The 59,732-nt window shown below is 43.9% G+C and overlaps 2 protein-coding genes across 8 annotated transcripts in view; both read left to right on the forward strand.

Annotated features, from left to right (window-relative positions):
• The window catches only part of LOC137524723 (coiled-coil domain-containing protein 63-like), a 143,508-nt gene extending 138,423 nt beyond the window's left edge, over positions 1–5,085 (forward strand). For all 4 annotated transcript variants that reach the window (XM_068244940.1, XM_068244932.1, XM_068244914.1 and 1 more), the window contains exon 11: positions 2,867–5,085. In XM_068244940.1, coding sequence (XP_068101041.1) covers positions 2,867–2,994 — 128 coding nt within the window. In that variant the 3' untranslated portion in view covers positions 2,995–5,085. The remainder of the gene's footprint in view (positions 1–2,866) is intronic.
• A 4,670-nt stretch (positions 5,086–9,755) lies between these two features.
• MORN3 (MORN repeat containing 3) lies at positions 9,756–46,571 on the forward strand. Of its 4 annotated transcripts, none has more exons than XM_068245034.1 (7): positions 9,756–10,009; positions 12,077–12,160; positions 17,941–18,096; positions 20,213–20,370; positions 21,339–21,498; positions 36,173–36,357; positions 45,509–46,571. In XM_068245034.1, the coding sequence occupies exons 3-7, from the start codon at positions 17,952–17,954 to the stop codon at positions 45,572–45,574; spliced, it is 714 nt and encodes a 237-aa protein (XP_068101135.1). In that variant the 5' UTR covers positions 9,756–10,009; positions 12,077–12,160; positions 17,941–17,951; the 3' UTR covers positions 45,575–46,571. The 4 variants fall into 4 exon arrangements, with proteins under 4 accessions (XP_068101135.1, XP_068101126.1, XP_068101117.1 ...); XM_068245025.1 differs by having other exon boundaries at positions 9,756–9,997; XM_068245016.1 differs by lacking the exon at positions 12,077–12,160 and having other exon boundaries at positions 9,757–10,009.
• The last annotated feature ends 13,161 nt before the right edge of the window (positions 46,572–59,732 follow it).

Here is a 59,732-nt window from a genome sequence, read left to right on the forward strand (position 1 = left end):
AGCGCTGCTCAGCTCTTTACTATGTTTTAATTTATTTCCGGCCAGCTGCTCCCACTTAACAGTTTTGCTTTTGGTGTATATGCAGAGCTTCTGTTTGGTTCAAGGTGCGTTTGCAGTCTCTGGGGGGGCTCAGCGCATCTCTGAGTTGAGGCCAATCGGTGGCGGCCTGGTGATGCGCTGATCCCACTTTTTTTACGCAATTTCTGTCTTTCCTTTTGTCCATGCCTGTGCCTGTTTCTTATTACTGGCCAATGAACTGGCCAATCATAGCGATGGGCCTATTGAGAGGCATGGTACATGGATCTGCTTGGTAATACCACATTAGAGTGAATGCTACATGCACTATCCCTGGAAACAAAGGTTGCTTGCTGGCAGGTCCATATCCTCCACAGTTGACATACCTTTTATTATAGTAGGCTTTTATAATCTGACATAAAAAGTAGGGAATCTGAATAATATTAGCACTCTTGCCTTTAAAGAGAATGTCCAAGCAAAATAAAAAAATGAGTTTCACTTACTTGGGGCTTCTACCAGCCCCATGTAGCCATCCTGTGCCCTCGAAGTCACTCACTGCTGCTCCAGTCCCCCGCTGGCAGCTTGCCGACCTCGGAGGTCTGCGGGACGCATTGCGTACATTTTTACGCATTCCCGCTAGTGCAGGAACATTAACACATACATTTTTACGCATTACTGGTTCAATGCGTAAAAATTTACGTATTGAACCAGAAACGTGTAAAAATGTATGTGTTAATGTTCCTGCACTAGCGGGAATGCGTAAAAATGTACGCAATGCGTCCCGCAGACCTCCGAGGTCGGCAAGCTGCCAGCGGGGGACTGGAGCAGCAGTGAGTGACTACGAGGGCACAGGATGGCTGCATGGGGCTGGTAGAAGCCCCAGGTAAGTGAAACTCGTTTTTTTATTTTGCTTGAACCTTCCCTTTAAAGAGAACCAGAGACGAAGCACCCTTATGTATTTTATTACATTTATCAGTGAGAACATGACAGTAAACACCTACCCTGCTTTTAGTTTCATCCTTATCTGCTTAATTGGTCTATTAGCAGCTGTGATAAGAATCCCCGACTGGCTCAGTCTAGGTTTGACCTGGAATCATTATAGCAGAGTCACTCTTCTGTGGAGTCTTTTCAAGCCCAAGCCTGCCACCTCCTGGCTCAGATTTCCTGCTTTGCATACTGAGAGCTGTGGAGGGGCTGCTGCTGCTGAGAGAGAATCTCTGAAACAGACAAGTCTGGCTGCAATATGATCTGTGTGCTTTCAGCATAGATAATGCTGATGACTGCAGTTTCATTCCTATTAGAGACACTTCCTACAGGCAGCTGCACATCATACCAAAATGAAAGCACACAGATGAAAGGCTACAGCAGCCTAGTCTCATATAGCCTACACAGCACATCCAGAACAACTCATAACCTGGAAGCAGAAGGGATATGAGCCAGCGGCCATATTTGATTTTTCCTGGAGCAATAATGGATAAAAAAAACACTAAAAAAGGCACACCAGAGCTGCGAAATTATCAGGTAGAGCATTTATTCTTTACAAGCTATCGACTGATATGTTTATTTTGTGTAAAACGTTCATCTCTGGTTCCCTTTAAGTACCATTACAGACTCTGCATGGAGTTAGTATGTTGTGTTTAGAAGCATTTTTCAGGGTGCTCTTATTACATCTCTATACTCAATAGTTTAACTGACATAATGATCCTACAACATATTTGTGTATGTGTGTCCTGAATATATTAGGTTGTAAACTTTGGGGGACGTGCAGATTTTAATGGTTCTGTGTAATGTTTTAAACTCTGTACAATGTCTGAGTGATATAGAAATACATCATCTAATTAAATAAAAATAAAGAAAATACACTTCAAGCTACCGTATAAGGCTGAATCCACAGTCTATCAATTTTTCTGCATGAGTTGTCTGACAGTTTTGCATTGCTGTCAATTGTTTTTCTGCATGGGAAAAAAGCATCCAAGTGTGAACTAGCCCATTGATTATATTGGTTTTCAGTTTTCCTGTGCAGAAAATGCACAGAAAAATGATAAGCGTGGACAGGACCTAAGCTCTCCCTCTGATATTTAAAATATACTGTTAGTTTCCCAGTTTTTTTCTTCCTCTTCCTTCCCACCCCTACAAAATGCGAGAAGGGCATTTCTGACATAAAACAAACATGAAAAATGACCCGTTTCCAAATTGGCTGGCTACAGCATTTCATGCTTGATGTACTAAACGTTTTAGTGCAATGTACGGTAACTCAATTTTCAACTTTCACTTTTAAGAATTTTCCTGGCTTCTACGTGCCTTGTGATTCAGTAACAATAATGAGTGAGACAATTTTGGAAGTGGTTACCTATACACTCAGAATTACACATATGCTAAAATGATGTGCTCATAAATTAGGTCACATCGTATTTACCACATAATTCACAAATGTTTTCAGCCTGTCTCTCATGTCACATGACTGACTGATAACACGCATCGTGGGGGGCCACAACTACCAACCTTCCCTTCCTCTGATTCAGGGGACTATACTTCAGATCAGACATTTTTGTGGCTTCACATGATATGGTTGTAAAGATCATGATGGCCACACTTGTTTTATCTCCCTTGTGAGATGGGCCCGAAGGGCGTGAAGGACACCAAGGGGAGGCAAGGGAAGAGGTGTGAGCATTGGGGGCCTCCCATTGAAGTTTCACTGGGGGGGGCCCATGAATTATAGTTATCCCACTGGCAAAGCTATATCCATGTATTAGTAAGTAATATGCTATATATGACTACACACATCTTATCTGGTATTCATATTGATTTGCCCCTGCCAATTAATTCATGAAATCTCTGTGTTTCCATAAAGATGTGAAGGTCTCCAGTTATGCGGAGCTAAGGAGCAGGGCCTTGCAGGATATTGCCCAGCGGGAGCACAAAGCTGCAATCAGAGCACAGAAGATGCACGAGAGAAGCATGAAGAAAGAGCCTGTGTAGCTGGAGGTGGCGGCTAAAGCCAATATTCTTAGTAGTTTCTTAGAATGTCTTAGAATTTGCATTAAATGTAGATGAAGTGGTCTTGTAGATCCAAGACTTCAGTTTTATTAGCTTGCTGTATGTTTCATACTATAGGTAGATGGTGGCTTGAGTGTTATAACATCTGCAGGCAACGTGCTAAATACCTCATCTGATAATATATTAAGCAGAATGCTAAAATGTTAGTTTTCTGTGTGTGAGATAAGCCTAAATTTCATTCATCAATACAGAGCTTATAGTCTTCACCACAGCAACCCGCAAGGGATAATAGGCAGGTATTCCTGTTGGGCACTAGACTAGTTTTCTGCTTAGGGCTCCCAGGTCATAGTCCTCTTACTCGCCCCACTGGGACCAAGAGATGGGCGAATCACAGAATGGAGATGTACAAGCTCAGTTATATGCAGTCTTAAAGCCTTGTACATACATTATGTCACTGTTTCTCAAACCTGACCTCGTGACTCCCTAACGGTGCATGTTAGGCAACCTCACCTACACACAGTTGGGCTAATTAGTGTCTCATCTACATGGAATCCACCTAGCTGAGACACTAATTACCCACCTGTGCATAGGTGAGGCTGCCTGCAAAACATGCACCGTTGGGAAGTCACGAGGACAGGTTTGAGAAACACTGGTGTAGGCAATCTTAGGCTGAGATGATTCTTTTGAACTGTCTTGGCTGAGAACCTATGGTGTGTACAGCTGCCCCATGGCAATGCGTCACTGCATGGTGAACAAGCGCATTGTGCCCTTTTAATCCCCACACCCGCCATGTCTCTGAAAACGACAGTGCGGCATTTTTCCACACATCACACGCATTATTTCAATCAAATGTATTACATGTTTTGTCTAGCCACACACATTGTAATGGAGAGGAACGCGCATGGTGTATGGGAAAATGACATGTATGTTGGCTGCACGCCATAAGTGTGAACCTAGCCTAACACAACTGGCTGCAGCAAGGAGTAGCCAATGAAATGTAAATAACACCACCCTCATCCATATACAGAATCCCCCCCCCCCCCCATAAATCTACATTATGTACACAACTAAGGCTAGACAGCACCACCTAATAATAGACATAGGTGGCCTTTGAAGGAGGGGACAGAGTCACAATATACATCAGGGCTCCAGGCGTGGGGGTGGCTGCATGCTATCCCTATGCTTTTGATAATAGTCCAGTAGGGTACGGGTTTATTGCTTCCTTGTAACTGGCTTAGATTGGCTGAGTTTCTTTCAGGCAGCACACTAAAGGCGCGTACACATCTGTGATGGATGTCGCCCATCTGGGATCAGGACCTGATCCCCGTGGGCAACATCGCTGGGCCGGGCTACACACACATCCAACCATGAAAAAGCAACTGTGCTCGCAAGCCATTGATAAAGGGCCTGGAGCCCAAAACGTGGTGCTGGTCTTTCTGCTATGTAACCGCTGTGAATATGCAACAATACATTTGGAAATCATCCATAAAGTTTGAGTTGGAATTGCTTTTTCATGACTGCATAATGTGTTATTAGTGGCAGTGACGTATACTTTCAGTGTACTGTATGCTTCACACTGCACATATAATGTGTGATCCGACTTCAACCCTCTGTTGCGGTCCTGTTTTTCTAGGGACCACAGCACAATTGCCCATTAGCCTTAACTGAAGTCAGAAGAATATGAAGGCTGCCATATTTATTTCCTTTTAAACAATACCAGTTGCTGGGCAGTACTGCTGGTCTATTTGGCTGCAGAAGTGTCTGAATAACACCAGAAACAAGCATGCCACTAATCTTGTCAGATCTGACAATAATGTCAGAAACACCTGATCTGCATATGCTTGTTCAGGGTCTATGGCTAAAAGTATTTGAGGCAGAGGATCAGCAAGGCTGCCAAGCAACTGGTATTGTTTAAAAAGAAATAAATATAGCAACTTCCATATCCCTCTTCTTACAGTTGTCCTTTAAACATTTTATGACACAAACCAGTAGATTCTCTATCAGTGCGAGTTAGTTTTAGGGAGCCCACGCTACGTGCGGTCCTGTCAGCATAGTTTGCACTCATAAGTAACGCATGAGCCTTTGAAGTGCAGCGCATTGTATTTGTAGTACCATCACGCTACTTCAGTAGCGCAGCCGCTACTAATGAAGTAGCGCAGTCATGCTACACATTGCGCTGCATTTCGAAGGATATTCCGTAACTTATGAGTGCTCGCTAAGCTGACAATCACACGTAGCGTGCGCTCCTTAAAATTAACTCATGCTAATGAGCGCAATACATTTAGGGATTTAACCTGAAAGCAAGTAAATTTCCCCTTTCCTTATATCTTGGTGGATTACATTGATTGCCTATTACGCACATGAGCACGTTTTGATTACAGCATTATGCTGTTCTGACATAGTCGTTGATTAATGTGACTTTTTCACATTAGATATGTGTTTATTGTTTTAGCGTTTATGCCTGTTATTTAATGTATTCTTATTTTAACATTTATTATCAGCCACATACTGTAATTTAGATATTGCAGGACAGCATGACTTTATTGTGCCCACACTGATTGTTCTTAGTGTTAATTTTATTCTTGTCTGATTCAGTGTTCTCATTAATAAAGTATGACTTTAGTACCTTTTCACATGGTATGGCGTTTTGGCTTCTTTTTTTCTGTGGGTGCCATAAATGTACATTAAAAACCATGGCCCACTGTAATGAAATCCATGCAGCTTAGGCACTGTGATTCAGCAAATTGCACTGAGAACACTTAAATGAGATTGAGATCACCTCCATAGCATGCAGTCACCAGTACTCTGTGACCCCACCCCCCTGCATCTTTCTAGTTTAATAAAAGCAAACTCAACAATGGTGCAAAACCAGTAAAAATAATGTAGCATGGTAGAATAAAATACAGTTATATGCAGAAAAGTTAGCCCCTTAAGTAATTGAGGTTACAGTATTACTTTGATTAAGTGTAGACAAAATCATAGACCTACGTAAGAGACCACTTATAAAAGTACTTCCATTTTTATTAATAAGATAAGACATAGGAAAAAAACATATAAAAAATATTTTTTATCAAAAAATGTAAAACATGTCTTGTGCACATAGCATGAGACATCCACACCTGTGTTTGTTTCTTCATAGTGACAGTCCAAGACCAAAACATAAATTAAGCAAATGTTAGTGCAAAATTGTGCAAACAGTGGCATTAATCCGAGAACTGATAGGATAAGACAGACTCCAACCCGATGCAAAACAGGATAGCAACAATCTGGTGTGGCAATGAACATATGCTTGATAGTTAAAGCAGTAGGATCAGCCATACTACGCCAGGGAAAAAAACACATATATAAGTAGATAAATACTTGAGCTACTTGCATAACACATGTATTATACTGTCCATGTTTTTATTTCAGTGAATGTTATATAACAAATGACGAGAATTCTGTTCCTGGTGGGGGACATGTCTTTTGCCCACAGTTAAGGCTAACTCGTGATGTCATTTCTGCCCTTTATTTTTTTTCTTGTCTCCTCCAATCGCTGAGTCGCCTCAGCCTTGCTTGTAAACACAAATGAGTAGGGGATTAGGTTTCAGATAAGCAGCTAGCAGGGAAATCAAGGGAAGGGGAGGAATAGATTATAGATAAAAAGAACCCCCAGCATGCAAATCTTTGGCAACGACTACTAAAGGGCCAGTGCTCCTTAAGTATGTGATAACTCCAAACCATAACAGCAGAAAAAGTTTTGAAAGTTTTGAATGCAGGAATAGCATCTTTATCACTTAATACACTCAGACCAGTTGCTGGTGAAATTAGATTTTTATGGTGACGATACCGCTTTAATAGCAGGAAGGGAAGCAAGTAGTTGCAGACAAGGTTATCCACCATTAGACCTCTATGAGCAATCACATACGATGCATAAGAACAGTCCACTGGGTAGTATATCTCAATAGGCAGATAGCTCCTGAAGAATGGACTAGGCTGTAGCATATAATGAAGCTTTACTAAGAAAGCACAGTATAGCGAAGCACAATGGTCCAGCAATGAAGTGTGCATACAGCATGGCAAGAGGCAAAGCAAGAGTGGGCAGGGGCGTTGCTAACCTCAAAGATCAGTGGCACTTTCCCCGAATCTATTCTGGGGTGCCCTGGATGTCCCCCAGGCAGAGTCAGCTGTGGTGCCTCAATTACGGGCATGCTGGGAGCTGTGGTCGAATCAATCAGGGGTATGCTAAGTACTGTGGTGCCACTATGTGGACATACTGGGTGCTGTGGTGCCATGCGTGGTGGTGTGATGCCTTAATGGGGGCATTCTGGGAATTGTGGTGACTCAATGGGAGGCCCATCGGAGGGGATCCACTAGAAGGTCAGGGAATTCTATGGGGGAACTGCCAGATAACCTGGCGGCAGGCCAGCCTGCCCAGCAGAAAGCCAGACTAGCCAGCACAGAAGCCAGGTAACTCTGTCTAGTTATGTTTAATTGACACTGCCTATTTATATGTTTTGGGGTTTTTGTATTAATGTTGAGGAGGCTTTAGCCAGCATTTTTTCTAGACAGGCCTATTTAGACTGTTGTTAAGTTCATGTAAATTTGGCTCCACCCATGACTATGCCCACATTCTGGTGCATGGCCACACCCATTTTCCAGCTTGAATGCCCAACAGTGCCCCGGATCTCTTAGAATCCTAGAAATGCCCCTGAGAGTGGGTGAAAATAATAAACACAGAGTGATGTCCCGAAAAGTCAGACTGGCTAGTGGAGGTTGGGAGAAATCATGCCCATGTTCCCAGGCAATGTAGCAAGGCTATTGTCCCAGATGCATTTCTCTAGATGTACTGGAACATCAGTCTGTTGGAAGATAAGTAGGGTGTGTAGAGCTGGCAAACAACCAGATGACCTACTGATAACCGGTTGTTTGTCAGATCCAACCGGAGGATCAATCTGCCCAACTATCATGCAGGTTGGAACGTGTGTACAAGTCTTTTGAACAACGTTGTTGTTTTTGAATGCGGACATATTGTGCAGTTTGTCATTTAGCTTGCGCGCATAGTATTTGAGTGAATTGGTTGTTTAGTTGGTAGGTGTGTGTGGACATACTTGTTAGGTAAACTACTTGTGTGGTTGGTCATGTTGTGCTGCTGGTTATGAAATTTGGACGTGTGTATGAGCCTTTTATTAATAGTTTCACTCACCATTTGCTATATACTCTGCAGCCCCATCTCCTTAAGCATGACACCTGTGACCCCACCCAACAAAACACCCCTCCTACACAACCTTCTTCAGTCCTACAATACATGCCGGAAGACTCCACAAACCTGCAATGTTCAGACTGTCCTAGCCACGACTGTTGGGCTTCTGAATTCAACTTAACTTCTTTCTGTGTCGCCTTGCCCCATTCACAAACAATACCACTGCCACACGTGCAAACACCTTAGTTGTCAACACACTCATACCATACTGTGCCTGCACTTTCTCCTTGTCCCTATTATATCTCAGGCAAGAAGACACAGGGAGGCTGAATAAGCTGAGGAGACAATGAGGTTATGGGGGCACTGGGGAAAGCCCAAGTATGGCCAGCTCTTATATTTATTTTTAGTTCAGCTGATTTAAGGAGTGTATGTCACTCAGTAGGGATGGTCAATGAGATGCAAATAATTATGAATTGCTTCAAAATTATGCAAACTTTGTATAAAAATATATGCGGCTTGAAACTGGACCAATCACATCTCACCAAAGTGGAATATGATTGGTCCATTTTCAAGCTATGTAAATCTGCATACACAATTTACATAATGCTGCATCAAATATTTGCATCTCATTGACGATCCCTGTATGTCTCTCAGGGGAGGGGAACTGCCTATCATTAGGGACATATCAATTGGCAACCTATTGGTCAATCGATAATTCCATTTTTGGTAGCTAGGTACAGTTGTCCCCAGCATAGGTTGGCCAGGCACTCTCTTCACTACCTGTTTCTGCCTGGTGCCTTCCCGAAGACTTCTGCCGCCTGCCTCACCGGACCGGGCCTGCCTATACTGAAGGGTTGGGGGGGGGAGAGGTCATCTGGCTACCTATACTGAAGGTGTCAGGGATGTGTCTAAAGGTGTCCCTCTTTCATATCTCAGAAAGTTGGGAGGTATACCTAAAATATCCAAAGTACAGTATATTTACTCAGTTTACCTGTATACTACATAGATCTGATAAGATTGTACAATGTAGATTGTATCATTGATGGGCACCTATATTCGTGACAAGGAGGAGCAATCAGTCAATCCCCACCAGCCAGAAATCATTCTGTCCCATGACATGCTTGTGTATACATCTTAGGGTGAAGAAAGATGACAAGTTTTTTTCTTAGGTTTTTATTATAACTAATCGTAAAGTAGACATTTCCCCTGACTTCCTGTCTAGGTGATTAGGATAAGGTTGGCAGGAATGGATACGTCTTTCTCCTGGAAGTGCAGATTGCAATAAAAATCTGACAGACGTTATAACCATTATTAGGTCTTAAAAACAAAACAAGCTAACAAAGCAGGTAATGTAAAAAGGACTGTATACTCAAACACTACTCAGACATTTATTTTCTGTATAGCATACAACCTTCCTGCCAGCATAACAAAGTAATGGCAGCATACTCTGTACAAGTAGTGTGTTACAATAGCGCCACCTAGCGCAACGCTCTGGAAAACAACATGAATACACCATGTTGCCAGGCTTATCCACAGGCAGCTAATTCATGCAATGGTAAACGAACATGTTACCCAGAGTCTGCCAGTATAAATGCCGTAGCAACTGAGATCAGAATGAACAGAGATCACTGTAGGCTGGTGAAAACCAGAGAAGGAGGAACTCCTCCTCGGCTGTGACCGAGGCTTCCGGCACAGCGTCTCGTTGCTATAGCTACCGAGTTTATTGTTGCCACTGCTGTTCCAGGCTTCTTCATGTTTGATTTCTTGACGAGGAGGAACTTCTGGGGCCTGAAGAAGACAGAGGTCTGTATACAGGTAGCGTCTCATCTGTATGAAAATGCTTCCATATTATTATTATGAGAGGGATATGCATAATAATCGTTTCATTTTTAATTAAGGCATGAATTCTAAGTAGAAAGTTTTCCTTCACCCAGCCAGCTCATGTCACAGACCTCACAGTACTGTGTCTATGGACAGTGCATTGGACAGTTGTTATGATATTTATGGCTTCATATACACAACGGGTAATCGTCATTTGATTTAACTAATTCCCAATTCACACTGGCGTTAAAAATGTTCCGTTCGCGGATCAGAAAAGATTCTAACGAATGCGAATGGAACCAATCTTAACCTATAGATCCATACACACCCATCCGTTTGAAGGGAACCATTCCGCACGATCCACTCTGAACAGACTGCAACTTTGGTTCTGCAGCAATTTTTCCTACCGCTGAGCCCAGCGGAAAGGAAACGGACCCTGAAGCCCTGCATTGGGGGCAATGAGAAAACGGAACGTTTCTTCACACTAGTGAAGAGTGAAGTGGATTTTTTTTATCTGGAACTTCCAGGGTTTTGACCCTATGTAATCCAGAAGATCAACAAGACTTCCATTGTTTACAAGGAAATAAATATGGCTGCCTCCATATCACTCTCACCTCAGGTGTCCTTTAAATAAAGTACCTAAGAGGCTATTGGAGGGGCCACTTCATCTATTTTTCTCTTTAACACTGAAAGCTAAAAAAACGGATGTTTTAACTGATCCATTGTTCCATAGCAGTGCATTGTAAAAAGCTTTCAATTAAAATGCATATATTGTGAACTGACCCATAGGGAAACATGGACATTAGGTTGTCCATTCAGCTATAACTGTCAGAAACTGATTCAGGCCCAGTGCACACCAAAAACCTCTAGCAGATCTGCAAAACTCTAGAGGTTTTTGAAGCAGATTTCAGAGCCATTCTAGGCATGTTTAGAGAGGTTTTCTAAACCTGCCTAGCGTTTTTTGGAGCGTTTTTATGTAGCAGATTTCAAATATTGTTACAGTAAGGGCCCATTCACACTTAGAACCGCAGAACGCCGGCGATTACCGCCGGCGTTTTGCGGGAGTGATTTTCCCGCAATTAGCGCGAAAAAAATCACTGGACACTGCGGCGGTTGTGGAGCGATCGCGATTAGCGTGCTGTGCACGCTAATCACGATCGCTAATCGCGGAACGCTCGTCGCCGGCAAACCGCTGCATGCAGCGCGGTTGCGGTTATCGTTAACCGCAACCGCGGCAGTGAGAACACTGCCACTCGCTACATTGTGTAGCGGTTCTTGCAGAACCGCTAGCGGTTTGCCGTGAGCGGGAATCGCTCGATTCCCGCACAAGTGTGAATGGGCCCTAAAGCTGTTACTGAACAGCTTCTGTAACAAAAACACCTGGAAACTCACTCTGATCTAGCGTTTTTTAGAGCAGTTTTCCACTTTCCTATACTTTAACATTGAGGCAGAAACGCCTCAGAAATCTAAAAAATGCTGCAGCCCCTGAGTTTGCGTTTGTGGAAAAAACGACTCGCTCTAGTGTGCACCGTCCCATTCACTTTCATTAGCCAAGTGGCTTTCCCCTTGCAAGCGTTTTAAAAAACGCTTCAGAACCGCTCTGGTGTGCACCAGCCCTCAGTGTGAAAGGGCCCCAAGACATCCATATTGAGCAGATCCTCATTGATTCAGCTAATCCACAGTAACTAGCAAATTACATTAGTAAGGTTTACAGCCGTTATTTTACAAGTAAGCATATAGACATCCGGATGGCAAATTTCTTCCTCTGTTGTGGAAATTGTCTCCACTCGTGATGTTACATGAAAACAAGCTCTTCCTGCCTTTCTGGCCCTGGGGATAAAACAGCGCTCCTGTTGTTAGAGTGAACATCATCAGTGTACAGTATGTGCAACCTGTTATCCTACAGCCACTGAGGCCACAACAAATTACAGATTAAAAGGTTCCTTTCACAACATGCAAGTACCTAATATGATTTACTATTCAGGGCTTTTAGGATAGGAAGGTACTTGGTGAGCATTTAAATTCTTTTTTTTTTGTCATTTGTAACTGAACGGCCTACAGTCCTGAGAACCCATCCCTCTGCATCCAGTGCTTCCTGTTGGCGGAGTGTAAATGATTAACAACAAGCTGGAGTACTTCCTGTTTGTAAGTGTGCCTAGTCAGATTTCAGTAAAACATTGAAGAATAGAGCTAATAAATGGTTTGACTGTAGATTTGTAGGCTTGGGACTAATTATTGTCAGAAACCCAGATAAGTAAGAGATTGGGGGATTCATTCCCATTGGAGAGATATTCCCTTCCTTCTTGTACTTGGTGCCTCCATAAAGCCTTATCAGGAAACAGGTTGTTCTGCAAACAGGAAACGAAGGAGAGCAATGAAAACTACTTGAGGATTGTAATTCTATCCCATATATCAGACCACAGGTGTCGAACTCCAGTCCTCGAGGGCGAGGGCCTCACACGTTTTTGGCACAGCTCAAACTGACTGATGAGACTTAAAGGATGCCAGATGCAAAAAAGTTTGGAGAAACAGGGAGGAGCAGGCATTTAGGGGGAGTTGTGCTGATGCCCACCACTCCCCCCGTTCTCTTCTGACCCCCCTCTTTCTTACCCTAGTTTGGAGAAACAGGGAGGAGCAGGCATTTAGGGGGAGTTGTGCTGATGCCCACCACTCCCCCCGTTCTCTTCTGACCCCCCTCTTTCTTACCCTAGTTTGGAGAAACAGGGAGGAGCAGGCATTTAGGGGGAGTTGTGCTGATGCCCACCACTCCCCCCGTTCTCTTCTGACCCCCCTCTTTCTTACCCTAGAACCCCCCCCCCCCCCCCCCCCCACACACACACACACACACAGCTCATTTCCAGGTCACCGGTAATCGCTATCAGTGCACAGATGTTGGCCAGCTGCTTGCGTCCCACAGTGTCCTGGAGCGCTCTGCATATGCCCATGACTTCACGATTGAGTGGGGTGCGGGGGGTCCTTAGGTAAGAAAAATGGGGCGCTAAGTGCCTGCTCCCCCCGTTTCTCCAAACTTTTTCACACCTAGTATCCTTGTATCAGGAAAAATGTGGTTCATCAGATAGAACACATTTCTCCATTTCTCACTCCATCATAAACACTGGCATGGATTTGGCCCTCGAGGACTGGAATTTGACACCTGTGTATTAGACTATGCATATCAAGCTCCATCTGAAACTAAATATATAATACAAAACATGAAAAGTCAGATAACATGTAATTAAAGAAATATCGGATTAACCGCTTCTGGACCTTGATCCTCTTTCCCTGCCAGGGCACAGATTTCAATCATCCCTCCGCACGCTCCTGATAGCATTGCTCTCTCCCATGCCGCAGGTCCCTCTCTCTGCCATTGCTATGACAGCAGAGCTGTGTGAGCAGGTACGGAGCCGCTTTTTTTTTTGGCTCCTGACCCTGTCATCACTGTGAGCGAATCCCATTGGCTTGCATTGATGGACAGCGTCAGGAGCCAATAAAAGCGGCTCCTGACCTGCACACACAGCTCTGCTGTCATAGCAATGGCAGAGAGAGGGACCTGCGGCATGGGAGAGCGGCATTACCAGCGGGAGCAGCGTGTATGTGTGGCAATTTGTTGGGAGGTGCCGTTCTTTGGTACTAGCAGACTCTGGTCCTTAAAGCGAACCTTAAGTCTACTAAAAAAAATGAGATTTACTCACCTGGGGCTTCCCTCAGCCCCCAGAAGCCGATCGGTGCCCTCGCAGCTCCGCTCCGATGTCCCAGGACCCGCCGGCGAGCACTTCCGGTGTGGCCGTCACCGGCCGACAGGCATGGGAACGCGAGTGATCGTCCAGCATAGGGGGCGATATACAGGCTGGGAACGCGAACAATCACTCGCGTTCCCATGCCTGCCGGCCGGTGACGGCCACACCGGAAGTGCTCGCCGGCGGGTCCTGGGACATCGGAGCGGAGCTGCGAGGGCACCGATTGGCTGCTGGGGGCTGAGGGAAGCCCCAGGTGAGTAAATCTCATTTTTTTTAGTAGACTTAAGGTTCACTTTAAAGGGGCACTATGGCAAAAAAATATGTGCAAACATATACAAATATGAAGTACGTTTTTTCCAGAGTAAAATGAGCCATACATTACTTTTCTCCTATGTTGCTGTCACTTACAGTAGGGAATAGAAATCTGACAGAAGCGACAGGTTTTGGACTAGTCCATCTTTTCATGGGGGGATTCTCAGGGATTTATGTATTTTCAAAAGCACTTAGTGAATGGCAGTTGCTCTGTCCAAATGCCAAAAAACTGTGTAGCGAGCAGGGAAGCTAGCCAGCATCATTGTTTAAATCCTTTTTAGGGAATATTTTTATAAAGAGTAAAAGCCTTGCTGAGAATCCCCTATGAAGAGATGGACTAGTCCAAAACCTGTCACTTCTATCAGATTTCTACTACCTACAGTAAGTGACAGCAACATAGGAGAAAAGTTATTTATGGCTCTTTTTACTCTGGAAAAAAAACATACTTCTTATTTGTCTATGTTTGCACATATTTTAAATTTTACATTTTTTCTGCCATAGTGCCCCTTTAAGGGGTCAGAGACTGCTGGTACACAAGGGGTTAAACAAACAAAAAAACATCCTTGGTCTGCTGAAACCAATCTGGTATTCTAACTTCACAGCTTAATTATACTTTACATGAACTGCTGGAAGATTTTCATTTTGATATGCTCCATTGGATTGTTAAACTGCTCATAATCGATTGAGGCTGGGTTCACAGTGGTCATTTGCATAACGCATGCGTTATAATGTGTTATAATGACTGTGAACTGCAATGGAGACTAGACATAGACTTTTATGCAAAACCTGCATTCAGCAAGTTAGAATAATGTGATCAGTTACAACACAGTACTGTGAACAGGCCCATGGGATTGTATGTAGTTCATCTACGGGGCATGTTGGGAGTGATAAGTCTCTGGCAGACTTGATTACTTTAGTATGGGCAGCCCAAAGGCCTGTTTATTATATGTGCATTTCTCTGCACTGTTATGCACATAATTCCCACGTAGCAATGCACCACATATAGCTTTGTATGTGGCTGTTCATAGTAGGTCAGTTGCAAAACTCAGCTTAATTTTTATGCACAGCATGCATTTTTGCATAGATTCCATGTGTAATAATGCAAGTGAGTGTGAGAGGGCCCTAAACTTGGCAGTGTTGCAATTCTTGGAGCGCTCACATTTTACCAATTGCAAGTGCACTGAAATTAATGTGGGAATTATGGTGCCCCTTTTCCACTGGTTTATTTTTGTCCAATAGCAGACATTTTTTGTGCATTTGCTATTGACATACAACAACCCATTGTGCCGCAATGCACCCGCTGCACTGTGATCGTCACATGGGTGGTACATTGCTGTGCGGTAAGCTGAGTTACAACGCGGTCGTTATACGGACAACACCATAGACAAGTTTAGGGGGAGGTTTACTGTGCCCAGAATCCCCTCTCAGACTGGAACCAGGTAGGAAATCAGCCCCGTGGCCCTGCTGTGCGTAGCAGTGCTTTTCAGCGCTGCTAGATTTGGGCGCAGCCCTCGCCTCCATAGACTGCAATAGGAATCACTCCTATTGCAGCGCTCAGTGAGTAACGTCGGCTCCTTCAGAAGACGGAGCCGATGTTGCTTAAAAAACACAATAATTCGGCCTCCAGCAATCGCTGGAAGCCGAATTATTTCATTCCCCCACTATCCATGGCGGCCTGGAGGGGGAATAGTAATTAAAACGGGCCGGACTTGTGCAGAAGCAGGATCAGCCATATACCGGCTGTTTCCTGTGCTCAAGTCTACCGGCGCCGATTTCAAATGTACTCCCTGCTGTGTGCTTGTAAAAAAGAAAGTTGGGACCTTGCAGAATGCTTCACTTTCCCCTTCTTTACTGATGTCAGCTGGATCCAAACTGATCCTGTTGTTGATCAGGATCAGAACGGACATGGCGGAAATAATTGTCAGATCCTGTCCCGTCAATCGGATGGGAAATTGCATTGTGTGTACCCAGCATGATGTCCTACCGTATTATTATATTATGCTGTGTTTGCCCCTGAATGCACCACTGTGAACGTGGCCACAATGATTGTTTTCCCTATAATTGGGCTTTAAAGAGAGTCTGAAGCGAGAATAAATCTCGCTTCAGAGCTCATAAATAGCAGGGGCATGTGTGCCCCTGCTAAACCGCCGCTATCCCGCGGCTAAACCGGGGTCCCTTCACTCCCAAACCCCCCACTGCAACACTTGGTCGCAGACCTTGTCGCTCCTGGAGGCAGGGCTAACGGCTGCAGCCCTGCCTCCAGTCGCGTCTATCAGCGGTGCATCACCGCCTCTCCTCCGCCCCTCTCAATGAAGGAAGACTGAGAGGGGCGGGGGAGAGGCGGAGATACGCGCTGACAGACGCGCGTGGGGCAGGGCTGCGGCGGTTAGCCCTGCCCCAACCAGGAAGTGCTCCCAGGCTGTACGGAGGAGATTTGGGGGATCAGGGACCCCCATTAAGCCGCGGGATAGCGGCGGTTTAGCAGGGGCACACATGCCCCTGCTATCTATGAGGTCTGAAGCGAGATTTATTCTCGCTTCAGACTCTCTTTAAAGAGTACCTGAAGCATGCTTAACAATAAATGAGAAGTGTTTCATGTTTATATCAACCAAGAATAAAAAATGAAATGTTCAAGAAACTCACCCGCTCTCCCGTAAGGTGGTTAAGTGTCTGAAGCACTGCCCTTTTAATGAAACTTATTTTATTAAACTGCTTATTTACTCCCTTTTCATACTGCCTCCTGCTGCAGACTGATTATCTGCCTCCAACACCTGCCGAGTCACTAAACCAGAATAAGTATGTAGATTTATCAGGCCAGGTGCACACATAACATAATGTAAAAGGCTGCGTTTTATGTCTTGTTTAATGCTAATGTTGTGTGCGTTTTTGGTGCATTTGCGTTTTTTAATGCACATGCGTTTTTCAATGCACATGCGGTTCGCGGAAATAAAACGCATATGCGTTTTTATATTTACATTTATGCAAATCACTAGGAAGACAACAGGAAGCGGAAATGCATCAGAAATCTTTATTTAAAAATAAAAAAGCATACAAAACACAATACATTGAGTGTATTGTGATTTTAAAAACGCCAAAGTGCAAACGCATACCCATCCATTTTTTTATGCAGCCCATTGAGTAGCATTGGTGCATAAAACGCAGCGTTTTACGCAACGCTAGCGTTTCTGCTATGTGTGCACCTAGCCTTACAGAGTTTGGTTCTGACTGCAGTCTGTCTCCACCGACTGCATGCTTACTGCAGTTTTGAAAAGCATGACAACCAAGTTACTAGCAATATAAGGATAAATATGGCAACCTCTATTTTGCTCTCATGCCAGGACTCCTGTAAAGGGACACTACTTTTAATGTAAAATTGTCATAAACACAGTTCAGTGCTTTTAAAAGACAACTGTAATGAGAGTGATATGGAGGCTGCCATATTTATCTGTTTTTAAAGAATACCACTTGCCCAGCAGCCCTGCTGGTCTACTTGGCTGCAGTACTGTCTGAATCACACCAGAAACAAGCATGCAGCTAATCTTGTCAGACTTGACAATGATGTCAGAAACACCAGATCTGCTGCATGCTTGTTCAGGGTCTATGGCTACAATTAGAGACAAGCGATCAGCAGGACTGCCAAGCAACTGGTATTGCTTAAAAGAAAATAAATAATGCAGCCTCCACATACCTTTTGCTACAATGGTCCTTTCAATCTGCAGCCAGCTAAACAGTTCTAGAACTAACAGTAATAACAGAGTAGTGTTGCAATCCCAAATTTCAACACTACCCTGGGTAATGTTGCCATGAGAATGGCACAAATGAAATATAATACAGTACAGTAGTAACATGCAGTGTAATGGGCACATTTCATTTCAGGTGCCAATGACATGCCTATTGTAAAGCATCCCAGAAACACAGAACCCCCATGGAGAGAATGGGACAGGAAAGCCCAGAAGTCTGGCCTGAGGCATACTGTGTACAGCGTGAATGGGGACCAGTACACAGGAGAATGGCTGAACAACATGAGACATGGTGAGAGAGTATAAGGGAGCTTTGCTACAGAATCGTCAGATTCTCCATTTATTTGGAAACATACTAATGTAAAAGTCGGTTATATACATTACATAACAGTGTGTCCATTTAGCACACAGGAAATATTAGAAAAATTTAAAGTAATACCTGCGTCACCAGTAAGCCTAACATTCCAGAGAGTACAGACTTGTCCAGATTCTTTTGCTGAACTGAGATTACCTCATGGTGGAACATTAGAGTGACACTGAAGTGAAAATAAACTTATGACATAATGAATTGCATGTGTAGTACAGCTAAGAAATAGAACATTAGTAGCACAGATATGAGTCTCCTATTGTTTCCAGTACAGAAGGAGTTAAGAAACTTCAGTTGTAATTTGTGCAAAAGAGCTTCTCTGAGCTCTCCGACCCAATTTGTGTCGGCTACAGTGCTGTTTTCTGGAGCACTTATACATCAAAGAAACAGTCAGAGACAGATTTAGATAAGATTTTTACTGCAGGGAAGTTGAAAGGGTTGTTCCTGTTCTGTAAGCTGCCACCTACTCAGTAAGGAGTCCTTGGGCTATACTCTCTAACACTGCCTACTGAGATGTGATTCATTCAAATTTGAACCCATTGCATGCATTTTGGCAAACGTGGTCACAGAAACACAAGTCACAGTACACTAATTAGATGTGATTGCTTGTATTAGATAACTGAGTTGTTTTCCGGTATGGTATGCTTTCAAGTCATATTCCATGCGTCTAAAGCAATTCCCTCAGTTCAAATCTACACATCACAAGAGTTTTCCAAAGGTTCTTTAAAAATGTTTTACTATGAAGTTACCCACAGACACAGCCACATGCATAGCTCAGCCTTCCTGCAAGCATAGTGAGTACCATGTATTTTCTGAGTAGTAAACAAAAGACTCCTCCAGAGTTGCAATAGTCTGCTCTGTGCAGGTAACACAGGCAGGGAGAGGGGAAATGTCATTGGCCTCAATTCACTAAGATTATGCTGGAGATAATAAGGCAAGAGAAAACTTACCTCCACACGTGAGAGAGTTATCTTATCTCTTCATTCCTTACATTACCTCTTCTGTAGTTAAGTTACCTCCTCTGTAGTTATTTTTACATGCAGTTAATGAACAGCCTGTCTTTAACTCTGGAGTTATTTTAAGGATTAAAGAGTTAACTTAAAGACAGAAGAGTTAACTTTAGGTTTGCCTGAGGTAAAATGTTTCCTGAATACTACATGCCTTATCACCATGGTAACAACTCTAGAAGAGTTATTAAAGACAGGAGATAAGCTTAGTGAATTGAGGCCATTGTTCAAGCTGTTTTAGAGATGCACTGTCAAATGAAATGGAAACTAAACTATTGATATTGAATTGTGTACCACTTACACCTTAACCAAACAAAAGTTAAAATTTAATTGGTTGCTAAGAGAAAAGCATGAGCCCATTTGGCGCCAGATTTACCATAAGGCACTGTAGGCACGTGCCTACAGGTGCCTGATGATGAGGGTGGCTCACTCCACTCCCAAAGCTCCTCCCTCTTTCCTTCCCTATGCAGAGTCCTGAGTAGAGGGTAAATGACAGGTTACTCACCAAGCTCTTTACATTCCACTGACAAGATCTCCCTTCAGTAGGGGGCACCATTAGCTATTTAATACTGAGGGTACCTCTAGCTACCTAATGCTAAGGAGCATCTGTAGTTACCTGACAGGTAAGGGAGAAGTGACAGCTGGGCCAGCCAGAACACTTGTGGTGCGGTTAGTTGGGGGTTTGTAGGTGCATGGAGTGGAAAGTCTAGGGTACCAGGACAGCTGTGTCTATAGGCACCTGTGATGTAAATCCGGGCCTGAGCCCAATGTCAGATATCTATCTTATAAGCTGAATGTAGGAGGTTCCTTGTCACTAAAAGGTTAGCTTTGAAGACCATGTTATTTTCCTGTGTCTGAACAAAAACAAAACTTTTTTTAATTGGAATTTGATTATTTCCCCCCAAACCTTGGTGCTTCAGCAATGGGGGCCTTTAGTACTGCTGGAAGATAGTACTGTACACTGGTTTTATTAATACAATAAAATAATTAGGACAAGTTCTCCAAGTGTGTCTGATCCTTTCATCATATTTCAGGAAAAGGCACTTATGTCTGCAAAACTACAAATACCATCTATGAAGGGGACTGGAAATATGGGAAAAGAAGTGGTTTTGGAACCCTTAGTGTGCGAGACCCAATCACTGGTGAATACGTCAAGGTTTATTCTGGAGGCTGGAAGAACGACAAAAAACAAGTAAGTTGTAGGTTCCATGCTTTGTGCCCAAATAATGAAATTCCAATAGGCAGACGGTTATTATTATAATGCTATGATGATAATGATAACGATTGACCATGTGAGTGAACATCGTCTCGTGTGAGGCAGATGTTATCTTTAGCTGGTTGGGCTGGAGAAGTAACAAATAACTAGATTTTATTTTTAGCTGATTTGGCTGAATAAATAACCAATAATTAGATTTTAATTTTTACTGGAAAGACTGAAGGAGTAACCAATAAACAGATTTTAATTTTAGCTGGGTTGCAGGGCCGCTTTTAACCAAAGTCATTCCATGCCATTGCCTCAGGTGCCATGGGTCGGGGGGGGGGGGGGCCCCACCCCCTAATAAAGCCCTGCACCCTGCAGGAGTCCGATCACCTGCTTCTGCTGTGTGTAAGTAGCAGCAGGAAATTTGGTGTTCTGAGAAGCAGTTGCGTCGCCAGTTCCTGGAGAGCAGACATCACAAGGTCTGGATAGTGTAAGTTGCAGGCAGCCTCCGTTCTGTCCCTCTGTGCCACCTCTCCCTCCCTGTGTGTTCCTCCTTCTGTCCCCCTTTGTGCCTCCTTCTGTCTCCTTGAACCTCCTTTAGTCCCCCCTGTGCCACCTCCTCAGCCTGTGCATCCGTACTGGAGGTTCACTCCCTAATGTCACCAACTCACTACTCTCTAGATTGTAAGCTTGCAAGGGCAATGAAGTCCTCCTAGGTCTTCTTATTCTGCTGTAATTTATCATTATGAACATGTATAGTTATGTCTCAAACCATACAGACTATATATGTATTTGTCCTTGTATTGCTTTATGTCTGGATTGTAGAGTTTTGAGCTTCTCATCTCTCTATGCTCCCCACTATTTGTTTTGAGCTATGTAAATAATATATAGTGATTCCGTAAATAACATCCAGGGCGTCTTACTGATATGAACTGTGATATACTGTGATTGCTTTCTAGGGATATGGAACATATTTCTGCACAGACAGAGAATATTATGAAGGAGACTGGAAGGCTGGACAGAGGAGTGGCTGGGGTAGAATGTACTTTGCCAATGGAGATATCTATGAAGGAGAATGGCTGGAAGATAAACATTGTGGCCAAGGAATGCTACGATTAGGTACACGTGGTATTTATTTACAGTTATAGCATTATTTATAAAACCCAGTTTCCAAATAATGTTCGGAAGATGTATAAAGTGTAAATGAAAACAGAACATGATGATATAGGCATTTTTAAAATCTGAATGTAGTTTTAAACGGTACAAAGACAAGTTCTCTCTTTGAATCTAATGCCAGCAACAACTTCCCAAAAAGTGGGACGGGGCAACAAAAGAAGAGTGGTGCAGTGGTCAGAACATAACATTTATATTGCTCTTTTCTCCTGGCGGACTCAAAGCGCCAGAGCTGCAGCCACTAGGGCGCGCTCTATAGACAGTAGCAGTGTTAGGGAGACTTGCCCAAGGTCTCCTCAATGAATAGGTGCTGGCTGACTGAACAGCAACAGCCGAGATCCGAACCCTAGTCTCCTGTGTCAAAGGCAGTGCCCTTAGCCAGTACATTATCCAACTGCAATGGTAATGAAAACTCCCGGTGGAACAGCTTACATCTCATTGGATTATTTGGCAATAGGTCAGAAAAATAAGCATAAAAAGAGCATCTTAGAGAAGTTGAGTCTCTCAGCAGCAAAGATGGGTAGGGGTACAGCTCTTTGTGAAATATTGCATAGGCAAATACTGCAACGATTTAAAAATAATGAAGCAGATTTATCAAAACCAGTGTGAGCAAAACATGAGCAGGTTGAAGTAGTATGCCAGCAACAGCTGCACAAAGCTAGCATATTCAGTGATGCGACTGCATGGGCGGCGCTAGGGGGGTGCTTTGGGGTGCAGAAGTTAAGATTGCACCTAAATCAACAATTTATAGGATCATCAAGAACTTCAAGGAAAGAGTTTCAGTTCTTGTTAAGAAGGCTTCAGGGCGTCCAAGAAAGTCCCGCAAGCGCCAGGATCATCTCCTAAAGAGGATTCAGCTGCGGGATCGGAGTGCAACCAGTGCAGAGATGGCTCAGGAATGGCAGCAGGCAGGTGTGAGTGCATCTGCACGCACAGTGAGGCGAAGACTTTTGGAAGATGGCCTGGTGTCAAGAAGTTTCTCCAAGATGATCCGGCACCGCTCTTTTAATCAGAAAATTATTTTATTGGATCATGAAAGTACAAACATTAAAGCTGCATAGTGGCTACGGTCCACCCTTTGTGGACAAGCCCTGCAGTTCCCCAACAGGTCCAGTCATTTGCATAGGTTTCTCTGATTGGTTGCCATGTCATAGCCAGGGGCGTAGCAATAGGGGGTGCAGAGGTAGCGACCGCATCGGGGCCCTTGGGCCAGAGGGGCCCCGAAGGGTCCACCCTCTATCACAGTATTAGCTCTCTATTGGTCCTGTGCTGGTAATAATAACTTCTATAGATGCTTTGAATAGTAGTAATCCTTAACAAGCTGTTCCCCATCCCCTTCTTGCACCTCTGACACTGGGGTTGTCCTTGGCAGGTTTTGGTGCGCCGTATCAATTGTTATGTATAGAGTGCTTGGGGGGGCCCCATGTAAAACTTGCACCGGGGCCCACAGCTCTTTAGCTATGCCACTGGTCATAGTTTTGACTATATAAGGAGCATGCTTGCAGTTGTTCATTTGGCTGTGTGGCGTGAACAAGGACTGTGATGGTCCGAAACGGTGGACCGTAGCCACTATGCAGCTTTAATGTTTGTACTTTCATGATCCAATAAAATAATTTTCTGATTAAAAGAGCGGTGCTGGATCATCTTGGAGAAACTGTTCGCTATACCCTGTGGGTACAGGGGTGGATCCGCTGCACGCCCATTCCCCGACATCTCTAGTGTGCGGTCTCACACATCTTTGTGGCTGTTGGTGTCAAGAAGGGTAGCAAATAAGCCACCTCTCTCCCAAAAAAACATCAGGGTCAGGGACAGATTGATCTTCTGCAGAAAGTATGGTGAATGGACTGCTGAGGACTGGGGCAAAGTCATATTCTCCGATGAAGCCCCTTTCCGATTGTTTGGGGCATCTGGAAAAAGGCTTGTCAGTAGAAGAAAAGGTGAGCACTACCATCAGTCCTGTGTCATGCCAACAGTAAAGCATCCTGAGACCATTCATGTGTGGGGTTGCTTCTCATCCAAGAGAGTGGGCTCACTTACAATTTTGCCAAAAAACACAGCCATGAATAAAGAATGGTACCAAAACACCCTCCAACAGCAACTTCTTCCAACAATCCAACAACAGTTTAGTGAAGAACAATGCATTTTCCAGCACGATGGAGCACCGTGTCATAAGGCAAAAGTGATACCTAAGTGGCTCGGGGACCAAAACGTTGAAATTTTGGGTCCATGGCCTGGAAATTCCCCAGATCTTAATCCCATTGAGAACTTGTGGTAATTCCTCAAGAGGCGGGTGGACAAACAAAAAACAACTAATTCTGAGAAACTCAAAGAGGTGATTATGAAAGAATGGGTTGCCATCAGTCATGATTTGACCCAGAAGTTGCTTGAGAGCATGCCCAGTCGAACTGCAGAGGTTCTGAAAAAGACGGGCCAACACTGCGAATACTGACTCTTTGCATAAATCTCATGTATTTGTCAATAAAAGCCTTTAAAACGTATAAAGTGCTTATAATTATATTTCAGTACATCACATAAACAAGTAAAACAAAGATCTAAAAGCAGTTTAGCAGACAACTTTGTGAAAACTAATATTTTTGACAGTCTCAAACTTTTGGCCAGGACTGTACTATTCATACTGGGGCAAGCTATACTGTTCATACTGGGGCATCTATACTATCCATACTGTGGCAGCTATACTCCTTATACTGGGGCAGCTATACTATTCATACTGGGGCAGCTATACTACCCATACTGGGGCAGCTATACTACGTACACTGGGGCATCTATACTATCCATACTGTGGCAGCTATACTCCTTATACTGGGGCAGCTATACTATTCATACTGGGGCAGCTATACTACCCATACTGGGGCAGCTATACTACCCATACTGGGGCAGCTATACTACCCATACTGGGGCAGTTATACTACCCATACTGGGGCATCTATACTACCCATACTGGGGCATCTATACTACCCATACTGGGGCATCTATACTACCTACACTAGGGCAGCTATACTACCTATACTGGGGCAACTATACTACCTATACTGTGGCAACTTTATTACCTATACACGCCCACTTTCCAGTGCATAGACATGCTCTTTTGGCCACGCCCCCTGATTTTATTCCGGCACCGCAAATTCATAGCTACCCCTAGAAAAGATCCAGCGCCTGCATAGCACACCCTAAAAAAATTCCTGGAGCTGCCCGTGTGACTGATATTACCCTGAAATCATATCTAATAACTTCTGATGGAAAGTGGTAGAATAGGTAACCAGGGGAAGACATTGCTTCTTTACCTGATCTATTACAAACTGTATATGCCTAGCATTACTAAACCGTGCAAACTTGCATTCATATTTGCTGGTTCATTTGCCCTTATTTTGTTCTGATTCAACTCCCGAATACAGTGGCTTAGCTAAGGAGCTGTGGGCCCTGATGCAAGTTTTACAATGGGGCCCCCAAGTACTCTATACATAACAATTGATACAGCGCACCAAAACCTGCCAATAGCAACTACAGTGTCATAGGAGCAAGAAGGGGATGGGGAACTGTTTGTTTGTGATCACTACTGTTTAAAGTATCTATAGAAGTGATTATTACCAGCACAGAGCTAATACTGTGGTTGAGGGAGGGCCCTTCACGGCCCCTCTGACCCAAGGGCCCCGATGCGGTGGCTACCTCTGCATCCCCTATTGCTACGCCCCTGCCTGAATACACCATTGTGCTGACTCTATTTTATATCTTTTATAGTGCTGGCATCTTTACAGAGTAACTGTCCCTCAGAGGAACTCACAGTCTAATCTCTATCATAGTCATAGTCCAGTGTCACCAAGTATATAGTCTTGTTGCGGTTTCTCAGAGGGGCTCACAGTGTAACCTCTACCAAACTCATATACGCCCCTGTCATAGTCCAAGCGCAATTCTAGGGGCCAACATTGAACCTATCTGTATGTGTTTTGGATGTGGGAGAAAAACAGTGCCTGGAAAAAAAAAAACATGCAAACATGGGGAGAACATGAACATAGTGTCCTGGCCCAGATTCAAACCAGGGACCCAGCGCTGCAAGGCAGGAGTAATTGTCCCTACAACTACACACACTGTGCCAAGACAGTCCTAAGGGACAACTTTTAATGTCACAAATATGGGTGTTGGCGTATTCTTGAATGTGCAACTTTCAGGTGCTGTCATGTTTTTTAACCACTTGAGGACCCACCCTTTACCCCCCCTTAAGGACCAGCGCTGTTTGTTGGGATCTGTGCTGGGTGGGCTCTGCAGCCCCCAGCACAGATCAGGGTGCACGCAGAGCGATCAGATCGCCCCCCTCTTTTCCCCCCTATGGGGATGATGTGCAGGGGGGGTCTGATCGCTTCTGCCTGCAGGCATGTTGCGGGGGGGGCACCTCAAAGCCGTACAATGTAAACAAAGCGGATTATTTCCGCTTGTGTTTACATTTAGCCTGCGAGCCGCCATCGGCGGCCCGCAGGCTATTCACGGAGCCCCCCGCCGTGAATTGACAGGAAGCAGCCGCTCGCGCAAGCGGCTGCTTCCTGATTAATCAGCCTGCAGCTGGCGACGCAGAACTGCGTCGCTGGTCCTGCAGCTGCCACTTTGCCGACGCGCGGTATAAGCATGCGGTCGGCAAGTGGTTAACAGTTTGTTAAGTGTCAGCAAACCTATATGCTTGTCTAAGGTCAGGAATTCACTAAGTATTGAAGCAACCAGAGCCTGCAGGGGTTTTTTTGTACAGCTAATATCTTAAGATTGATTTTACAAGAATGACATCTAAAGAATGAAGGTATGTAACACTAATCTGTAACGTACACGGGTTCTGTATAATAGTTACAGGAAAAGAAGTCATTGCCTCCACAGAGTACTTGAGGCAAACTTCAGGTAAAAAAAACAGATCCTTGCCGCTCACAGACTTCCAATAAAATCTAACAAGAGTTTGACATATTGAAAATATGTACCGCGCTCCCCTTCATGCAGGAACGCTGCCATACGGCATACATGAGCAGCTCCGTGCTACTGTGCAGGAGCGGCCGCGCTTGTGCAAGAAGAGCAGCACAGCCTGGATCTTTTAGAGGGTCCTGGCAAGTGGAAGGAGCAAAGAGGATACGAGAAGCCTCTTCAGCACAGGTGTCACACCCAATGCCCGCGGGCCAAATGTGACCCTCCTTGCCATTTTATGTGGCCCTCCAGAGCTCTTATATTGCGCATCATTGTGAGCAGTAAAAGAATGACAGCACACTCTCATTCAGAGAAGCACACTGGTGACAGCGTTTCTGGTTGAAGCATTTTCATGTTACTCAGGAACCTTACATTCTCCGTCTTATGAGGAAATGAACCTAAAAATCAAAGTAGACAACATAATTTAGGGCTCCTCCCAAAGTTGTCTCCTCCTCTTCCACCCCCCTGTAAGATCCTGCAGTTTTAAAAGCATATATTCCAAAAAAAAAATCTGCGCTCACAGTCATAGGCATAAGGAAGTAAATGATCTCACAGTCCGGGATCCAAACAAGTCCACAGATCTTCCTGGGCAGGGTTTACATCAAAGTCTAAGGACACCATATAGTCAACACCTTTAGCCAAGACTCTCACGTTATATGCAAATAAAAGAGACAAAATATAGCGTATAACTGTGAGTAAATGTCGTCCAACACCTCTTTCACTGTGTCACTCTCCGTCACTTCATAAACCACTCCACCAGTGCAGGGGACCCCCCCCCCCTTCCTGCCCGCGCTCACCCTAGCCTAGTACCCTCCAAAATATCCGGTGGTAAGAATGACAGCGTTGGGGGTTGCGATAATAAACAGCAGATGCACCAGGAGTTGTTCCAGAATAAAAGCTGCAACTAAAAGCACTAATGTAGTGTAAAACCAGCGTTTTTAATAAAATTTAAATATATTGCACTCACAAGCGAAGGGTGGTATCAAGCATATCAAATACAGATGGGGTCCCTGGGTGACCTCTCTGAAAGATACCATCTTGGATTCATGCTACCCTGCCTGGTTTCCCTGTGAAGCTCTCAGTTACTCTGCCAGTCATTACTTTGCCAATTATATATCATTATATATTGTTTGACACAATAGTAAGAACGCGAGCCACGTTTGCAAATTGGTAATTTATAGCTAAAATTCTGAGCGCACAAACTTTTTTCTAAGTTTAGTTTTAAAAGCATATAGACCATACATTCAAACTCCGGCCGGCGGGCCAAATCTGGCCCTCTGAACCACTTCGCATTATGTTTGGCCCACTCCAGACCACCTGGTAAGAAATAATGTAGTTGAAGCCTTAGAACACCAAGGAAGTCAATATGTGGGAGCACTAAACCCTAAGGGACTGTATAGGGCAGGAGGGTGGCCTCTTGACACTAGGGAACTATATAGAGGAGGGAGGAGGACCACTAGACATCAGGGAACTGTATAAGGGTTGGAGAGAGGCCAGTAGACATTGAGGTTAGACCGCAACTTGGTTCCGGTGTTCAATTTCGGCCCACTTTGTATTTGAGTTTGACAACCCTGATATAGACAGTAGCAGCTCCCATATTTGTATCCTGGCAGGTTTTCTTTCAAATGGAACCATGGAGGAAGAGGACTAAGTATAAATACCAGGGAGTGATTACTCATATTCCTCAATGGAGTTGGCCTCTAGCCCTTTCACTGCCAAGCTGTCATTCTCAGATTGCACCCGTGGTGGCCAACCCAGTTGTAACATTTTTCACGTGGGCCAAGAAAACACATTACAGAATGCACATTTATTACATACTAGGGAGCCTGGAGAATTCAAATGTAGCACTGCCAATGTAGAACATCACATTATCACTAAACATTATTAATGTTTTCATTAAAAATACATAATTTGTGCTCTTGGAAACAACAGTCACTCCCACATTTATGCTTTGTTAATAAAGATTCAGGATCAATCTTTGTACACAAATGGTAAAAAGGTGACTAAAACCATAAATTGGTGACTTAAGCTAAAACCAAAGCCCCGTCTAATATGATTCTAAAGAAATGGTCCTACAATTGCTTACATAGGTTTGTCCCACGTGGAAGCATGTATTTTATGTTGTATGGCTAATGTGAGTGGGTGAATGCCAAGTTTGTATTTGTGCATAAATGAGTGCAGTATCTGAGGGGGCAAGCTGGTTTATTTTTTTTCATATTATATACTTTTCATATATTATTTTCTGTCACAAGGGGATGGCATAGCCACTATTTGAAGAGTACCTGTCACAAGAATGTATTATCAGAGGCGCCCATGGTGTTTCTCTTGTCAGCAAAATAGTTAAAGAGCAACTATAGTGAAAATAGCGCAATTAATACATTTCCTTTTCTTTTTTTAACAATATTACTTTATAAATGAATTAAGGCTCATACCCAGAACGTGAACAATCATTTTCGTGAGATTGTGTAACAAACTTAAACAATGTTTAGCAATGTGCGGCTGTCATGATGGATCCTATTGCAGACTCTCATGCGATCCCCATAGAGTCCAACGATAATTAACGTGATTGTTCAAAGTCTCGTTCGCACCCATCATTTGTCACCTCGGTACGCGTTTGCGAAAGATGGATCAGGGAACTCTCGTTCATAGCATCTTTCATCATTGTGGATTCCCCGATCCATCTTCCCGTGAGTATGTAGCTTTAGTCAGCGTTTGTCCTTTGCAAGACCTTTCCTTACCCTGATTGACATTCTGAAATGTATCATAGGTGGCGACATTTTTAGTCCTGTCAGGTGATCTCCGTGAAATGTTTGTTTACTGAGAGTTCTAAAGCCAGTAGGAAAATATTGTATACCTGGTCTACCACAATGCTCTGGGAGGAGGATTCCACATAGCTTATAAGCCCAGGCTAAACATCGCTGGGAGCATGGGTTACATACCAATATATGGATATAGGTGTTTCTAATGCTGAAACCAGGAAAATTTACATAAAAGTGGATATCCTAAATAATTACTGCATTCTACTATATGTCACTACCGTGCCTCTTTAAGGAGCACAGCACTGCACTGGCGTAGCCAGATGGGGGTTCTGGATGTATGGAACACCCCCCCCCCCCCCCCCGAGACTCCTGTACCTTTAAAAAAAATTCCCTGACATCGCTGAAGCAGACAAGCTGGTAAATATACAGAGGCTTGCCTGCAGGGTCTGTGGGAAAAGCTTAGCTTTTTCCCTATTGTAAAGACTTCATGTAGACAGCTACATAAGGTATGTCACAGGTTGAAAAGTTTTTGACAGTCCCTAAACTCCAGGAGGGCTGCCTGCAGCTTGTGTGAGAGGCTGACCATCCCTTACATTCTCCACACCCCTATGGACAGTATACCTATATCATTCCCCTATTCCCACAATCCTCCCCACCATGTTGTTAATGTTTTGTTTTTGCTTTGGCAATGCTAAATGTATTTGGTCCTGCCAATAAAGCTTTTTTGGATTTGGCTGGCAGGGACAGGAGACACAGTACATGCAAGTAGCCTCTGTGTGATGTGGGACTGCAATACAGATATGCTATCTGCTCTATCTCAGTCTCTCCACTCCACCTGGGGGGCAATCTCCCCCCAGGCCCCCTTTCATTCAGTGATTTAGGACTGGTGTCTGGTGTATTCAGTTTTGTTGTTGTAAGGCAATGCAAAATACTAGGCTAGCTGATAAAACTGCAATTAAAGGGCAGGCAAGCTGGTATATATACACAGCATGAGAGCTTGCCTGGAGGGTCCATGGGCAAAAATCTGTCTCTCCCCTATGTCATAATGACTGCATCTTGTTAAACAAGGTGAACATTTTTTGACAGTCCCTAGACTCCAGGAGGGCTGCTTTCTGACTTGTGTTAGAGACTGGCTGGGACAGGAGTCCAATTACAGGCAAGTAGCCTCTGTGTGATGTGGGACTGCAATACAGATAATGCTCCATCTCAGGCTATTCTCAATTTCTCTCCACTCCTCTTCTCTCTTGGCTAGCGCATGCCAAAATCATAATAGCAATTAGTGAGTGCGATTTTCAGAGCGATTTCTGAATGAATCACTCAAAAAAAATGCTACATGCGGTATACCTGCGATTTTTAAAAAATCACAACGCTGCTGTGGGAACACCCACATAGGGTAACATTACCCAAGCGCTTTTCAAATCAATGTTGATTTGAAAAACGCTCAGAAGAGCCCTCTTGGTGTGCACCAGCCCTCCCTCATTCACCTTTGTTTCCCTCTTCCCCTAGTATTGGCTGGCTGTGTCTTCTTGTCATACAGGAAAGCTAAATAAAAGTGCAATCCTGGTGAGGCAAATTATTATTTAGTATATATATAGCGCTGCCATCTTCCGCAGATGCATATATCCCTGCATCATATGGGTATCGCTTGCGCTATGTGACATGTGACATATTCCACTGACTTGTCCAAACTAAGTCTATTTCCCGTTCCTCTCTCGGGGAGTTGTGCCAGCGCTGTCCCCTGTTCAAATTTGCTGCTTCCAGAAGCCCTCAGAAACACTTGTGTCCTTGAGTACTTCCAAAGATAGGCAGCTCTGTAATACGCCAGCGCACTTTTGTGCATGGGCAGTATGGAGCCACCTGTATTCGGAAGCACTCGGGGACATAAGTGCTTCTGGACCTTTCAGGAATCTCCCCCTTAAAAATCCTGCGTTTGCCCCTGCACTGCAGACCTCCATCAATCACGGCTGCAGCCTGGAACACTGTACCGTAGTACTCAGGAGAGCACTTCTGGGCTTCATGCATTGCAGCCATCAGAGACTTGAGTGAACATAAACATTCATGTTTTAACATCTCCTACCACTCCAGCCATCATGAACACCACTTGACCATACCGGAGTAAGCTGAGAGAGCATAGAGAGGGAGGGAGGATGGCAGTGGCACTCACAAGTAGGTAGGGGGTGGCACTTTGTTGCAGTTGATAGGCATTATTAGGTATTCCCAATTCAAGTTCGGTGCAAATCAAACCAGTGGCCTGGTTGCAAGGAGCTGGGCTTGGATGCTGTGGCCAACTCTGCCCCATTCCACCTACATAGTGATGTCAAGCCCCACCTGCCTCCCTTTTGTCTGCAAGACTAGATGGGATGATGAGGGAAACGTGGGTGAATGTGATGTCATTCTGTTTGCAGAGAGAGGCAGGGCATCCAGGTCAAGCACCATGCGACTTTACTGCTGGTCAGATGTGTATGGAGCTTGCATTAAGAGATTCTACACTGTACTAACGTGGATCAGGTAACTAATTGTACTGACTGTAAATGTGTTCTGTATAGGATGGTCTTTAATTACTTTTTACTCACCACAGGTTCCTTTTAAAACAAGTTTGTGGCAGTTGATGCCTCCATCAATGACAGACACAGTTTTGACGAAATTCACCTCATGAATGGCAATCAAAAGGTTAAAGTGATATCCCACTTTGGTTGATCAAAAAGCAGTCCCCTTACTTCAGATTCATAACATCATATGGGCAGAGCCCTCTCTCCTATTGTATCTTGGTATTGCTGTGTTTGCTAACTGCCCCATTATGTTTACCTAGTGCAATATGTGCTGTACAACTGTATTTGACATATAGTATTGTGACATGGAATATTTTGGCACTATATAAGTCAATAATAACAAAAGAGTACAATGATTTTGATAAGGCACTGGCCAGGGATGGCACTGAAGATGAAAAAGGGAAAATGACAATGTTTTTAGCAGGTGGATGGCATTGCTGGGGAGGACTTGGCTGTACTTTGAGGATCATGCAAAACAACATACTGTATTTTAAGCTTGCTAACAAAGCTCATACTAATGTGTGCATACATCCAGCAGGCAGTGATCTAGTCTGCAGTCCTTAATGAGATGCACAAATATTGCTGCTTTAGGTTTACTAATGTAGGATAGATAGATAGATAGATAGATAGATAGATAGATAGATAGATAGATATTGACAGACAGACAGATAGATAAATATATAGTACTGGTCTGAATCAGACCAGACCGTCTCCATAGTGTACATTCATGACCATGCTTATAAATAGACCTGGTGATGTTTCGCTTTGTCCTAGTAAGAAGTTTCCGTTTTGGTCTCTGTGGGTTGAATTACAATGTCCCTGCTGCTGCTGCAGAGAACTCCAAAGTGTACAATCTGTGTAGCCTTCCTTCATGACTTCTGCTCTGACTCACTGCTAATACAATCTCAGACCTTCAAGCTGAGCTGTATTACCATGACTGCATTTAGAGAATAAGATATTCATTCTATAAAGTTAAAGGGAACCAGAGAGGAATAGGGGGTGAAAATAGAAAAAGATTTTATACATACCTGGGGCTTCCTCCAGCCCCATAAGCCTGGATCACTCCCATGCCGCCGTCCTCTGCTTCCTGGATCCGCCGGTACCGGGCCCATCACTTCCAGCGGACGAGGCCAATTGTCCGCATCACAGGTGTTCCCTCCATACACGTACGCATGCGGCTGCGCAGTGGGCAGCCACATGCGTATCTGTATGGAGAGAGCACCCTGTGATGCGGAGAGTTGACCGCGTCCGCCGGCCGACTCGCGGCAATGACTGGACCCGGTGGCAGCGGATCCAGGCAGCGGAGGACGGCGGCGTGGGAGCGATCCGTGCGTATGGGGCTGGAGGAAGCCCCAGGTATGTATATTTCATCCTCTGGTTCCCTTTAAGGAGCCTAGATCCATAAATAAACAGTAATACTGTATACTGCCACAATGAATAAATGTGGCAAATGACAGGACTATAGAAAGATAGTACGGTTCTGTACAGGGGCAGTAACTCTGCTGGACTACATAGAGAAAGTCTATTGTGCCTTTAAACCAGCCCTGTGAATGTAGATGCTGTTAAAGCACATCTGAACTGAAAGGGATATGGAGCCCGACATATTTCCTTTTAAATAATGCATATTACCTGGCTGTTCTGCGGATCCTCTGCCTCTAAGGGCACGTTTCCAGTAGTGCCGCAAGCGTCTGCGAGACGGCTATGGGATTCACAGCCTCCCAAACAACTTCGGATGGAAATGCCAGCCGAATTGCTCCCTATGGGCACAGTTTCCCTGTACGATTTGCCTGCGGGGAAACTGTGGATTCAGGCGCGGAAACTGCGCCAGTGGAAATGGGCCCAAATACTTTTAGTGGTAAACCATAAAAAAAACTGACTGAATTTTACTGGATTAGCTGCATGCTTGTTTCAGGTGTGTGACTCGGACACCACTGATGCCTGAAAGGTGAGCAGGACAGCCAGGCAACTGGTATTGTTTAAAAGTAAAAAAAATAATATGGTGGCCTCCATATCCCTCTCAGTTCAGGTATGCTTAAAGATTAAGGTGGTGGGAACATGTCTTGCATGTCTGTGGGTGCAGTGGATGCAGGGGAGGACTGGCCAGGGGGATGTTTCCCCCCAGGCTGCCTCTCATTTAATGATTTAGGGCTGGTACAGTGCTGGTTGCATTCATGTTTTTGTATAAGGCAATGTGAACCATTAGGTTGTCTGAGGGAAATAAACACCCAATTACAGAGCAATTAGAGCGCAGGAAAGCTGTTAAATATACACAGCAGGATGCAGAGCAGAGGCTTGCCTGCAAGGTGCAGGCAAGCCTATGCACTGTAGCATAGTGGGCAGCATGGTGGCATAGTGGTTAGCGTTCTTGCCTTGCAAGCGCTGGGTCCCCGGTTCGAATCCCAACCTGGTCAACATCTGCAAGGAGTTTGTATGTTCTCCCCGTGTCTGCGTGGGTTTCCTCTGGGTACTCTGGGTTCCTCCCACATCCCCAAAAACATAGGTTAATTGGCTTCCCACCAAAAAATTGGCCCTAGACTACGCTACATATACTAAACTAGACATATGACTATGGTAGGAATTAGATTGTGAGCCCCTCTGAGGGACAGTTAGTGACAAGACAATATACTTTGTACAGTGCTGCGGAAGATGTCGGCGCTATATAAATACGAAGTAATAATAATAATAATAATAAAAGGTGCATGGGGAAAAAAAATCTGTCTGGTCTCTCACCATTGTTAACCTCCTGGGGGACACAATTATATTTGCCCAGGAGGTGGCGCAGCACTATTTTTTTAAATTTTTTAAATCATGTAGCGAGCCCAGGGCTCGCTACATGATAGCCGCTGTGCAGCGGCATCCCCCCACCCCCTCCGATCGCCTCCGGCATACAAAGCAAACAGGAAATCCCGTTCAGAACGGGATTTCCTGTTTGGCTTCCCCCGTCGCCATGGCGATGATCGGGATGACGTCAACGACGACGTGACGTCAGAGGGAGTCTCGATCCACCCCTCAGCGCTGCCTGGCACTGATTGGCCAGGCTGCGCACGGGGTCTTGGGGGGGGAGCGGCACGGCACGGCGGGTAGCGGCGAATCAGCGCGGAGCGGCGGCGATTGGTATATACACGCAGCTAGCAAAGTGCTAGCTGCGTGCAACAAAAAAAAAAATTATGCAAATCGGCCCACCAGGGCCCGAGAAATCCTCTGTAGCGGCTTACCCAGAGCTCAGCTCGGGATTATCCCCCAGAGGGTTAAAATGATTGCATGTGCACAGCTACATAAGGTACTGTCTAGTTTGAAAGGTTTTTGACAGTCCCTAGCCTCCAGAACATGGTGGTTCCTTTGCAAGATACGTGGTAATGGCAACTCTTGAAACTAAATATGCTCTCTGGCCTGGTGCACACCAAAAACCACTAGCAGATCCGCAAAATGCTAGCAGATTTTGAAATGCTTTTTCTTCTTTTTCTGTAGCGTTTCAGCTAGCATTTTGCAGTTTTGTGAAGTGTTTTTGGTGTAGTAGATTTCATGTATTGTTACAGTAAAGCTGTTACTAAACAGCTACTGTAACAAAAAACACCTGGCAAACCGCTCTGAAGTGCCATTTTTCAGAGCGGTTTGCGTTTTTCCTATACTTAACATTGAGGCAGAAACAGTGCCGCAATCCAAAATCTGCAGCAGCCCGGGAGTATGCGTTTCTGCAAAACGCCTCCCGCTCTGGTGTGCACCAGCCCTTTGAAATACATTACCCAAGCGGATCCGTACCCACAAGCGGATCGCAAACCGCAGCAGAACTGCTCTGGTGTGCACTAGGCCCCAGACCTATCCCTCTCTAGATAGACCTCTATAAACATCTGCACTTTGCTGAGATGTACTTTATTTAGGCGTGACTCTAGTCCAACAGCTCAGTAGGGGTTCGCCCAACCACTTGTACAGTACCTGCTCAGATGAAAGCCAAGATTCAGGGCTCCATACAAGAATAGATGCTCTTTCCATTCTTATTGGGCACCCTAAGGGAAGGTGACGCACAAAGATCTAATGCTGGGAATATACAATGAGATTTTTCAGCACATTTACTATCTGATTAATTATCCGATCGTTTTTCCAATCAATTTCTATTTACTTCTATGAGAAATCTATCATAAAAATGATCGAAAATCAGATCGGACATGTTGGAAATTATCTATCGAACCATCTATCTGCCAAAAAAATCTCATGGTGTATTACCAGCATTAAACACTTCAGCTAATTGTTTTATCTTTAATTCTACTACTACTCATGCTACTGTGGAAGCTGCAATATTTATACTGTAGTTACACTCATTAACAATGCCACATTTTCTGTAATATTTATGTCATTTAACAGCCAATGAAAACCGCTACGAGGGTTTATGGAAGCATGGGAAAAAACACGGACATGGCAAGTTTTATTACCTGGATAAGGGGCAGATGTATGAAGGAATCTGGGTAGAAGATATTCCAAAATGTGGAAGTGTGGTGGACTTTGGGCGAGCGGAAGCCCCTTCTCCAACAAAGTATCCAATTCCAGAGGTAAACTGATCATTTACACACTGAACCAAATCACAGCCATAACACAAATGCCAAGGTCCATAGTGACCTGTAACTGGACTTATAGTGCTTTATTTGTTAATAACTGAAGTCTCTTGGGAATTGGTTGTGAGGGTAACCAGCCTCCATTCACTAGGACCTCTTTGGTAAAGATCCTGTTATCCACTCAGACAGCACGCCGGGTAGTTGAGACCAGGGCTGTGGAGTCGGTCCAAAAATCCACCGACTCCGACTCCTCAGTTTAGGATTCCACCGACTCCGACTCCTCTAATTTGCATATTACAATTTTGTTGATTAAAAGTATGTAACATGAAATTCGTCTCTTAACTGCCAACGCTTAGGAATTTTACAAGACAACTGAAGTGAGAAGGATATGTAGACTACTATATTTATTCCCTTTAGACTAAAACTATTCCTTGGTAAGAGTACTTGTAAAAGGTACAAACCGGAACAAAGAACATTTATCAGGCCCTAGGCAATGTAAGTGTGGGTACATGTAAGAATGATGTTCAGGTACTCTGCAGGGGAATGAGGAGATTCTTCCTCTATTACACATTTTTCATGCACAATCTGAACAAGGTTTATGGGTGACAGACAACACCTCTGTGTTCAATGTGCACAGCATTCTCAGTGGATTCCCTGCAGCTCTGTGGGGAGTGCATATGTAGAGTATAGTACTACTGTGTAACAAAGTAAACCTGAGACAGATGAAATTAAAGTTTTATACATACCTGGGGCTTCCTCCAGCCGCCTTCAGGATAATCAGTCCCTCGTTGTCCTCCTCCACCACCTGGATCTTCTGCTATGAGTCCAGGTACTTGAGCCAGTCGGGCGTAGTGCGCATGCACACACTCCGCCGCCAGGAGCATACTACACCTGTGCAGCACTATTGCGCAGGTGCAGAATGTTTCTGGCTGTGGGAGCGGCATGCGGCCAGACAGCGCTGACTGGCTGAATTACCAGGACTCATAGCAGAAGATCCGGGTGGTGGAGGACAGCGAGGGACTGATTAGCCTGAAAGGGGCTGGAGGAAGCCCCAGGTATGTATAAAACTTTACTTTTCATCCGTCTCAGGTACCCTTTAATTTGTAGTCACCAAACCAGATTTTAACAACATATCAAATTATTTGATTTCATCAGCAAAGGGAGTGCATACATTTGCATAAATCAGCATCAGTGCAGAATTATTTCCATCTCATTGACCATCTCTATTAGTGACACAGCTACACATCAGGCTTTATTCTTACAGCATAGATGTTATTTAGTATATATAAGAGATTCCTGTGTACACATCATATATACAGTCACAATCAGATATGTATATATGACCTTAAAAATACGGGGACTGCTTTATTGAAGCAGCACAAGTAACTAATTTTGATTGGTTTATTTCATTTTTGTGGACTAAGCACAGCTATTACTGTATATATACTGTATATATACATTATTTTTAATGACCATTATCCGAGAAAGAGAACATTTTATCATATTTTCTATTTTAATTACAGTTACAAATTCAGTAGGAGTCGGAGTCGGTGCATTTTTCCCCGACTCCGACTCCAGGCACCCAAAATTGCCCGACTCCACAGCCCTGGTTGAGACTTCCAGCTGCCTGAGTTCCGGGTAACAGGGACTTTGCTGTAGTTTAGCTTCAATTCACTAAGGGCCGGTTCACACTTTGCCAGCGATCGCAATTTGCAGGCAAATTCTTGTGATTCAGCATGAGTTGCACTTGTGATTCCCATTCAATAAAACAGGAATCACAGAGCAATCTCCTCCAAAATGCTGCATGCAGCGCGTTTGCGATTGATTAAAATCACAACCGCTGCAGTGTGAATGTATCCATAGGAATACATTGTAGCAGCGCTTTGCTGATTACCAGCGATCAGCAAAGCGCTGAAAAATCGCCCCAATGTGAACTAGCCCTTAGACCTATTCAGTAAAAAAAAGAAGTCTAACCAGCTGTGTAACGAAAAAGAAAAAAACCACAGAGACACCAGGAGCCCCTATAGTGTATTATCTTTGCAATCTGGTCTAGATATGCAAATGATGCTACTCACAAGTATAGGTTGCTTGGGGAGGCAACCACTCGAATGCGCATGTGGAGAAAACCCGTCTCCACTCGGTCTTTGGGGTAGATGGTCGCAGCTGCTTCGAAAAAAGGTATCTTACCACAAATTTGTGGTAAGAAATAACAATCCCACAATTGTGGGGTGTTAGACTCGAGATAAAGTAGTAGTAGGAGGCGCCCTTGTAGTATAATTTGCACTTAGGCTTATTAAAATAAACAGTAATATATACAGTAGATCGCCTACCTTAAAGAATGGACTCTCCACTCGGTAGGATAAGTATAAAAATTTAATAATGATAAGCACTCAGGACAACGCGTTTCGCGGTATAGGCCGCTTCATCAGGTCAAAATAGTGCTTTAAAGAGAAAACAAGCAATAATAGACACTTCAATAAATCTCCACAATATCATACGATTCAAATACATAATAAAAAAAAAAACCATGTCACAGATGTATACACATATGTAATTAGTAGGTTAGATCATTAGGTAGTGAAAAACAGAGTGTTCATCATCATATTAATATCTTGCCTATAAAAATGGCAGGTGTACCGTAATTTTGAATATTTCATACCTAAAAATTAAAATTTGATGCTTAAAAGGATCCCACAGGTCCTGTATATAAAAGTGGCTCGCTAAAATATTTTGTTATATATAGAAAAAAGTATAGTAAAAAAATCAGTACAACCCAGACCACTATACTGTTCCACAAGGAACACACTACTGGCATACAATCTACCAGGTATCCCTCACCCGATACCTCTTCACCCACACAGGCACCTTAGGGATCCAATAGGAGTTACTGATTTTTTTACTATACTTTTTTCTATATATAACAAAATATTTTAGCGAGCCACTTTTATATACAGGACCTGTGGGATCCTTTTAAGCATCAAATTTTAATTTTTAGGTATGAAATATTCAAAATTACGGTACACCTGCCATTTTTATAGGCAAGATATTAATATGATGATGAACACTCTGTTTTTCACTACCTAATGATCTAACCTACTAATTACATATGTGTATACATCTGTGACATGTTTTTTTTTTTTATTATGTATTTGAATCGTATGATATTGTGGAGATTTATTGAAGTGTCTATTATTGCTTGTTTTCTCTTTAAAGCACTATTTTGACCTGATGAAGCGGCCTACACCGCGAAACGCGTTGTCCTGAGTGCTTATCATTATTAAATTTTTATACTTATCCTACCGAGTGGAGAGTCCATTCTTTAAGGTAGGCGATCTACTGTATATATTACTGTTTATTTTAATAAGCCTAAGTGCAAATTATACTACAAGGGCGCCTCCTACTACTACTTTATCTAACCAGCTGTGTTCTGCTACAGCGATATTCTCCCATTTCTGGCCAGAGTTGTGCCGATTCTTCTGGTGGTCTGTCTAAAATATGAGCCATTACTTTGCAGCTTCCGTCCTACAAGAGTAAAAAGCATCCCCAGTATCCCTGCATGCTCCTATAGTCCCTGATTCTCAGCATCAGTCTTTCCCTGTGCACATCTGATTGGTTACAGGGAAACCCTAGGATTGTACCCCACTCCTGCATCTCGTGTTTTGTTTATTGGCTAATATCCCACCCAGCAATACATCAGTATTAATGGAGTAGTTACATAGGGTGGTTACTCCTAGCAGCTGGCTACTTGACCTTTCCATCTTACTGAATGGTAATTGGATATTAAACAGCGGCAACCATCATTTTATCATAACTCCATTCTGCTCTGAGTTACCAGCATTAGCATCTAGGATGTGTCTGCCAAGGCCTTTAACACATATTGTGGTCATTTCACACCGGCATACTAATATGCATCCTGTCGCATTGTAACAGCAATGAGAAGAACACTCATAATTACTTTAAATATGTTTTTGTGACTGCCAAGTCTGCATAAACAAAACACTTATTCTTGCTAAACACATACCATGGCTTGAATATACTCCTAATAGAAACTGAGGAAAGAAGAAAAGATCTTTATCTGAAGTACCATCTGCATCCTCCAGCTCAGAGCCTGCTTCCTGTTTCCGCTAGCAGAGTGTAATGTGCAGTTCCCCAGAACTGACTAGCTCCAGTGTAATGCACAGAACAGACACGCATGACAGGAGATTGGGGTGGTGCATAAAACATCATTAATTAATGTCTGTTTCGCTGCCTCATATCTCTCAAATTGAGAAGTTACCAACCAAGAGCATGGTTACCTCAACATCTAATTAAACACAAATTATTACACTTGAATTCATAAATCAGCATTTTCTAAATTACCTTTACAATCACTGCTCATACTTTAATTAGGGCTGGTTCACACTTAGCGCTTTGCTGATCGCTGATCCCTATGGATACATTCACATTGCAGCATTTGCAATTTCGATCAATCACAAACGTGGTGCATGCAGCATCTTTGGGGCGATTGCGCTGTAAAGAATAGTGATCACAAGCGCAAATTGCGCTGGATTGTAAGATTTTTTCATCTCCATAGCAAGTGTTGCCGCCCACTCCCTACCCATATATGTCCCTCTTTCCTCTCCATAGCAAGTGTGGCCACCAGCTCCCTACCCATATTTGTCCCTCTTTCCTCTCCATAGCAAGTGTGGCCACCAGCTCCCTACCCATATTTGTCCCTCTTTCCTCTCCATAGCAAGTGTGGCCACCAGCTCCCTACCCATATTTGTCCCTCTTTCCTCTCCATAGCAAGTGTGGCCACCAGCTCCCTACCCATATTTGTCCCTCTTTCCTCTCCATAGCAAGTGTGGCCACCAGCTCCCTACCCATATTTGTCCCTCTTTCCTCTCCATAGCAAGTGTTGCCGCCCACTCCCTACCCATATATGTCCCCCTTTCCTCTCCATAGCAAGTGTGGCCACCAGCTCCCTACCCATATATGTTCCTCTTTCCTCTCCATAGCAAGTGTGGCCACCAGCTCCCTACCCATATTTGTCCCTCTTTCCTCTCCATAGCAAGTGTTGCCGCCCACTCCCTACCCATATATGTCCCCCTTTCCTCTCCATAGCAAGTGTGGCCACCAGCTCCCTACCCATATTTGTCCCTCTTTCCTCTCCATAGCAAGTGTGGCCACCAGCTCCCTACCCATATTTGTCCCTCTTTCCTCTCCATAGCAAGTGTTGCCGCCCACTCCCTACCCATATATGTCCCCCTTTCCTCTCCATAGCAAGTGTGGCCACCAGCTCCCTACCCATATATGTTCCTCTTTCCTCTCCATAGCAAGTGTTGCCGCCCACTCCCTACCCATATATGTCCCTCTTTCCTCTCCATAGCAAGTGTGGCCACCAGCTCCCTACCCATATTTGTCCCTCTTTCCTCTCCATAGCAAGTGTGGCCACCAGCTCCCTACCCATATTTGTCCCTCTTTCCTCTCCATAGCAAGTGTGGCCACCAGCTCCCTACCCATATTTGTCCCTCTTTCCTCTCCATAGCAAGTGTTGCCGCCCACTCCCTACCCATATATGTTCCTCTTTGCTTTTCATAGCAAGTGTGGCCACCAGCTCCCTACCCATATATGTCCCCCTTTCCTCTCCATAGCAGGTGTTGCCACCAACTCCCTACCCATATATGTCCCTCTTTCCTCTCCATAGCAAGTGTTGCCGCCCACTCCCTACCCATATATGTCCCCCTTTCCTCTCCATAGCAAGTGTGGCCACCAGCTCCCTACCCATATATGTTCCTCTTTCCTCTCCATAGCAAGTGTGGCCACCAGCTCCCTACCCATATATGTCCCTCTTTCCTCTCCATAGCAAGTGTGGCCACCAGCTCCCTACCCATATATGTCCCCCTTTCCTCTCCATAGCAAGTGTGGCCACCAACTCCCTACCCATATATGTCCCCCTTTCCTCTCCATAGCAGGTGTTGCCACCATATCCCTTCCAAATAGAAAATGCAGCCACCATTCCCTTAACCCCACAAAATGTGCAGCAAGCACACATTACACGCTTCTCCATAAAAGAAGTGTGCCTTGTATATCTCCATCATGCACACATAGTAAGTGTGACCAGCACATTTCCTCCCCATCCTCCATAGAGACTGACCAGCATACTCATAAGAAGTGTTGCTAGCATAATACCCCCCCCCCACACACACACACCCATTGCCATGTTTTCTCAGCATACCCCCCCCCCCCCCCCCCCCAAATCCATAACAAGTGTTGCCAGCATATTTCCCCATCAACCATATCAAGTGTCAGTAACGTAATTGCACTCCCCCCAATAAGTGCAGTCACTATAACCACTGCTTCCCACTTCCCCACTCAATTCGTTCCACCCCATCAGGCTCTCAATCCCCTAACTCTTGATGCAGAGGAGTGCAGCAGAGCTAAAAGGCTATATTCCTGCTCCAGCATCGAGTCTTTTCTCAGTTGTCTGCAGCTGCTTACTGGCACATAGCTCTGTATGGTTCCTGCACATCTCACCGTGTGTAAGCAGCACCTGGAAGCCATTGAGCATTATATGTGGATGCCTGCAGACAGAAGGAAGAAGAGAATGGACTCGGCAGAGGAGCAGGTAGATAACCTCTCTAGTCCGCATTGGTTCTGCACTGGGCTGGGGGGAGGGAAGGTTTCAAGCGGTACCACCAACCCCCAAAAGTTGAATGTTTATATGGTGCCCACCACCATTTGGACCCAAATGTTATGGTCAGCATGGTTTAGTATTGTTTAGGCGGCGGCTACTTTCTAATTTAGCCCCTACTATAACCCTATGCCTAAAACTACCTATCCCTTTTTGTTGTAATGTTATACACTGGGTGCTGCTATAACCGCAATTAAAGGACAACTGTAGAGAGAGGAATATGGAGGCTGCCATATTTTTTTCAATTTTAAGCAATACCAGGTACCTGGCTATCCTGCTGATCCTCTGCCTCTAATACTTTTAGCCATAGGCCCTGAACAAACATGCAGCAGATCAGATGTTTCTGACATTATCAGATCTGACAAGATTAGCTGCATGCTTGTTTCTGGTGAGATCCAGACACTACTGCAGCCAAACAGATTATCAGGGCTGCCAGGCAACTGGAATGGTTTAAAAGGCAATAAATATGACAGCCTCCATATCCTCTCACTAAAGTTGTCCTTTAACATTCAGTTTATGACAGCGTCCAACTTACCAGACAATACAGGGTTGATTCTCTAAACCCCGGTAGAACTGCCATGCACAGAGATCTCACAGCAATTTCACTGAACACTGGCAATCCAGCACAGGAGACTTGGGCACAGCCGGAGCCACTATAGGCTGTGATAGGAATTACGGCTATAGCGGCGCTCAGTGAGTAACTTCAGCGCTGTCAAAAGACCGAGCTGAGGTTACATTTAAAACACTGCAATTCGACCTCCATCAATAGCTGGAAGCCAAATTACATCATTCCCCACTATCCACGTCGACCTAGAGGGGGAATTCTAATTAACGTCGTCGGGGACGTGTGCAGAAGCAGGATAAGCCATACCAGCTGTATCCTGCGCCCAAGTCTCCCGGCGGCCAATCCTCTCGTACGCCAATTTCATTGGTATTTATGCACAAAACATAGCACACGTTACCCACATAGCGCATCTCATATTTGAACATGGAAGCAACACGCATGTGCATAATGAAAGTTGTGCTATACGCGCAATATTACTCATGCAAATGTATCTGTGCATAATTACGCTCTCCAATTTTACAGAGGTACAGACTAACCATATATTCAGCAGTGATGCACTGGAAGACATCTCAAGCTCACTCCAACCTGAATTAACGCAAATTCTTTCTGTTTTAAGAAAGCAAACATTTGTCAATTTTACAGAGGTTTAGTAAGTCAACCCCATAGTGACTGGGGTCATCCCTGTAGTCTGTAAGGAAACTGCCGGTGCAAACAGCAGCAGGCAGAGCTCTGCGGGAACCTACAGGACACAGATTCAGCTCTTTATATTAGTAGTAGGTTTGTCTGCACTCCAGCCTTCAATTATATTACGCTATTCACCTTTTATCGTTACAGCCTCTCCTGTTTCTTGTCCATATATGGCATTTATGTATTTGATAATAATGAGGACAATCATGCGGAATTCTTTAATGTTCCCTCATAACAATTGTGCTTGTCCAGATTCATTAAGTGAGCAGGTCATACACTGCGTTCTCTTACCTTATAAAGTCATTTGACTGAATGTTGTGTTTTGGAGGGACAAGTAATGCCACTGTAATTACAGCGCATGTTGAGGTTAGATTGCTTTTTAGATAGTCCCCCAGCAACAGTCTAGCTAACATGCGTGACAACTGATCCCACATAACTGCTTTCACAATGCTTCTGCTTAGGCAGCTTTACCCGCAGTTGCACTTTAACCAGATTTCATAAGTTCCCATCCTAAGTTCTATTCCTCTGTATACTTTTCATATTTTTACATCTCACTCATTGTAGTAGTAATAAAAAGATGACTGCAGAATTAGTGCTGTGCACTATGAGTAGCTACGAATTTAAAGGAGGAAGTATAGGAATGACAGGGAGCGCATCGGCTAAAGATACAATACACATGATACAATAAAACGATCTGATTTCACAGACATGTTGGGGCATTATCATAAGCATTAGTGGACCTTTGAGGTTTTTTTGTTTGTTTTTTATGTACAACAGAGGTGCAATTTAACTGGTTCAGAATCAGCGGCAATTAAAACTACACTACACTTCCTGCCTGCCTAAGCCTGATGCAGCATATTTTTAACCGCCACCCGATCCCGTGCACTGCATGCAAAAGCACGTCCATGCCGGCACAGAACTCTAAAGACAGCAGAGCTCGGTAACTCACCCAGGAGCACGACCGCTGTAAGCCAATCATAATAAACAGGAAATGCAAAAATAAAGCCAGAGCCTTTGGTCCAAAAGATATTCTACAAGTTGATAGATTTTCCAATAGTTTTTTGATTTATGTAGTTGAACTCTGATCTGGTCTTAGAATGACCACGATGCGATTTATATTTTTGAACTGTAAAACTGTAACTTTTTTTATTTAGATATATGCTGTTACTTTATAGCCTCTTGCTAAATAAATCTAACAGGATTCTAATTTTTGTTTTCTACAGGTGAAGTTAGCAGATACTGAAGGAGTTCTACAAATGGCCAGAAATCTGTTTGAAACACCAGAATGAAGATAATATTTCACAGAACCCTTTAGTAATGACATGGACTGAATAAGAATCCAACTGTGATGCACAACTAAACCACATATACTAGTATAGTGCTAGCCTGGACAACAGTACTGAGTATGTATGATAAACACATTCAGCCCCAACCCTAACTTTTGTAGTATTTGGTTAAAGTCACATAAGGCCTGATTTGCAAAGTGTCTCAGATCTCATGTGGGTCTCATATCTTTCATTTACTTCATAAAATACAAGAGATCCTATTGTGGATTACTCAGCACCTAACTGATGATAAGGATGCATTCTGTGCCACACTTCTCCCTCTGCAGCCGTGGCTGATATTACCAAGAGTTCTACTGAGCCCAAAGCAGCTCCACAATTCCATGTGGAATTCTTGCCTCAGAAGTCCAGCCACATCTCTTCCTACTGATGCCACAACTCTTCCTGTCCCTCACATACCCCCCCCCCCCCTTTCCTCATCATAGAGGGACCATATATCTAACGCAGAAGCCATACAGCAGTTGCATGGGATGGGAGGAGGGCCAAAGAGACAAATCCTTTGTGCCAGCAGCCAGTGCTGCTAAGGTGGTATTCCTTCATATGCAGTATACAGTCTTACCACCTTTTAATGTTAGGCTTGTATTAATAAATTCCAGCCATGCTTTCAGGATCTCTATACATTCTCCAGCCTGAAGAGTTTTAGTAAAAGGAGGCCCATAGCAGAAATGGTTAAAAAGCATCCCAGCCACTTTGTGAACTAATAAAGAAAAGAATCCAGCATGCATTCTAAGCAAGAGCAGTGCTAAGCCCTGAATATAATCAGGTAGTCTTTACAATGTAGTCTGTACCTCCAGAAAGGCTACACAAATGACAAGCAACTACTTGCACTTCGTATACCAAGACAAGTGTACATTTGGCATGTCAAGATTTACAGATTATAATTTAACACTATTCCTGTGGAACTCTGGAAAATAGCATAATAAATGTTAATAAGTTTGTTTAATCAGAATGAGTTTAATCACCAGATATAACCAAAAGCAATCAGTTGATAAACGTAGGGGTGAGGCTTCTGGGAAATGATCTACAAGTAAAGTACTGTACTGCAGTCCTAGCAGCAGCGGCAAAGCCTTTCCTACCCAACCTACAGGAAATGGCTGCAGGAGGGAGGTGGGGGGTAATAAGCAGGGCTGGACATAGTTGACCCTGGCATTTTACCGGTGTTAAATCCTCTGAAGTAGAGGTGGAGGAAAGCATGGTATATAAAGCCACCTCCATGCACCTATTCGGTCAGCCCTCTTACTTTAGCTATGCAGCAGGTGATCACATCCTGGAATCCTAAAGCAAAATGTATGTCGAGTATGTAGCAGCCCCAGCATTGGAATTTCTAGGAGGTTTTTTTTTTTTTTTGTGTGATGGTCAATGAGATGTACTGTAAATAATTTTGAGTTGATGGATATTTTCATGCAAATTTATGCAGCTTGAACATGAATCAATCCTGCTGAGGTAAAATGTGATTGGTTCATTTCAAGCTGCTTATATTTGCATAAATCTGCATCAACTTGAAATTATTTGCATCTCATTGACCATCACTAGTATTTGTCTAACAGGAAAAGGGATAAAACAATTATCCTCGGCATGACATTATTATGAGATTACAAAAGTAGATATACAGCACTTCATGCTTGTAATATGTCAAAACAGCTGCGCTTAACTCCACTGTACTAACCACCAGTCTAGCTAGCTGACAACAAACGTTCATTTACATGGAGTGCACTATCCTTATGCTGGGTACACACGATTTCTGCTCGATTTTCCACCCAATCAGTTTTTTCCACTCAATTCTTTTATCTACCGCTCATTTTTCTTATCTTTTTCCATTCACTTGTATGAGAATCAAGCCGAGAAACGATCGGAGGGAATATCGGACATGTCGGAAATTATCTATCAAACCTATCTATCGGGGGTAAAAACGTATGGTGTATTCCCAGCATTAGATCACCTTAATACGTTATTCTTATCTGTTTTTCCTGTAGTAGTACTCAGCTTCCATAAACTTAAGCTGGCCATACACTGGCCCGATTTGCACCCGTTTCGACAGCAGATTCGATCACTGGGATCGAATCTGCTGCCAAACGTTCGCGCTAAACGCACCCGCCGATCCGATTTCCTCCCGAAATCGGATCGGTCCGTCGATCGCGGCGTGCGGGAAATTACCCTCGATTGCCCGCAGGTAGGGAGCGCGTCCTTAGCGGCGGCCGATCCAATCAAGTATACATTACCCGACGCTGGCTCCCGGGCATCTTCTCCGTGCTGCACCGCTCTGTTCCTGCTTCCATCCCAGCGTACATGAACTTCCTGTGTCCCTCCAGTGACCAGGAAGTTCATATAGAGGGCGCTCTATTTGAACTTCCTGGTCACGGAGTGACACAGTGTACGCTGGGATGCGGTGCAGAAGAGGACCCGGAGCCAGCTTCAGGTAATGTATACGGGGGGGGGGGGGGGGAGGGGGACTGGCGGCAGGAGCAGCTCGACAGATTGTGAATCGCTTTCAGGCTGAAACCGATCACAATCTGTTTGCAGTAAAGGCAGCCATACGATCCCTCTCTGATCAGATTCGATCAGATAGGGATCTGTCAGTTGGTCGGTCTAATGGCAAATCGACCAGTGTATGGCTACCTTTAGACGTTATCCTTCTCAGATGACCCTTCTTGGAGTGGACTACACCTTTAAATAAATAAACATTCAACACACTATAGTGCAGCCACTATCAATCCCAAGTATCACCCTTTGTGACAACCATCTGATGCACATGCAGCCTTCAGTGACGGTATAGGAAAAGTGATCCACCACCTGTGGGCTCAGACACTGAAAGATTCTTGCACAAATTGCCAATAAATTCCACCAGGGCTTGCAATCTCTTGCTCTGCAGATAATCTCAAGTGAGAATCAAGTAAAACCACTAGATTAATAAAAGATGATAAAAATAGTAATGCCTGTACATCATAAAAACATATAAACAGCTTTGTATACTGTATCACAAACTCCCTGATGGGTACCGTATATTGTGGCGTCCCGCAGGTCCTTTCCTCGTGTTAGGCTAATGAGCCAGCATAGCCCCTGGACCTGCTGCTTTTACAGCTCATTGAAACCTGTTGTGCAGGGCTTGCAAACTGCACGCTAACATTTCAGTTTTGCTGAGGGCAGTGGAAAAGTTTTGTAGCAAATACAGCACATACATTTAACCACTTGAGGACCTAGGGCTTTCTACCCCTTAAGGACCGGCCACTTTTTTTCCATTCAGACCACTGCAGCTTTCACGGTTTATTGCTCGCTCATACAACCTACCACCTAAATGAATTTTGGCTCCTTTTCTTGTCACTAATAAAGCTTTCTTTTGGTGCTATTTGATTGCTCCTGCGATTTTTACTTTTTATTATATTCATCAAAAAAAGACATGAATTTTGGCAAAAAAATGATTTTTTTAACTTTCTGTGCTGACATTTTTCAAATGAAGTAAAATTTCTGTATACATGCAGCGCGAAAAATGTGGACAAACATGTTTTTGATAAAAAAAAACCCATTCAGTGTATATTTATTGGTTTGGGTAAAAGTTATAGCGTTTACAAACTATGGTGCAAAAAGTGAATTTTCCCATTTTCAAGCATCTCTGACTTTTCTGACCCCCTGTCATGTTTCATGAGGGGCTAGAATTCCAGGATAGTATAAATACCCCCCAAATGACCCCATTTTGGAAAGAAGACATCCCAAAGTATTCACTGAGAGGCATAGTGAGTTCATAGAAGATATTATTTTTTGTCACAAGTAAGCGGAAAATGACACTTTGTGAGGAAAAAAAAAAAAAAAGTTTCCATTTCTTCTAACTTGCGACATAAATAAATGAAATCTGCCACGGACTCACCATGCCCCTCTCTGAATACCTTGAAGGGTCTACTTTCCAAAATGGGGTCATTTGTGGGGTGTTTACTGTCCTGACATTTTGGGGGGTGCTAAATTGTAAGCACCCCTGTAAAGCCTAAAGGTGCTCATTGGACTTTGGACCCCTTAGCGCAGTTAGGCTGCAAAAAAGTGCCACACATGTGGTATTGCCGTACTCAGGAGAAGTAGTATAATGTGTTTTGGGGTGTATTTTTACACATACCCATGCTGGGTGGGAGAAATATCTCTGTAAATGACAATTTGTTAATTTTTTTTTACACACAATTGTCCATTTACAGAGATCTTTCTCCCACTCAGCATGGGTATGTGTAAAAATACACCACAAAACACATTATACTACTTCTCCTGAGTACGGCGATACCACATGTGTGGCACTTTTTTGCACCCTAACTGCGCTAAAGGGTCCAAAGTCCAATGAGTACCTTTAGGATTTCACAGGTCATTTTGAGAAATTTCGTTTCAAGACTACTCCTCACGGTTTAGGGCCCCTAAAATGCCAGGGCAGTATAGGAACCCCACAAATGACCCTATTTTAGAAAGAAGACACCCCAAGGTATTCCGTTAGGAGTATGGTGAGTTCATAGAAGATTTTATTTTTTGTCAAAAGTTAGCGGAAAATGACACTTTGTGAAAAAACACAATTAAAATCAATTTCCGCTAACTTGTGACAAAAAATAAAATCTTCTATGAACTCGCCATACTACTAACGGAATACCTTGGGGTGTCTTCTTTCTAAAATGGGGTCATTTGTGGGGTTCCTATATTGCCCTGGCATTTTAGGGGCCCTAAACCGTGAGGAGTAGTCTTGAAACGAAATTTCTCAAAAATGACCTGTGAAATCCTAAAGGTACTCATTGGACTTTGGGCCCTTTAGCACAGTTAGGGTGCAAAAAAGTGCCACACATGTGGTATCGCCATACTCGGGAGAAGTAGTACAATGTGTTTTGGGGTGTATTTTTACACATACCCATGCTGGGTGGGAGAAATACCTCTGTAAATGGACAATTGTGTGTAAAAAAAATCAAAAGATTGTCATTTACAGAGGTATTTCTCCCACCCAGCATGGGTATGTGTAAAAATACACCCCAAAACACATTATACTACTTCTCCCGAGTACGGCGATACCACATGTGTGGCACTTTTTTGCACCCTAACTGCACTAAGGGGCCCAAAGTCCAATGAGTACCTTTAGGATTTCACAGGTCATTTTTGTTTCAAGACTACTCCTCGCGGTTTAGGGCCCCTAAAATGCCAGGGCAGTATAGGAACCCCACTAATGACCCCATTTTAGAAGGCAGACACCCCAAGGTATTCCGTTAGGAGTATGGTGAGTTCATAGAAGTTTTTATTTTTTTGTCACAAGTTAGCGGAAATTGATTTTAATAGTTTTTTTTCACAAAGTGTCATTTTCCGCTAACTTGTGACAAAAAATAAAATCTTCTATGAACTCACCATACTCCGTACGGAATACCTTTGGGTGTCTTCTTTCTAGAATGGGGTCATTTGTGGGGTTCCTATACTGCCCTGGCATTTTAGGGGCCCTAAACCGTGAGGAGTAGTCTTGAAACCAAATGTCGCAAAATGACCTGTGAAATCCTAAAGGTACTCATTGGACTTTGGGCCCCTTAGCGTACTTAGGGTGTAAAAAAGTGCCACACGTGGTACCGCCGTACTCAGGAGAAGTAGTATAATGCGTTTTGGGGTGTATTTTTACACATACCCATGCTAAGTGGGAGAAATATCTCTGTAAATGACAATTGTTTGATTTTTTTTACACACAATTGTCCATTTACATAGAAATTTCTCCCACCCAGCATGGGTATGTGTAAAAATATACCCCAAAACACATTATACTACTTTTCCTGAGTACGGCGGTACCACATGTGTGACACTTTTTTGCAGCCTAGGTGCGCTAAGGGGCCCAACGTCCTATTCACAGGTCATTTTGAGGCATTTGTTTTCTAGACTACTCCTCGCGGTTTAGGGCCCCTAAAATGCCAGGGCAGTATAGGAACCCCACAAGTGACCCCATTTTAGAAAGAAGACACCCCAAGGTATTCTGTTAGGTGTATGACGAGTTCATAGAAGATTTTATTTTTTTGTCAAAAGTTAGCGGAAAGTGACACTTTGTGGAAAAAAAACAATAAAAATCAATTTCCGCTAACTTTTGACAAAAAATAAAATCTTCTATGAACTCGTCATACACCTAACAGAATACCTTGGGGTGTCTTTTTTTGTAAAATGGGGACACTTGTGGGGTTCCTATACCGCCCTGGCATTTTACGGGCCCAAAACCGTGAGTAGTCTGGAAACCAAATGTCTCAAAATGACTGTTCAGGGGTATAAGCATCTGCAAATTTTGATGACAGGTGGTCTATGAGGGGGCGAATTTTGTGTAACCGGTCATAAGCAGGGTGGCCTTTTAGATGACAGGTTGTATTGGGCCTGATCTGATGGATAGGAGTGCTAGGGGGGTGACAGGAGGTGATTGATGGGTGTCTCAGGGGGTGGTTAGAGGGGAAAATAGATGCAATCAATGCACTGGGGAGGTGATCGGAAGGGGGTCTGAGGGTTTGGCCGAGTGATCAGGAGCCCACACGGGGCAAATTAGGGCCTGATCTGATGGGTAGGTGTGCTAGGGGGTGACAGAAGGTGATTGATGGGTGTCTCAAGGTGTGATTAGAGGGGGGAATAGATGCAAGCAATGCACTGGCGAGGTGATCAGGGCTGGGGTCTGAGGGCATTCTGAGGGTGTGGGCGGGTGATTGAGTGCCCTAGGGGCAGATAGGGGTCTAATCTGATAGGTAGCAGTGACAGGGGGTGATTGATGGGTAATTAGTGGGTGTTTAGGGTAGAGAACAGATGTAAACACTGCACTTGGGAGGTGATCGGACGTCGGATCTGCGAGCGATCTATTGGTGTGGGTGGGTGATCAGATTGCCCGCAAGGGGCAGGTTAGGGGCTGATTGATGGGTGGCAGTGACAGCGGGTGATTGATGGGTGGCAGTGACAGGGGGTGATTGATGGGTGGCAGTGACAGGGGGTGATTGATAGGTGATTGACAGGTGATTGACAGGTAATCAGTGGGTTATTACAGGGGAGAACAGATGTAAATATTGCACTGGCGAATTGATAAGGGGGGGTCTGAGGGTAATCTGAGCGTGTAGGCGGGTGATTGGGTGCCCGCAAGGGGCAGATTAGGGTCTGATCTGATGGGTAACAGTGACAGGGGGTGATAGGGGGTGATTGATGGGTAATTAGTGGGTGTTTAGAGGAGCGTAAACGCTGCGCTTGGGTGGTGATCTGATGTCGGATCTGCGGGCGATCTATTGGTGTGGGTGGGTAATCAGATTGCCCGCAAGGGGCAGGTTAGGGGCTGATTGTTGGGTGGCGGTGACAGGGGGTGATTGATGGGCGATAGGTGATTGGCAGGTGATTGACAGGTGATCAGTGGGTTATTACAGGGAAGGATAGATGTAAATAATGCCCTGGCGAATTGATAAGGGGGGGGGGGTCTGAGGGTAATCTGAGCGTGTAGGCGGGTGATTGGGTGCCCGCAAGGGGCAGATTAGGGTCTGATCTGATAGGTAACAGTGATAGGGGGTGATTGATGGGTGATTGATGGGTAATTAGTGGGTGTTTAGAGAAGATAACAGATGTAAACAATACATTTTGGAGGTAATCTGACGGCGGGTTTGCGGGCGATCTAATGGTGTGGGTGGGTGATCAGATTGCCCGCAAGGGGCAGGTTAGGGGCTGATTGATGGGTGGCAGTGACAGGGGGTGATTGATGGGTGATAGGTGATTGACAGGTGATCAGTGGGTTATTACAAGGAAGAACAGATGTAATGAATGCACTGGTGAATTGATAAGGGGGGGGTCTGAGGGCAATCTGAGCGTGTGGGCGGGTGATTGGGTGCCCGCAAGGGGCAGATTAGGGTCTGATCTGATAGGTAAAAGTGACAGGTGGTGATTGATGGGTGATTGATGGGTAATTAGTGTGTGTTTAGAGGAGAGAATAGATGTAAACAATGGATTTGGGAGGTGATCTGATGTCGGATCTGCGGGCGATCTATTGGTGTGGGGGGGTGATCAGATTGCCCGCAAGGGGCAGGTTAGGGGCTGATTGATGGGTGGAAGTGACAGGGGGTGATTGATGGGTGATTGACGGGTGATCAGGGGGGATAGATGCATACAGTGCATGGGGGGGGGGGGGGGGGTCTGGGTAGAAATCGGGGGGTGGGGGGGGTGATCAGGAGGGAGCAGGGGGCAGGGGGGGGGGTATAAAAAAAAAATAGCGTTGACAGATAGTGACAGGGAGTGATTGATGGGTGATTAGGGGGGTGATTGGGTGCAAACAGGGGTCTGGGGGGTGGGCAGGGGGGGGTCTGATGGGTGCTGTGGGCGATCTGGGGCGGGGGGGGAGAAAATCAGTGTGCTTGGTGCAGACTAGGGTGGCTGCAGCCTGCCCTGGTGGTCCCTCGGACACTGGGACCACCAGGGCAGGAGGCAGCCTGTATAATACACTTTGTAAACATTACAAAGTGTATTATACACTTTGTATGCGGCGATCGTCGGGTTAACATCCCACCGGCGCTTCCGTATGGCCGGCGGGATGTTGCGGCGAGTGAGCGGCGACAGGCGGAGGATCGCGTCACGGATGACGCGATCGCTCCGCCCATGCCCAAACAAGGACCGCCGCCATTTGTCAATACGGCGGTCCTTGCGGCGTCTGCTTCCCGGCCGCCATTTGTCTATACGGCGGTCGGGAAGTAGTTAAAGATGAACACTGCTTTCATTATAAGAATGCTAAAAATGTGTTGATGTGGAAGAAGTCTGTGTGTTACAAAAAGAAAGTAATCTTACCTGACACACAGTTACAAATAAAATGATTTGTACAGTGAACAGTATTTAGCCCCCTTCTCATGATGTTTTTACAACTTTATTTTATAGTATTATATTTCCCTGAGAACTGCAGGGTTCATGTTAAAGGGTATCTCTGTTTACAAATTGAGTAAACAATGGCAAACAGCAAGATAAACGTTCCCATTTACCTCAATGACTATGCAATCGCAGCACAGCTGTAACAAAGAAATGTTTTTCTTTAAAGTTTATAATGCTGTTGCGTATCTTATAGAGCAGAGAGGAAGTTCAGTTCAGGACCAAGGCAGCTGTAACTGGCTGGACAGTAGACATAGTCAATGATAAGCTGATAATTCCAACTTGCATTTAAATTTGCTGCGAATTATATGCCGCTTGAAATTAGGCCAATCAAAAGCAGCAAACATTGACTTTGATAGGCCAAAATGGAAAATGCATGACTTGCATTTAATTTGAAAGCAAGCTACAATTATTAGCATCACACTGACCGTCTCTATTTGACAGTATTACAAATATAACTGGTTAAAATAAACCTGAGCTTTATAAAAAGAGCTCACAAAATACAAAGTATTAAGGTGCCCATACACTCGTCAGATTGGCAGCAGACAGATAAGAAATGCATCTGATGATCTATCTGATGCGTTTTTAGAACATTTTTTACCAGGATAGAATTCCAATAGATTTCAGTTTGAAATCTGTTGAAATTCGATCTGATGGCATTTTTTTGCCATCAGATTTCCATTAAGGCCAATGCAAACTGATAAGCAATCTCATCAGATCGACCTAAATTTTCCACCCTGCTAGTTCGATGGAAATCCATCGAAATCGATCGAAATCGGCCGTCGATCGGTCGATTGGCCAACCGATTTGCGATCGATCGATCGATCGATCGCGATCGATCGGTCGGCCAGAAAATCGGCTGAGTGTATGGGCTGCTTTATGCAATTACTGTAACTCAAAAACAGAGCAATGCCCCAGAGAATAATATGCAAATTAGTACTGTTGCTAAGCGCATCAGAAGAATATCCCTCCTCTTGTATTTCTAAACAACCCTATTGGTCCTTAAATGTAATGGATGAGTTCACTGACCAATAGGAATGATGTATCTGCTGCATTCTCTGAAACTACTAAAACGTACTGTAGTTAGTTTTCACTGAAGGGAACTTTTTATATAAAATTTTCTTTAAAAAATATAAAAATGGATATTCTTATCACATGGGGTTTCTTAAGGTTTGCTTTCACATAAGCCACATGTGCCTCGGACTGGAGGTCACCTGTATCTGCTGCTAGAACACAGTTTTCCTCAAGTTTGGATCACTCATTTACCTTTAGCCAAAGAAGATAACACAAAAAGCAAAGTCATTTCCACACTTTTCAGCCAACCTGCCTTTTTATTTGTAGTAAGTTCAACTGACTGAATAACCATTAGGCACCAGGATTTCATTCTGCAAAAGGTTTTCTTTCTTACAATGTTTAAACTTAACAGGACAAAAGCTTTGCATCATGAATGTAAATACTGGATCCTGTACCAAATTACAAAAGGAGGAGAAAGATTTGGCTGTGCATAATAACTTTATGTGTGCTGAGGGTACAAATGTATATCTCTGTGCCCTTTTCTTAATATCTTCCGAGCATTTGTTTCACAATTACAAAAGAAAATATTACAGTATCTGAAAAACATCCTATAAGAGACATTATTGCTGCTAACCTTGCAGTAGTGAGTCCACATCACAGTTTACACATAATTCCTTTATACAAATAAAAATCGGAAATTAAAGATAGCAGACTTAGACGTTTCACTATGATTTCTTAGACACTGTATATTAAAATGAAAACTATTGATCCACACCACATCAAAGAACACTTTCTCATGTTTGTTGGACAGAACCTATCATCATTCCTATAGAAGGATTAACCCACTGCCCTGTAAGATCTCCCAGGCACATTGGCAGGAGGAACATCTTTTGGGAGGACGTGGATCTGCATAACTCTTGCCATGAAATCTGAAAGAGTAGCTCCCACTGTGTCACTGAAACAGGATAGTACGGCTTTCAGTCTGTACACACTAAAATCCAAAGGCCCATTATAAACTGCTTTCATTAAAGAAATCCTGTAACTTCATATACCACTGTACCCACATGAAGTCTGACCATTCTTTTGATCCATTTAAAGTGTCTGAAGGTACTGAATTTATTTGTTCTACTGAATATTCAGCTCTTAAAAAGAAAACTTTGGGTGACATAATAAAAATGGTCTGCAAGTAGGAAACATACTTACTTCTTCTCTAAAGTAGTCCCCAGTCCTACCATCAGTAATCTATGGTGTCTACTATGCCAGAACCAGCAGCAGAGCTGCAGAAGTCTCAGGGCCAGATTTATCAAGAGTGTCTGAGACCAAATATTGGTAGGTTTTTAGAAATCCGTGCAGAATTGTCTCAGACTGCCTAAGAAATCACTAAATAGTGCAGATTCCTTCTAAAACTGTTGTAAAATAGGAGGCGCTAGGAAGGTCTCTCAGACAGTGCAGTGTGTGAGGGGAATTTCTGTTGCTGAGATAACCAACACACCTGCTGTATTGATAGCAGCAGGCTCTGAGAAGGAAATCAGCAGGGGGAGGAGCACCACACAAATCAGGTCTAGCCTGCAGTTCTGCATCTGTAGAACTGCTATCAAGCACTTAATCTGCGCCAGTTTAGGGATGGATTTGCACTTTTCTTAATTGTAGCGCAGCTCTAGAAATTCATGCTAAATTGCCACTATTACCTAGGATTTAAGAAGGTTCTTACTATCATTCAGAACTGTCGGTAATGCGTTGATAAATCTCCCCCATAGACTCTTCTTCCAAGATGGCCACCATAACCCACCCCATCTCGAATTAGTTACTATCGGCTGATAAAAAGGGGGGGCGGGAAGGGGGGGGCGGGGGGAGAAACCAACTGGCCACTGAAAAGGGCATTGTACAGCTTTGGCAGGTGCTTCCATTTTACAATAGCAAGTGGTAAAATGCCTACTAGATTACCAGGTAGAACTGGGGACCAGCAGGAACCTTGGGGGAGAGGAGAGTATGATTTTGGTTACTTTGTTAGATGTTGATCAGCTTTAAATGCTCCTAGCATAGTTTATAAATTAGCTGTATAATGCCAAATCAGTTGTGTGCGGACAGGAACTATTTTTAGGGGTCTGTTATTTGAACATAGGCTGCTTAGTGTCCATGCCCATATAATGTTAGCTTGTAACTGAATTATGCCATGAGTATTCACAGCCTTTTTATTTTCAATGTCATAAAAAGCTGCTGTATCCTTCAGGTCAGTTATATTGCTTGGAAACCAATAGATGATGATGATGATAATTTATCAAGGAAAGTTGTGACAGAATCGGGCATTTATCCGGCGCAATGGAAAAATCCTTTTATATGTGAAACGATTTGCAGTGGGGTTTCTAGCAGGGATGGCCAATGAGATGCAATTGATTCTGAGTTGATGCAGGCTTATGCAAATGTTGAATGGAGAGCTATGTAGCTTGAAAATAGATCAACTGAATTCAACCTTGGCAGGATTTGATTTGTCCATGTTCAAGCTGCATAAATTTGAATATAGAATTTGCATAATTATGCACCAACTTGAAATAATGTGCATTTCATTGACCAGCCCTAGTTTCTATGTGTATGACTCTTGCATTTGGAAACTTGGACAACTCACAATGCAAGTACCCCCTCCATGGTCCAGCTTGCACCATTTCATAAAAAAAGACCCTGGGAGGAAACAATATAAGGTGGCCATACACTGGTCGATGTGCCATTAGATCGACCAGCTGACAGATCCCTATCTGATCGAATCTGATCAGATAGGGATCGTATGGCTGCCTTTACTGCAAACAGATTGTGAATCGATTTCAGCCTGAAACCGATCACAATCTGTTCAGCTGCTCCTGCCGCCTGTCCCCCCCCGTATACATTACCTGAGGCTGGCTCCCGGGCATCTTCTCCGCACTGCACCGCACCGCTGTTCTTGCTCCATCCCGGCGCTTCCTGTGTTACTCCGTGACCAGGAAGTTCAAATAGAGCGCCCTCTATTTCAACTTCCTGGTCACCGGAGTGACACAGGAAGTATAAGCGTACACTGGGACATGCGGAAATGCGGTGCAGCGAGGAGAAGAGGACCCCGGAGCCAGCTTCAGGTAATGTATACATGCTCGGATCGGGCCCGAATCGTACGCCGCAAGCGACGCGCTCCTACCGCCGGGCGATCGAGGGTAATTTCCCGCACGGCGCGATCGACGGTCCGATCCGATTTCGGGAGGGAATCGGATCGGCGGGTGCGTTTAGCGCAAGCGATTGGCAGCAGATCCGATCCCAGGATCGGATCTGCTGTCGAAACGGCCGTGAATCGAGCCAGTGTATGGCCTGCTTTAGACTTCCTACAGCTTTGTCACATTTTAACATTTTAGGGGTTGCAAGAAAATGGGAACAATTGGACATATTTTGAGGAGTATGACAAACTAATCCATGTACAGCCTTACATAAAGCAGTCAATGAGGATTTTTTTTTTTATATTTTTTTTTTTTTTTTTTTTACACGGAATCAATTTAGATGTGGACCATTCTCTTTCATTACCACTTAATACCACCATTTTAAATTTGGTTATTAGAACTTGTTTTTTCTGCTTAAAGAACTTTATGGAAATGAAAAGAGCCTTTGGGATAGGTTTAAATACGGCATAAAAAATGTAGTTTCTTAGCAGATCTTCCAACAGTTTCCTAGACATGAGAAAAGTTCACATCTGCATTTGGGCTATAGTTTTCTTTTGCATTTCAGAACAAACATACCCAGTAGCAATGAAAATTTAGCACATAGTAGCAACGTTTTACAAACACACAGTTATTTATAGTGGTATTCCTATTATAATTCGGAAATATTTGTAGCAAAACATGAGACTTACATTTGTCTCAATGTAGGAAAGATTCTTTACAAAAAAAAAGAGGGCAACTTGTCCTCTCTCTTTCTATGTAAAAGACTGATACTAAGATTTTAAAAAAATAAATAAATAAAATGTATTTTTTTCTGGGATTCCTGTGTAGTAATAAGAAGAGTTCTCCGCCTCTGATGCCCACCTAGGAAACAATGGGACTTAAGCGTTTTGCTTATTTTAGACAGAGGACTGGAGTCCATCTGGTGACATTCAGGGGTTCCACAGTCATTTATACATTTTTACACTTATAGCGGTTTTGGAGCAGCTTCAGATTTCATCAGAATACTGCACTGCAAGTTAATTTGCCAATGCTGGAAACCTTGAAGCAGCAGGGAAACTTTTGTGTTACTACATAGTGGC

Source organism: Hyperolius riggenbachi, chromosome 1 (genome assembly GCF_040937935.1).
Source record: "Hyperolius riggenbachi isolate aHypRig1 chromosome 1, aHypRig1.pri, whole genome shotgun sequence".
Lineage (NCBI taxonomy): Eukaryota > Metazoa > Chordata > Amphibia > Anura > Hyperoliidae > Hyperolius > Hyperolius riggenbachi.

What these genes read in the sequence shown, in the direction of transcription:
- MORN3 (XM_068245034.1), top strand. Translation starts at nt 17,952, where the DNA reads ATGCCTATTGTAAAGCATCCCAGAAACACAGAACCCCCATGGAGAGAA. An exon ending in GCTGAACAACATGAGACATG is followed by an intron (nt 18,097 to 20,212) that starts GTGAGAGAGTAT and finishes ATCATATTTCAG; the next exon opens with GAAAAGGCACTTATGTCTGC. An exon ending in CAAAGTATCCAATTCCAGAG is followed by an intron (nt 36,358 to 45,508) that starts GTAAACTGATCA and finishes TGTTTTCTACAG; the next exon opens with GTGAAGTTAGCAGATACTGA.